We start from the raw sequence: 60,948 nt of genomic DNA, 5'->3' as shown, positions 1-60,948 counted from the left end.
TTTCCTGCTCTCCTCCGATGTGACGGCCCTCTCCTTGTCAAAAGGAACTCTCTTGTGAGCCCCGCCCCCTTGAGCATCACATCTTCAAAGCAGCACGAAGTTCAAAGCAGCCGCCACAAGGCTGTGAGACAGCTTCTGCTGGCCGCCTAATGAAGTTAAAGCGGCCGGCAGAGACGGTTTTACAGCCACATGGCGTCTGCTTTGAACTTCGCGGCCGGGTGGCCACTTTGAATGTTGGTCTGCCGGCCCATGGACCGACTGGCCCACCGGGAAATTTCCTGGTATCCCGGTGGACCAGTCCGGCGCTGGTTACTTTAGCTGTTTACCAAAATAAATTCAAGTTACAGTTAATGAATATAGACAGTGCAGTCTCTCAGCTTTAATTTGAGGGTATCCATAAATCCTAATTTATCATAAATCATAAATTGAACCCGACAGTCAATGTATGTAATTCCTTGCATATTATTGACTCCCTCAAGACGGACACCGCTCTCTCTAGCCCTTTCCGTACAGCCAGGGTACATATATCGTTATCATGATAAAGCACGATTTACAGCAATAAGGTTATCAGAGTTTACACATTTTTTTTCTAGAGTAATAAGCAGAGTTGAACTGAGTTTATAAGTGAATTCTAAACTATGTGTAAACCAGATACTGAGTAACCCAATACAAGTTAACCAGCCCGGCTGGCCTATCATGTCTGGCATTGGGCCATTATCAGCTAATTTGCGTCAATATTTGGATATTTCTTTGCAACCGATGGTAATTGGAACCAAGGTTTATTCTTAAAGCTTGGGTTCTTAATAATAATAATTTTGATGATGCTTTTTACCTACAACCCAGGGAGGCTCCTTTGAGGAACAGTTTGCCCCAGCTATGGAAATCTTTTTATGGCCAATTAGGAGGATTGATTAATTCTTTGATTATGGTGATGGCTGTGAGTGTTAGGAGGAAAGGTTGTACGCTTCTCAGAAAAATTGGGCTTCCAGGGAGCTTTTGAAAGTCGCATACTAGGAACAAAGAACAAAGAAGGGAATACCAGAAAAGGGGTGCATCAAGGGTGAAATCACGAATGGGGGCATGGGAAGAGGTAATGATGGTAGAAGAGAGACACAGGTCATGAGAGGAACAAAGGTGACAAGGCCCAAAGTAAAAGAGGGTCTGAGCTTCCCCTGCAGGTTGACTGCAGGTATTGCAGCCAACCATGCAGGTTAATGGAGCCCAGCTTACTTATCACTATGTGATCAGTAAAATAAAATGTCAAACATTTAAAATAGTTTAAAAAATAAATACAATTTTACAATAAAAAAGACCCTAGTGATGTCACCATGACACCATACGAGGAACCACCCAGTTCCAAGAAAATATTAAAAAAATAAATACTGTGAGTGACAGTTGAGGGCATTTGGTTAGATGACAAGTAAATAGAGGTTTGATTGGCACACAATATTTTAAAGATAGATTTCATTTCAATACACAGCTTCCAGTCTTTTACAGCAAAGCAGAGGAATATGACAGGTAGAGGTGTTTTTTTCCAATACAACTAAGACTTATGAGGTTAGCAAAGTTTACACATTTTTTCCTTTAGTAATAAGCAGAGTTGAACCGAGTTTATAGGTGAATTCTAAACTATGTTAAGCAAATACTGAGTAATCCAATAAAGGGTACAAGGTTTAAAATGTTAATTGATGTGTGTTTATGTACTGATGTTGAAATTTCAAACAGGGATTAACTGAGTTTACATCCAGGTTTCCAATTGTGCAGGAGATACTTATTAAAGTGCATAACTGTGTGCATATGTTAGCTTATGTTCCTCCACATATACACTTAGGTCCGGAAATATTGGACACTGACACAGGTTTTGTTAATTCCAGGGCCGGACTGGGAATGAAAAGCAGCTCTGGAATTATATGGACACCAGCCCCGTGTATTGTATCGCGAGGTCGAGCTCTAGTGCCCACACCCTTTACGCACGCCTATCTGAGTCATGCTATTTACCATCCAAATAGCTATAAATCATTTTGTTTAAAACTATAGTAAATTATTATTAAAATCCCAGGAACCAAATAAGTACAGAATGGACAGAATCCTAACTCCTCGGCATCCATGTGTGCTGGATAAAGATGACATCAGTGCTCAGCAGATAATACTAGATAGAATCTTATGTGATGGGATTGGGAGTAATCAGTACACTAAAAAATGTAACACTTTTTCATTTTAGCCCCTTGTGTATTGATGCCCCAGACAGAGCCCCTTTACTATTTATTGATGTGTCCCCCCACAACCTTGTGTATTGCCCCCCTTTGTGCCCCCACACCCTTGTGTATTGATTTATGTGATGCACCAGCCAGCCCCCTCCCTTGTGTATTAATGCCCCCACCCCTTTTCAGGGCCGGACTGGGACTGAAAAGCAGCCCTGGAAAAATTTGGAGACCAGCCCCATATAGTTTATCTCACGGTGAAGCTCTTATACCCACACGCACCCCTTATACATACACGAGTCACGCTATGTGCCATTCTTTTTATCTCATTATTTGTATTAAAATGCCAGAAAGCAAAAGTGTTAAAAGGCCCTAATAAATGAAATACATTACACAGAATGGGATCAAAACATTTACTACTGCGAACATTTTTAGATGAAAGAGTTCCATTTTATTCAGTGGAACAAAACACTGATCACATTATTCTTCACGATATTCTGGTAAGAAACTTTTATTTCTTTATTAATTCATGTAGACTTTTTTTTTCCATATTTAATAAAAGCTATGATTGAGACATGTTTGGTTTTTATTTCCTTTCATTTGACAACCTACCCCCGAGTTATGCACCTCTGCCCCCAGGCTTGCCACTCAGCCCCCCTGATATGCCTTCTAACCCCCTATATGCCACTCTGCCTCCAGAAATGCCTTATACCCCCTATATGCCACTCTGTCCCATGATATGCCTTCTAACCCCCTATATGCCACTCTGCCATATAGGGGGTTAAAAGGCATATCATGGGACAGAGTGGCATATAGTGGGTATAAGGCATTCCTGGAGGCAGAGTGGCATGAAGGGGGTTAAAAGGCATATCATGGGGCACTCTGCCTCCAGAAAAGCCTTATGCCCCCTATATGCCACTCTGCCTCCCTGATATGCTTTATACCCTCCTATATGCCACTCTGCCCCATAATATGCCTTTTAATCCCCTATATGCCACTCTGCCTCCAGAAATGCCTTTTACTCCCTATGTCACTCTGCCTCCAGAAATGCCTTATACCCCCCATATGCCACTCTGCCTCCCTGATATGCCTCAACCCTCCTATATGCCCCTCTGCCCCATGATATGCCTTTTAACCCCCTTTTTGCCACTCCACCTCCAGATATGCCTTTTGACCCCCTATATGTCACTCTGCATCCAGAAATGCCTTATACCCTATATGCCACTCTGTCCCATGATATGCCTTCTAACCTCCTATATGCCACTCTGCCATATAGGGGGTTAAAAGGCATATCATGGGACAGAGTGGCATATAGGGGGGTATAAGGCATTTTGGAGGCAGAGTGGCATAAAGGGGGTTAAAAGGCATATCATGGGGCACTCTGCCTACAGAAAAGCCTTATGCCCCCTATATGCCACTCTGCCTCCCCAATATGCTTTATACCCTCCTATATGCCCCTCTGCCCCATGACATCCCTTTTAACTCCCTTTATGCCACTCTGCCTCCAGATATGCCGTTGACCCCCTATATGTCACTCTGCATCCAGAAATGCCTTATACCCCTATATGCCACTCAGGCATATAGGGGGTTAAAAGGCATGGGGGGCAGCTCAGCGGCCCTTCCGGCCCACCGGGAAATTTCCCGGTATCCCGGTGGGCCAGTCCGGCCCTGCCCCTTTTGTATTGGTTAATGTAATGCCCCACTGCCATGTGTATTACCCCCAGCCACATCTGCCCCCCCTCGTTTATATTGATTTTGTAATGCCAAAAGTGTAGAAAGTGTGAAGGGAGGGAGAGGGGGTAGATAAGAATATTGAAATAAAAAAAGTGTGAGAATGAGTGAGAGAATGAATGAATTAGTGTGTGGATGAATTGTGTGAATGAGTGAGAGTATTAATTAATGTGTGAATGAATTGTCTGAATGAGGGAGAAAATTGATGAATTTGTGAGAATACATTAATGAATATGTGTAAATGATTTGTGTGAATGAGTGAGAGGATAAATGATTATGTAAATGAATTATGTGAATTACTGAGTGACTGTAGAACTGTTTGTGTGTATCGTAGATGTATAATTGATTTGTGGAAAGGCAAAGATGGCACAAGCAGGGTGTTTGAGCATTGGGGACCAAGATGGCACAGGCAGGGTGTTTATGGGACAAAGATGGCATAGGACAGGCTGTTTGGGGCAAAGTTGACTCATGCTGGGCTGTTTGGGGACAAAGATGGCAAGTCCTATGTGTGTTATCTGGGTGCTGGTCAGGTTCTATGTGGGCAGTGTGGATGCCAGGGCTTGCTTTGGGTTGTGCAAACTGTGATCTATACCTGTAATTTAGGGGGTTTTTATCTATACCTTTTATGTGGAGTTTTTATGTGAATTCCAATTGATCTATACCTGCAAAGCTGGCTTTGTGTGTTATTCTGTTGATCCATATCTGCTATGCTATGTTTCCATACATTATTTATATACCTGCAAATACAGGATTTGTATGTCTTATTCAGTTGATCAATATATGCAATGCTGTTTCCATGTGTTTATTTGATCTATACCCTCAGTGCTGAGTTTACATGTGATTTTCAGTTGATCTATACCTGGAATGCTGGGCTTGTGTGTTCTGTTGATCTATACCTGCAATGCTATGCTTCCATAAATTATTATTGTATACCTAAAAAAATACAGAATTTGTTTGTCTTATTCTATGCCTTCAGTGCTTAGTTCACATGTGAATTTCAATTGATCTATACATGCAAAGCTGGGTTTGTGTGTGAATGTGTTGATCTATACCTGCTATGCTATGTTTCCATACATTATTTATGTATACATGCAAATATGAGGTTTGTATGTCTTATTCAGCTGATCTTTACATGCAAGTGCTGTTTTATGTGTTGTTTATTTGATCTATACCTATTTTTTGGTGCGTAGCAGAGGGAGCGATTGCATGCTAGGGAGCGTGGAGCAGGGCCCAAGGAAATGCTTGTAAAGACACCATAAGTGCCAAATGTGTATTCTGCTCCTGGTTTTACTGGCTTTCATTGGTAGTAGAAATGTTCTCCAGAACCATGTGAGCAGGAATAGCTGCAGAAAACTGGCTACTGACGCTGCCAGTTTCCATGGGCACTTGTAAAAATTATAGCATAGTTATTCAATGTAATAAAATGTTAACATATTTGGTATGCAGACTACATAAATGATCATCACGAAATAGGGTGCATATACAAGAGAAGAAGAAAAATAAATGTATAGCGTGATATAGTCTTGACACCAGCATATAGAATCTAGAAATCCATGTTATTTTGCATAGTCAGACTTCTCAGACAAAATGCGAGGTAAAACAAGTTCATGGTTGTGCTAATGATTGACAGTAGGGGAAGTGTGAAGCTGTATAAATGCTGCATGTTGCAGGGATACTGTTTTAAATTTCTCAAAGACTTTTAGCAGAGCAAGAAACGGTGTGAATCAAGTGGTGTCTTCTGTCTATTTTCATTCAAGAACATGTGGACCCTTCAACAGATGTTCCTGGGCATCCTGGTTTGCCTGTTCATCTTCAAATATCTAAAAATGAAATGGGAAGCTAGAAGCCTACCCCCTGGACCGTCCCCACTCCCTCTTATTGGGAACCTGTGGACCCTAAACTTCAGCCTCAATCCAGACACTCTAAACAAGGTACAGTATAAAGCATTTGGTCTAATACAGACTAATGAGGTGATTTGACACAGGTCTTCCCTTATAATCAGTATAAAACTGGCAATGCAGTAATTTTTAGAGGAGGGGTTTTATTGAGCAACATTCACACCTTTATAATGTGTTTTACAATAATTTCAATATTGAGCATGTCCACTTTGAGAAGTGGTTCTCTCTTGTTAAAGGAAGCCTCAGATGGCCATTGGACACAGTAGACTATTTACAATCTGTCCATTTTGCCTTGACGAATAAAAAATACACGGATTCCTGGTTCAAAAATACTTCCTTGTTAAATATACATATATTACTCAAGAACAAAGAGTTAGAAAAAACATAGTAGTAAAATTATGTGCTAGACAGTACTAAAATATGCAATTTATACATTTTGTTGATATTGGAATTAAAATACCAAAAAACAAAATACCGGTATATATTTTCAGATAGCAAAACATTATGGGAACATTTTCACAATATGGCTAGGACCCACTCCCATGGTGGTACTGCATGGCTGCCAAGCAGTGAAAAACGCTCTCGTTTCTCACTCTGAAGAGGTGTCTGGACGTCCTACAGACAGCTTTCTAAGGGACTTTTCAAATGGAAAAGGTACTGGAGATTTGCCTATTATTTTAATTATCCTTTATTAAAAAATGCTCAAGAGATTTCATTGAGCAACAATTGTATGTACGTAAAGATGGAGGTTTGCCTATTATCTGTTCAGTGAGTAACTTCAATATGAGGATGTCTTCTTCACACCAAAGTTTATTTGTGTATGATAGCCAAATTGGTCATGCTTTACAAACTACATTTTTTAGAAGTACTTGAACATAAAATATTTAAATGACACTAGACAGGGCTGCCCCTTTTATCTTCTATTGACCCCCCCTACTACATTCTTGGTGCTCTCAATCCCAGCACACCCGGTCAAGCTCTATCAAACTATTAACCACCCCCCCCCTATCAGCCATATTAAATAACTTTTTTTTTTTTTTAATTACCATTATCATTAAGCAAAAAGATAATAGACATATTAATAAACAATTTCAAACTTTTCTATGGTGCCATAAAAAGCCTTGATGATAAAACTCTAATTGCTGGCAAACAATGAAGGGATTAAGTTAAAAAAGATTGTAGACTAGAATTTAGCAATTGGAACCATGGTATTAGATAATATATGTGGCCCTTACTTGGCCAACAGCTCAGTCCAATGGTATATTTTGCGACTTGATTACACAACCTCCTGTCAAGTCTAGTAAATGTAGTTCTAGTGCCTACTTGCTTAGTTTGGTTCTATTGTACATTCTATATAAGGTTGGACTTATGCCAAATTGTACCCATATATGCCTTTGAAGGGCAAAATAACTGATGAATTTCTGCATTTTTTTATTTACATTATTGTAATTATATACTTCCACTTCCAGCAGAACAAGATTTGGGAAATGTCCTTGATCAGTTGGCATTAAGTAAACCACAACTCCACTTTTTAAATCCTGCATATTAGACCCCATTCATAAAATACAGAGTAGGGTACATGAACTCAGATGTTGGAAATATAATGTCTCCTACTCAGACCTCTTGCATTGTTTATGAAGTTGCTTCTTCATACAGACATTTTGAAAATTAGTACACTTTGTCATACAGAACTAAAATTCCAGTTAACTTTCTCATGAGCATGTTTTTTTACATAAAGACAACAAATATTGAGCATCACCCAAAAAAAATGTATATAGTAAATCTGTGCTTACAGGAACAGGTGGGTACCGGTGAATTGAGGTTTAATGCGTTTCGTACTTATACTAGCGCTCTTATGTATGTAAGGATGTAATTTGATTCTTCTTGATAATATGTTATTCAGAATGCAGTAAGGACACCCCTTCCCCATTCACTGGGTAAAGGGAAAAACAGAACATCCAAGGAAGCCTCAAATTCTTTGATTTGGAATTTGATGTTTTTATTATAAAATAAGGCTGGAAATATTCAGTTGGCTTGAAAGAGCTTTATGCATTTTTCATTCTACATGTTATTCTTTTTTCTCCATGAAGATAAAGGTGTACATATACATGTAGGAAAAGCCTAATTAATTATGTGCTTAATTATGAAGTGTACTGTGTGCGGCATCAGCTGACCTAACAATAAAACAACACAAAAGTTACTGTACTTATGTTGGTTTATTGTTCGACCAGCTTCTTATTAGCTAAAGTTAGCTTCATTATCATCAAAAAGAGTTGCATCTATCTCATAATGGAATTTTAAGTTACTATTTTCAATCCCTAACAAGGTATAGTATCATCCAATGGACACAACTGGAAACAGCAAAGACGTTTTGGATTAATGACATTAAGAAACCTAGGGCTTGGAAAACGTGGGCTTGAATCACGAATACAGGAGGAGGCTCAATGTCTGGTGGATTCCATTAGAGCCACGAATGGTCAGTACAAGCTAAATAAGAATTTGTAAATCCTTTACAAAATTACATTTTAACATAAATGCTAATCTAGTTACATAAGTATGTGTTAGAACTATTTTATGGTCCAGCTGAACAGAAAAAAGAACAAGTTCCTTTGGAAACCCCAGTATATTATAAACTAGGTAAATGAGACGTTATAGTTTAGATTTGTACAATGACAGATTTGTGTTTTAATGGCTAATTATATTTAACTTCATCAGGTAAACCTATTGATGCCTCCTACATAATTACGTATGCTGTTGCAAATGTGATTTCCGATGTTGCCTTTGGACATCGTTTCTCCTTTGATGATGTCACTTTCCAGAAATTAGTTGCATGCAACAATTACTTGACTGAAGGGCTGGCCTCGAAATGGGGACGAGTGAGTGATATTTTTGTCATTCTTGATATGTTCTACTTGGACACTTCCCCACTCTGCAACTTCTTACATTAGAACCTTTTCTGTCTCCAGCTCTATGATGCATTTCCATGGCTCATGCGACATGTTCCTGGTCCCCACCAGAAAATCTTTGAAACTAAGGAATATATCGACAATTTTGTAAGAAACGAGATCAGAAATCATCAGGAAAACGAAAAAGCAGAAGAACCCAGTGATGTGATTGAATACTATCTGGATAAGATAAGAAAAGTAAACTTTTATATTGCTGGATTGTTGTTGTACACTTCGGTTCACTTAGCAGTTTTCATGGAAAACAAGAAAACTTGTAGTTGTGCTACCATGTATTTAATGACTAAGTTGAAGCTTGCATAATACATCTTGTTGAAGTGCTTTTCTTATTTTTACAGACAAAGGGTGAACCTGATACTACATTTGATGAGGCCAACATGATTCAGGTGGTTGTTGAATTGTTTATAGCTGGGACTGAAACTACAGTCACCACCCTCCAGTGGGCACTGTTATTCATGTTGGTTCACCCTGATATACAAGGTACGTAATAATTCCAAGGTTATATTATCTTTTTGGTGGCCCTCCATGTTGTTAACAAAAGATTAAGCAAACATACACACTTCAAAGTGTTAGCATAAATGGTTCTTGCTCACTTTACAGTGAATATACAAAAGGAGTTGGATGCTGTTCTTGAAGGGCCCGCAGTGTATTATGAGGACAGGAAGAAGCTTCCTTACACTAATGCAGTGATTCATGAAGTTCAACGCTTTGGAAGCATTGCGTCTGTTGGCATTGCACGGACCAATATAAATGACATGACACTCAATGGATATTCCTTGAAGAAGGTAGGATGTGAGCATATTTCTGAGTATGATTATAGGCAATCTGTTTTTGTAAAGTCAAAGTCAAAAATAATTAGGGTAGGTTTTGTATTTTATCCTAAATGAAGCCACATATTTGCCCATAACTGGGTTGACCAGACCAAACTCCTTCTGTCCATAGATTAGATTAGATAGATATATTTGTGCATGTATGCTATAGTCAAAAGCTAGGGCAATATGTGAAGCTTTAGTAAAACCAAAATGATAAAACGGCAAAACACAATGTTTAAAGGGATAAATACATGAATGTCATCATCATGGGTTGTGGATTACAATTTCCAAAGCATTCCAGAAATATAGGAACTGGAAAAGCTTCTTAGAAGTTGCTGTGTTGCTGTTACATGACAGATCTGCTAAGGTATATTTGATTAAAATGCTGGACAGTTCAACTAATGTTTTGACAAAGTAGAAGAGCATTAGGAAAGTTGTGTTTTTTAATTCACTACCGCATACAATAAAGATTTTTTTTCTAAACACTATGCATACGCAAACACATAATACATCAAACAACCTCATTTCACACATTTCTTTGCAGTTTATAAAATCAATATATTGTACATATTACTTATATTTTTTAATCTTTCTACCACAACAGGATACCATGATTCTGGCTAATCTTGACTCTGTGCTGCACGATCCTCAATACTGGGAAAACCCATATGCGTTCAACCCCAATCACTTCTTGGATATAGATGGGAACTTCTCACCCAATGAGGCTTTCTTGCCATTCTCTGCTGGTACGTATTAGGTTTGAGTTAAAATATTTGTAAAAAGTGCTGCAGTCTACTTGTGTATAACATACTTCCATATAACACTGGTTATCAATATTTGATGGTTCCAAGCAGTCAAGATTGTGATTTTTAAGAACTAAGCTTAATTGTCCATATTAAGTTTGAAATGCTTTCTATTGTTATGAGCTAACAACATATATAGACAAATCTGACATAATCTAAAGATAAACACTCATTTTGCATACAAAATGAATGGTCGTTCATTATTCACACATGAACAGGGAGTACAGAAACACAGTGTTATCAAAAGCATAGGTTACTGTTTCATATCAAAGGGAACTTTCATTAGCAATGCTCCTTAAGCCACATGATACAGACAGACAAAATGTTAACCGTCTAGCTGTTGTGCTACATCCACAATCATTACCCGGCGTCCTAACAGTAAAGGTAAATGCATGTGTTAACATCATGAGAGGTGCAGTAGTTGGGTGCAGTAGGAGTGTATTTTTTGTCTAGGCATCAAAAATATTCTTCTATTAAAAAAGCCAAAAGAAAATCCATCTGATTACATTTTGATGTAAAATTATTATTATCAAAACATACAGGGCTTGTTTTTGACTTTTTTTTCTAAATGACTGCTCATTAACTTTGTCTATTAAGTATCTTGTCTACATTATTAATGAACTGAACAAATTCATATTTCCAACAGGACATCGAGTATGTTTGGGGGAACAGCTGGCTCGATTCGAGCTCTTTATCTTTTTCACCATGTTGGTAAAGTCATTTAACTTCCATTTGCCAGAAGGAGTGTCAGCGGTCAACACAAATTATATTGCAGATATCACACTGAAGCCTCACCCATACAAGATCTGTGCTGTACCACGTTAGGTACCAAAACAAACGTTTCAACTGGATTACATCACAAATTCATCTCACATGTTGAACCAGAGTACATTTTGTGATCCTGATCTCACACAAAAATTTGAGAAACAGTATAGATTGTGTATACAATGTATATCATGAAACTGCCGCTGTCTACAAAAATAAAAGTGTCAGTGAAAGCAGGCTATTCTAAAGATCGTGTATTCTTTGCAAATTATGTCATACATAACGTCTTCTTAAAAGCCCTTAAAAATCATTCAGGTTTATTTCCTAATCAACGAGTGCATGCAGCTTTGCAGAAAATGCAAGTTTAAAGCAACAAACTTGCATGAGTAAAGATGGAACAGAGTTTCAATGCAAATTTCACCACGCATTCCCAAAGCAGAAGGGGAATGAGTGCTGAAATGTTGAGCCACGAACACCCCCATTCTCCCAAATATTTTACAAGGAAAATATATATTTTTACAAGAAAATAAATAACAAAAATAGAAGTTAGCCTGGACCTCTATTAAAGAATTGCCTTCCCTCATCCCCTACCCCATATACCTCATATTAATAAATCTATGGTGGTGCATAAAGCCTAACTATGCATCCCCCACCTTGTTCTCAGTGGGATAGTTAAGTCATCATAAAATTTGTGGGAGGCATGGGGCCTAAAATATATATATATATATATATATATATATATATATATATATATATATAACTATAACTAGGCCCAAGCTTAGAGCAGCAAGTCCAGGAGGGTGGCAGCAGATTGCCTTATTGGCAATCAGGCTTCCCTATGCAGGGTTGCCCAATAGACTGGGTACACGAGAGCTCTACTATCATAACATGTTACTCCCCGGCACTGCAAATTTTTAATAGATGGCGTGCAGAGTTATGAAGTCATATCCCAGCATTCAGCAGTAAGGACAGTGGCCACAGAGAGGGCAGCCAGAAGTACTGCCCTGGGTCAGGTGTAAGGCAGCTGATGGAGGGAGGAAAACACCAAGTACTTCATTATCCCTCTGCCATCCCAAAGTTGTAATTCAACCCACATGCCTTTAATTACAAGTCACAACATTTAAAGCCAACAGCAAACCTTTATCATCTTATAGCTAGGTTTCGCTTTAAGTTGTGTGTTCATTCCATGTATTAATAAATGCAGTTCTATTTTAACACAAAATATATGGTATTGTTATTGTTTGTTATTGTTATTGTATTTTATATAGTATATTTTTATATACCGGACCCTCACACCTATATGAGCTTATTGGACATTCCTTTCCATATGGTGTTCCCCTCCTTTACGGCCACAACAGCCTCCCCTCTTCATGGGAAGGCTTTCCACAAGAGTTTCTGCCCATTTAGCCAAAAGATCATTTGTAAGGTCAGGCACGGACCTGACTCTCAATCAGTGTTCCAATTCACCTCAATTGTGTTCAATGGGGTTAAGGTCAGGTCACTCAAGTTCCTCCACACTAGGCTTGTCAAACCATGTCTTTATGGAGCTTGCTTTGTGTACAGGGGCAGAGTCATGCTGGAACAGGAAAGGGCCTTTCCAAACTGGTGCTACAAAGTTGGAAGCATACAACTGTCTCAAATGTCTTTGTGTATTGTAGCATTAACATTACCCTTCACTGGAACTAAGGGGCCTAGGCCAAACACTAAAAAACAGCTACAGACTTTTCCTCCTTCAAACTGACTTGTGGCAAAGGTTCCATCCTATGATAGTGCCATGTTTAAAGTCAATGAGGAATTCAGTATGGCACGTTCTACTGCTAATGTTTGTCTATGGAGATGGCTGCCTATATGCTTGATTTATACACCTGTTAGCAACCCCAACCCAAATATAGACACCATAACAATAAAATGTACAAGCTGTTGACCACAGCTTTATAAGTTAAATCTCAAACCAACAAGGAATATACATTTTCAAAACATTTAACAACCCGCCATTTGATGAGCCTTAGACCTCATAGGCAGGTTGTCCATGAGGAACATGAGTACCCTAGCCCTCGCATGGACACTTCACCTGAAGCTTGTTCTGGTTAAAACAGTTTGATTTGTTATTGACTAATGCTGGGTTAGGGAATTACTACACTACAATAGCCCCAGGGGCAGGGGCTGTGTGCCCCCTGACCCACTTCATCCCACACTAATACACTGCATATTAAATACATCCAGACCTATATATCTATATATAGCCACACTATGCTCACTAGTATTTACTGGTTGGATACTCCTGCATCCCCGTGCCATGCAGCAAGTGGAGATGTCATTCCAGGGGCATGAACACCTGGTCTCACCTAGGTGAACGCAGATAGTGCTTGGCCACAGAGACTTGGCCTCCTTCAGGGCAAATATGTGGCCTGTCTGAATTGTCAGATGAGCTGTCTGAGGTACAATTATTCCACTGGGTTGTGTCATCATTTCTGGACACCAAAGAGGAGTGATGTTTCACTTCCATTTTGTGTGGCCTTCTATGTAAGCCGATATGACTAGGACTCAGCTGGACTGAAGGCCTGGATCTTATGATCCTCCTCCCACTCCGTCTGACAACTAGCATTTTTTCTGGGTTAGGAACTTTGGAGCTGCTCCATTTCTGAGTCAAGACATTGGTAATTTTGTAAGCATATGTGTTTGAATATATTTTCTTTAGAATCTTGAATGTTCAGAGCTTTTCTATATCTATTTGTCTCGCTGGGAGAGTCCTTCCACAGCGCAAGCAACTGGGCAAAAGAATCAACTTCTTATATACCCTGTGGGAAGGAGATTGGAAACCTCTTTTCTTCATTTAACCCTGCTTTGCTTCAATAGTGTTGTGGTTACTTACCCAGTGTGGAAGGCTATACTATCAGTCAAGATTACAGATCTATGCCCACTGAGATTACAGATCATGTGCCTCTTTCCCACTGCTCCAGGAGGCCTCTTTAATGTAATATAAGAGTAACATATAAACATTTTGATATCAAAGTCTGTTTGTCTTCCTAGGTTTTTCAAGGTACATCAAGTACAAAGTTCATGGTGTTAAAATCGCAATGGTACATGTGTATTATTTTGGTAATAATTGACAATGGAACAGTATAAATATCACACATCTGATACGAATTGTAATAAAGATCAAAATATAGCTTTGCTTTATTATTGTCCTGTCATCTATAAGAAGATGTGGATCCTCCAGTTCTTGTTGGCTTTTTTGGTTTGTCTTTTTATCACAAAATATCTAAAAATGAAATGGGCAGCAAGAAGCCTACCACCTGGACCTTCTCCACTCCCTCTTATTGGAAATCTGTGGACACTTAGTTTCCACCTCCATCCACTCACTCTTAGCAAGGTATCTGTCTCTCCATAGCTATCGTTTTATGAAGTTGTTTATTTATGTAGCAATGTAATGTCTCTGGTTACTATTGGATCTTGGTAATGCCCCCCAAACCCTATTTAAAATAAAAATGTCACATATGCAGCTTATAGTATAAGTAAATTAAGTAAAAATATTTGTAGAAGGGGATAGGTTGAAAGGACTGATTTCTATTTCAGTAGGTAGCCTTTAACTGTTACTCTGAAGCTGAAGTATACTTCAGATCTGAGTCTATATTTCAGCAGACATTGAGCTGACATAAAAAAAGGTTCTCAGATTCAGCTAGTTCCAGGGCTAAGAAACCCTTATTTAGGGACAGGGGTGGCACACAGACATGTCCCTATTCCTCTCTCATAGTCTCTGCTGGACCCACTGAGCAAGAATGTTGGAGTACGATGCATATTCCAGCATTCCGCTTGTCTTAGACCTGCAGGGAGCACAAAGTTCCCGCAGTGCTGAGACACTCATCTGGGACTGAACTTGTGCCAAGGAACTGCTAAGAGGAACATATCCACAACTTTACTGAGCCCAGGACCATTTTAGGTGTAATTTACATGCACTAATGGTACTTTCTTTGTGATTGTAGAAGACTTCCTTGATCCATTTGCAACATGACGTCCCCATTGATCTTTTTTTCTGCCTTGGCAGGGGGTAGTAATTGGTGGTGAATATTGTATTAAAATAATTAGTAGAGCACATGGTGGTATGGTTGGAATTACCAATCTATTAAAAAATAATACTGTCCATCTAAAGAAAAGACTTCTTAGATACCCAAAAGCATGCGTGACTCTTTTATCTTTTGTGTTGGCCCAATGAAAGTTATCACCTTTGCCTAAAGTCCTAAACTCCATCTTTTAGAAATAGGCCTAAGTATGTATGTATGCACATTACTGCAAGATACATGGTATCATATGTATATAATAGCAAAACATATACAACTTTAACACCTGACACTAGAATTGCTATTTTTAAATACTGTCCCTACCACTATGGATTATGAAAGATATCTTATCGCTACATGTAATTGCATATGCAATATTGCCTGATTGTATGCCTAAAATGCCCCTCTTCAAACTGGTGTGGGTATATTTGGGGCTTCATGTTATATCGCTATTGCAAAGCTTCTCTTAATTAAGACTCCGTTGCTCAATTTGAAACCTTCAAGTCAAGTTGAAAATATATTATTTGCTGTCCTGCCAATAAGATGGCACTCCAGTTGTCTTTTGTACTGCAGTTCTCATCATCCTGGACCAGGTCCAGATCAGATTAAATTTTCATTCTTTTAGTTTTGCAAGTGCATGGGGGGATTCTGCAGAATTCTTCCATATAAATTTTCCCCTTTCCTTACCCCCTTTCCATACCCTGGCTAAATGCCTGTCAGGAGACGTATTTGGCAGAACACATCTCTCTGCAGATGAAATACTTACCTCCAGTTAGTTCCACTGACTTGGGAAAAGCTATGGGTGGGAGTCTGTGTGGAAAGTGCTGTCATAGACTTCAATAGCAGCACTTTCCTGCCACTGATTGAATGCTTCAAGCAGCCAATCCGTGACAACAATGTCCAGACCATGGTAGAGGAAAGCATCTGCTGCAGCAGAGCAGCCTCTGTGTCAGGTGAGTGCTTTAATTAATTTTTGTTTTGTTTTGAAAGAAGGCACACACAGATTATACATATTTATTTATTTAATGTACTACTGGCTCCAGGTTTAACCCAGCTATCACCATTTTGTCAAGGCGTTCAAAGTATGTCTGCAGCAGGTCAAGGGATGAAGACACGATCTACATATTGATTCATAGGGAACTCCTATACAAAATAAAATAATGGAAAATTGCTTTAAATCCCGAGAAAGGCTCCTTCAATTAACATTTTGTACCATCACCATATTCAACACCAATATGTGTTAAAATGCATATTTGTTCTTAATTCATCCAATTTTAGCTGGCTAACATATATGGGAATATCTACACTATATGGATGGGACAGACTCCAGTAGTGGTACTGCATGGCTATGAAGCTGTGAGAAATGCTCTTGTCGCACACTCAGAGGAGTTGTCTGGACGCCCTGTGACCAGCTTTCTAAGTGACATCACACAGGGAAAAGGTATTTATTGGCAAATTGTGTTTATACCAAGAAATCTTATTCAGCATTATAATAATGAACAGAGAAATAACTTAAAATGCATGCCATATACAATGGCGATTCCAGTGTAATTCAATTTTTTCCCCCCACAAAGAACATAAAAGTCATCCATTTAAATAAAATGAATATCAGAATTAATTTCAGTATTACTAAATTTAGTGAAGTTAGAAAATTGGATGTCTGTCTTTTTAGTATGCGGCTTCCACATGCTCTGTAGGACATGTCAGCTAGCATATGTGAGTTGAGCCTCTATTGAACTTGAATACAGGCAGTAAAATGCCCTGGAATCCATGCAAAGGTACTCCAATAAGAGTTAAAAATGTTTTGAAATTTTGTACTGGAGCATCCTTTTAAAATTTTCTAGCTCATGAATGACCATTTGGTACATTGTATTCACATCCAGGTATTGTCGCATCCAATGGACACAACTGGAAACAACAGAGACGCTTTGGATTGATGACCTTAAGGAACCTGGGTGTTGGAAAACGAGGCTTAGAGGCTAGGATACAGGAACAAGCTCAATGTTTGGTGGAGTTGTTTAGAGAAAAGAATGGTTGGTACAGTTTCATTATTATACTATATTTATTAAACATGTACAAATGGGCCAAAAATATTTTTTGGTTCATTTTTGGCCTATTTGTCTTCGAGCAAAAAATTATGCTCCTTGCTCGGGTTCCGATGAAAATTGGGGGGCATTTTTAATTTGGGAATTAAATTTGTTGCCCGGTGCCCACAATCACTCTCATTCCCTCACACACTTGTTCACTCTCTGTCACGCTCTCTAAATGTTTTTCATTCTCTGACGACAACTTCTTGTCCCTCTTCTCTCATCTACCCTTCTGCCTTTCATCCTCTCTCCCTTATCTTTTATCTTCTCTCTCTTTGTCCGCATCCCCGCAAACATAACCTGGCACAAAATCCTCTCCCTGATACCTCCAGTAGAGGTAGAGAATGTCACTGAAAGGGTCGCAATTTTTGTTTATATTTTTTGGCACAACTACAAAATATATTTGATCTTCAACCAATTATAAATATTTTTTCTTTATTTGCAGTAACTTTATTTGCAGTATTTTTTTCATTTTGTTTTCTTTGTAAAAAAAAATAGATAGAGGTACTGCTACCTATTGGTTAAGTGAGCAGCATTTAATTATTTACAATTATTTTACATCAGCGCCCACTTATTTCTATAAATGTATATTACTTACTGCCAACCAAGAGGAAGGGTTAATGGTCAAATAAACTTTCTACTTGGAAATATGCATGGCTGCCTAGATGTCAATTTAAGATTTCAGGTAAATTCCTCCTTTTATTATGTATTTTAATATTCTCAGGTAAACCAATGGATGCCTCATATATGATTATACATGCAGTTGCCAACGTAATTTCTGCCGTGGTATTTGGACATTGTTTCTCTTTTGATGATAAGACCTTTCAAAAACTGGTAGCAGTCAACAACCATTTGATTGAAAATATAGGGTCCAGCTGGGGTAGAGTAAGTATGCTAATCATTATTATAATTATTATTTTTATTTATCACCAGCCATTTTTTAAGAAGATGGAGAAGCAAAAATATATTGCTAACCATCAATATCATGTTATACATTACCTTACGTTCCTGTGAAAGAGCAGGTGTGTCCCCAGCAATGGTAGCTGGTAGTCAACTGACTCTGGAGTCATCAATATTGTGTAGATTTAGGTTCTCCGCTATCTCATTAGGAAATTTCATGTAGGGAAAGTGACTATTGTATCCCCTACCATTAAGCAAAATAGCAATCCTGTTTCATTCTTGAAGGGTGTAAACGTTGCATCATTTTACAGAAATATTTTTTTAATGTTTACTAGCTTTATGATGCATTCCCACGGCTTATGCAATATGTCCCAGGCCCCCATAAGAAAACCTTTGAAAATCAGAAATATATGGAAAATTTTGTGAGAAAAGAGATCAGATTTCATCAAGTTAACGGGACCCCAGAGGAACCTGATGATTTCATAGACCACTATCTCAACCAGATAGCAAAGGTAAATACATATACACACATATGCACACTAGACTTGCGCATTTGTTTTTGTATGAACTTTATTTTTAATAAAAATTGCCTGTTTCATGCGTCCGTATGAATCAAGGAAAATGAGGGCAATCTCTGATGAAACTGACAAAAACAAATCACAAAAGTTCTGAAAATTTGTTGGGATTTGTCCATTCATTGCAACATGTAGCTGCCACCATTACAAGCAGTTTGGGTGCTTGTCGGTGATCGCTGATTGATGGGTCCAACAACCTGTCAGAGTTTTTCCTTACTTTTTTGGCTCTGGCCAATCAGCATTTACAATGGGAGGGGACGCCATTTTAACTTTTCTCTAGACAGATGGGAGTTGGAGTGTGAGACAGTGACAGTTAGCTTAGCAGAGGCTGAGATTGATGCTCATTACTCATATACAATACTGCAAGTTAATAGTTTATTTAGTCCAGAAAATGTACTGTTGTGTGGTGGGTTCGAGAAGCTGTAGTGACTACTGGCGTGCATTACAACGAATGCAACAGACATTTTTCCACTGTTCCTGAGTAGAGTTCAGTTGATTAAGACAGTTGGCCATTTTTGCTACCAGCCAAACCTGTGATTCAGTTCCATGTTCCTATCATCTGCCAGTATCTTCCTCCCCATCCCTACTGCTCTATTGCTACTATGGAGGAAACCGCTTCTTCCAAATGTTCCGAATCAATAAAGGCCCCTGAATTTCATCCAAGCTGAACGGCCGGGAAACCAAATTTGTTGCCCAAAAACAAATGCGGCAAAACGAAGGGAAAATGTCATCCATATCGATTTTGCTGTTCAAGTCTAATACACACACACATTATATATGTATATGTATATATACATACATATATTATATTATATATTACTATATTATTTATTGAGTATTGAAGAAAAAGATTTTTTACCTACATGTGACATTTGAAGAAATGCAAAAAGTAATAAACTATAAAGATAGCAATGATATTACAGGCTTTTAAGAGTCAAAAATAGTTTAAAAGTGTAATATTTATTTTATGCGATTGCCTGTATAGGAATTTAATGTTTAGGGTATCTTCTTGTGATCAACAGACAAAGGATGAGCCTGACTCTACATTTGATGAGGACAACATGATCCAAGTAGCTGTAGATCTGTTTACAGCAGGGACTGAAACTACAGCGACCACCCTCCAATGGGCACTGTTATTCATGTTGGCTCACCCTGATATACAAGGTACATAACCAAATTACATGCTAATAGCTGCTTAGCTTGAAATAAAATAATAATTACACAATACACACTCATGTTTTTCTTGAACTTAAATATATTAAGATTGCGTTAAAATAATGACTAATAATTAAGAGAACATTTATGCTGCTTTTAGTGTTCTATTTTATAGCAAGAGTTCCATCTAAATTTCTGGCTTATTGCCTTTTATTTAATATTTTCTCTAAACTACAGACCTTTTTGAAACAATAAAAGGCAGAATAGTTCAAATTTCGCCACATACTTTTACACACATTTGTCTTCCCTTACTGAGCTTTTTCATATAAAATGCATATTACATTTTTTTCTACCAATCTCCCTTTATAGTCAATGTAAGGAAAGAACTTGATACCGTCCTTGAAGGATCTTCGGTAATAAACTATGAGGACAGGAAGCGGCTTCCCTACACAAATGCCGTGGTTCATGAAATTCAACGCTTCGCTAATATTGCATCTGTGGGGATGATACGATGCAACCTAAAGGAAATCACACTTGTTGGCTATACATTTAAGAAGGTACAGTGTGCTTTGTATATGGTCATATGCTAGTTTTAACCATCATTTTTCTAGAGAAATCGAACGAGCTGTGAGCTCAATTGCACAGCGAGCACTTTCCAGGGAGACTAAATTATACTATACTTATAACCTTAAACCTATTGTCTGCTAAGATCCTGCTATGGCTTAGAGGTAATGAATTACAATTGTAATAAAATACATTGTCATAATTGAATGTCTAGATTGTAAACTCGTTCCTCACCTGTTGTTTCTGCAAGTCAAATTGCTACGTTAAATACTGCTTGTTATGTCCTGTCTACACATTGTACAGCACTAAGGAATACGATGCTACTATATAAAACAATAAAATAATAATAATAATAATGATGAACATAATATAATGGATCCATAACATTTATAATGGAAGATTAAGCATTAAACTGCATGAAAACCTGAAGTAGGTTATCACATTTTTCACAAAGTTAAACCAGTTAATTAGTTTACTCAAGGAAGGCTTCAAAAGACAACCAAAATATGCAATAGTATTGATTATGATTTTCTGATATTTTACAGACTATTTACTGTCACTGATTTGCTGCCCTTCAACTTTTTAACAATTCTTACCATCCCCCGATTCGTCAACCATAATGTACACATGTGTATATAGGAGAGGAAGAGATAGTGGCAAGAGAGACCATCCTGGACATAACATTATTATATTATATATTATTATTATTTGAAATGAAATAAAATTCCTATATATCGATCAATCAACATGAATTTAGCTGAATGTAACCATTTAGAGTCCTGTACTGCTGATAACTCACTTATCCAATTCTCCCAACAGGGTACAATGATTCTGCCAAATATTTATTCTGTGCTGCATGAGACCAAGCACTGGGAGACCCCTTATCAATTTAACCCCTACAACTTCTTGGATGAAGATGGACGTTTCATAACTAAAGAGGCCTTCTTACCCTTTGCTGCAGGTGAGTCTTGCGTTTTGTATTTTTGTTAAAATGAATGATTCTGTAAAATGTTCATTACAAATAGTACCTGTTTACTGAACAGAACCTTTCCACAGTAATAGGCACATGATAAAAGCAACATTAGCTTTCTAACAAGTAAAAAAAATGAAGTTCTGTATTTATAGTTGCTTTTTCAATATATGTCTTTGCTTTCCAAACCCCAGTGAAATACAGTAATTAAAAGTAGGTTCTTACACACCAATAGTAACATTTCAATGGCCCATACTTTTATTCAACTACTAAACGTATTTGTGTATCCTACAGGACATCGAGTCTGCTTGGGGGAACAGGTAGCGCGGTTTGAAATATTTATCTTCTTTGCCACTCTCATGAAGGCGTTCAGCTTTCATTTGCCAGAAGGAGTGACTGATGTCAATACAAAATATAAATCATCTATAACACTGCAGCCCCATCCATATAAAATCTGTGCTGTACCACGTTAATTTTTTCCTCTATTCTTACCTGGCTTTGGCTAGCTTGGATTTTCAGTTTCAGCAGTAAGTGAGCAAATCCATCACATCAGCTATATCAGACTACCTTTTATTATTTCTAAACCTTGTCATCCTGAACTTGTTTATCTTCACTTTGGTTACATGCAATTGACGAGATGTTTTGCTCATCAAAATTATATGATTTTGCGTAACTGCCATATGTATGGACTGTCCGAGGGCCAGGGAAAATCCAAACCAAGGATTTATGCCTATCTAACTTTAATGCTTTTAATACAGATACTTTTAAGTTAGTTTATCATAAAGGTAAGGGAAAGCATTCAATACTTTATCGATACTTTAAAGTGTCCTAATTTCACCATAATTTTAAGCATGTCTTTTGTGCTTAGTAGAAATCTGAACAAATTACATTATTAAAATGTTACATCCACAGTTCATACAATGAATTTCAAAGTCGGAAATATCACAGCATGGAAAGCACCAAGAACTCTGGGCTACTGTAAGGAGCCATGCATGCAACAAAAATACTTTTTTATAAAGAAGGCCTTACGAATGTTTCAAGTTATAGGCAACACATCACCTTGGCTGTATAACCCCTCAGCTTCACATTAAAGGTTGTTCCTCTCAATGTGGAATATATTATTATTCTTTATATTCACATTGTGCAGAGCAAGCCACGTAGACTTGGGTCTTGCAGTAGGGTCATCAGCTTTCTTTTGTAACACACAGTAGTATTTATTTTTGCTTAAACTTAACAGAAAGCTGCTAGGAGATAGTAGGTACATGAAACAGTTAGTCCTGACTTATGGTGCATTGTCTGATGCCAACTGATGGCAACATCTAACTCAAAAGTAATATCAGCACCCAAATAAACAATTCCAGAAATGCAATGTGTCTGTAGGTTATCTTGGACCCAATTTATTTTCACAGGAATGCTGATATATATACATGGTGATGGGAGGAAAAAACTATATTAGGAAGCAAGATTTCTGTTGAGGTCTCATTCATTCACTCACTCATTCATTTATTTATATAAATATACGAGCGAGAGAGTGCTTGTACACATAGCAGTAGTCAACCAGAATATACATTAAGGTCTATCAGCAAAAACTGATCAGATGCCCTTTTAGGGTCCAGTGGTGTTAAACATCACTGCTTATTTTATTGTCATCATAGAAAATATTAATATTGTATATATTGTCATAACTACCAGGGCCAAACATTATTAACTTACATTAGGATTTTATTTAAACAAGAATAATGTATCATACATCTGTATACATACAAACATGACAGTGGCAAAGAACCAGTTTATTATCAGGACTCCATTGATGGGGTAGAAAGCCCTCAATCGGGTGCTTCCATGAAAATCGAGTCAGGAAGTTACCACCTCTAAAAATAGCTCTTTGAGGATATCCTTATCCAAATTTCTACCTGCGGGACAAAAGTGAGATGTTCATTTACTTATGGTACCTTACTTCACTTCTGGATCTGTATACATTTTGTCATATTTGGAAGTTAAAATGCATAGCTCAGTTATATTCATATATACAAGTGATTTTACCTATAAACACCATTCTATTTATTCGTTCGGTCGAGTCTTCCCAGCTCACTGGGGTCTCTTCAAGATCGTACAACTCGTGAACTCCCTGTAGGATCATTTGGTGAGCCTTATCTTTGACAGACACCAGTCCCTAAAAAGAAAGTATAGTTAAGCACATAGTCCACTGGCTCATAGGGGCCACTTATCAAGGCCTTAGACCTATGAATCGATAATGTGTGCATACTACACCTTTAATCGTATAATGTCCATTGCGTTGCCTTTCCCATCTTTCACATTTTTTTCCCAAAGCAGATCCTGAAAAAGGTAAAAAAAAAAATATCAAACTACCTCTTTAATCCCTGTTGAGGGTTGTGGATTTGTTATATTACACACAGGGCCGGCCTTTGGGGTGTGCGACCTGTGCGACCGCACAGGGCGCCACACTCCAGGGGGCGCCGCTGCCGTGCGGTCCGACGCCACCGTAGCGTACCGCTGCCGTCAGCAGCGTACCTAGTGGGGCGGGCGGTCCGCACCGGGTGCCGCTCATCAGGGGGGCACCCGGCACCCCTCCAGAGACGGACAGCAATGTCCGCCGCTGGAGGAGCAGGCTCGCAAGGGAGCGGTATCGGAGGTCTTTAACAGACCTCCGGCTCCCTTGAGTGATTTTAAGCCGGTTCAAGGATCTCCCTTGAACCCGGCTTAAAATCACTCAAGGGAGCCGGAGGTCTGTTAAAGACCTCCGATACCGCTCCCTTGTGATCCGCGCGGCAACAGCTGCTGTGCGCCGGGGTTTGCAGTCAGATCCCGGTGCACAACACTGAAGCCGCGCCCACCGCTGTCCGTGCCCTCTGACCCGGAAGAAGACAGAAGAACTGAAGAAGAGGAGCGAAGAGAAGGAAAAGGAGCTGTAAGGAGAAAAGAGGAAAGGTAGGAAAGCATTCAGTGAGAGTGGATTGGTATGTGTGTGGATTGGTATACGTGTGGATTGGTATACGTGTGGATTGGTATATGTGTGGATTAGTGTATATGTGTGGATTGGTATATGTGTGGATTGGTATATGTGTGGATTGGTGTATGTGTGTGGATTGGTGTATGTATGTGGATTGGTATACGTGTGGATTGGTATACATGTGGATTGGTATATGTGTGGATTGGTATATGTGTGGATTGGTATATGTGTGGATTAGTGTATATGTGTGGATTAGTGTATATGTGTGGATTGGTATACGTGTGGATTGGTATACGTGTGGATTGGTATACGTGTGGATTGGTATACGTGTGGATTGGTATACGTGTGGATTAGTGTATATGTGTGGATTGGTATATGTGTGGATTGGTATATGTGTGGATTGGTATACGTGTGGATTGGTATATATGTGTGGATTGGTATATATGTGTGTGGATTGGTATATATGTGTGGATTGGTATATGTGTGGATTGGTATATATGTGTGGATTGGTATATATGTGGATATTAGTGTATACGTGTGGATTGGTATGCGGGGTTTTTTGGGATGGGGGGGCGCCAGAGGAGTAGTCCGCACAGGGCGCCAGAACACCTAAGGCCGGCTCTGAGTACACACAATGAAATGCTACCTGAATAAATAAGTTGAGTTTTTCTTCATTCACACTCCCGGCAACTTCAAATGTAACTGTGACAATGCTCTGTGAAGACAAATGGTCAGTTTCAATTAAGCAAAAACACATTTTCTAAGAAACAAAGAGTACTACATTGTTCGCCTGCTAATTAATAATTAAGTGGCAAATATTTTGCTCAGGTAGTACACACATTGAATACAGGGGTTTAAAATGATGTTACATTTCTATTAAAATGAATATATCAGCTAAATAGCATTGCTTTACCATAACAGGACAGTTACAATTTGGGAAAGTATTTTCAGAGAGGAGACTCCCCCTAAGCTTTTGAGCAAATATGGATATTAGCTATAATTCCCCATCATGGCTCAAGAATAAAAGACTGTTCTCCAAGTCTCACACTCCATAAGGTTTGTTCGGATTCATGACACTATTTGACACATCATCATATAGAGGTTGGAATAACAATGTGTCCATTCAGTTAGCTCTTCAACAGGTTCTTACAATTTGCAATTTAGATTCCCAAATTTTAACCACTGGCGAAGAAGCAGTTCACTAGAACATCAAACTTCCTTTAAACCAATTCTTTTGGGTTTTTGTTTCTTATTAGATATAGCCATAAGACGATTAGGGCATAAATCACTTGCCCCATGTAAAAGAGCTACATGACTATGACCTGCATGTTGTGAGCTGCTATTACACCTGATTGTGCAACATGCCTTAATACTGCACATGACACCGAATAGCACAGAAACTGTTTATCAGCAAATAAAATATGAGGTCATGAATAAACAGCAATTTCGGTACAAGGTGGCAAACGTGGAGAAATCAGAATTGTTATGACAATTACTCTACTACTTTGCAGTAGCTTATTGTATATAACCCTCAACACACCCAGTGTAGTTTCAGATGTTTCACATTTTTCAAAGAACAATACCATTTATATTTTGTCAGAAGCATACTGTTTTAAACCGGATGGACTTGCCTACAACTCTCATCTTCCCCTACTACAACATTATTGTGTGTCATTTAAACAACAAAGTAACCAAAGCTAAACAGAACAGAATCAACTGAACTGGGTCAGCTATGTTTAACTTTTAAGAAAGTTGCTTGTAAGTGCGTGTGTGTGTGTGTGTGGTCACTTTCATCAATTTATAAGTCTATGTTTACTATATAGAGGGAAATTGACAAATCTGATTAATGAGCCTCGACGTAACGGTTATATTTTAGAATATATGTTAGTAATATTACACATGCCTACTTAAAAACAGTGGCATCTGGAATAACGCCAGAGGCCCCACCGCTGACTGTTCCAGAGAACACCATGATTTTATCTTTTTATGCAATAGAACTGTAGTTCCACTAAGTAACTGCAAAAAGATCAATGAGGCTTTTAGTTTGGCGTTGGTCTGCACAAACACAAACTAACTGCCTATCACGTCCTTGTTAGGGTTTCTAAGCAGTCCTCACATGAGAAAATACCACCTCTCATTACACATCATCCGCGGCAATAATGTTCTTTAATCTGTCGAGTGACAAACTAAATAACATGAGCTACTCAATCAATTAGCAAGTGAGAGAAGCAATTCTGTCCGCAAAGTATCCTGTTAAATAAGCAATAATCATTTCCTCGGGAAAACACAACTGTCCTTTCACCTGGGCTTTATCTAACACCTCTAGCCTGGATTAGTTTTACGGGCTTTCTTTCACTGAAATAGGCTTACGCTGTGCACATCATGATTTAAATCCAATAAGTATGACAATTAAAGACAATCCTGTTTAGTGCTATAGCTTGGAAACATGCAAATCGCTTTAATCAAAACATAAAATCTGTTAACCAGTCCTCACACTGCAAAAGCGTCAAGCAATTGTCTGAAATGCACTGCGGGACACTGTTCTTAACATCTGCATAGCGACACATATAACATAGGCTGACCCCATTTTCACTAACCACAAACATTGTAATATATATATATTTCACAGGGCGGCTTAAAGTGCATTTCTGCCCAGGCAAATTCCCACCGGGCTGCTGGCCGACGTTGTGGGAGCATAAAAACCGAACGTGCGGCCTCTCATATTCGGTCGTCGCCCGCACCTAAATCATTTGGCGGACGCCGGATTGAAAGTGCATGAGCCACCAGTCCAGCCCTGTCCAGCCCAGCCCTGGGTGTCTCAAGTTAAAGGAGTAATCTGCTGACACATAGGGCACAGTAGAATTACCTGAAAAAAACAATATAATCTCATATTATTTATTGATTTATGTAGTACCACTATATTCCGCAGAGCTGCCCCAAGATAGCTTCCAAGTTGTATGACATGGGAGGCTGGAGCGAAGGTTGAATTATAAGAGGGATAGAAGACAGAAGGTATGGCAGTTCAGATCACTTTATATAAAGTGCATTAAGGATGAACCAAGTGCTGATAAATAATGGGATATCAGGTAACCTTATGTTAGTTAATGTAGCGGTTAAAACTACATTTAAGGCTAGTGAAAAGCTAATGAGTCACTGCCACATATCAGTAATAATAATAATCTGCCACTTAACCTAAATCCTTTTTTGTAACCTGTTTCACTAGGAATGTGTATGTGTAATAATAAGATCACGTGCTAGGCCACTGATAACTAGACAAAACCAGACAAAGGTAAATGTTCCAAATCAACTACTGTTTACTGATGACAGTTCTGCATTTAAGACTATGCTCCTCAAAGATCGTTCCATAACCCTCAACCACGGTGGATCGTTGGATCTATTTCAATTTGTGCCAGCTGACGGTATGGAATAGACGGCGCTTTCCATGGCTAGTGTTAGGATTACTGCTCTCCCAAGATGTACAGGGAGTGTAAACATCTGTCGAGAGTAAGATAGAGAGAGAGGAAGCTGTGAAACTCCAACGCAAGGTGAGTAAACTTTGAACACCCAGGATCTTAAAGGATATAAACACCTCAATAATTAATCCTAGATCACAGCCCTGTAAACACTGTCAAGAAAACACTTTAAAATTCCCAGTTTCACACTAAGTACATACACATTTGCACACAGGAAGCACAATGTACTTAGGCCACTGTTTTTCTTTCACAGATGACCCAAATGGTTTTAACAACAACCCTTTGCTAAAGGTGCCTGAGCATTAGTTACAGTTTACCGACCATTAGTATTGACATATATGGCTTTTATACATCAGTTAGCACGTAAAGATAAGCAGGTCCTAGACAAGGACATGTATATTCTATGCATTTGCTAATTAGTTTTTATTATTTGATAACAATTGTTAAGAACTATAAAAAAAACCTTTAATGTGGTAGCGTAAAATGGGACTACATAATTTAACTATGATGCAGCTTCTAGCACCCACGTCTTTTATGTTGGGATTTCTTCTGAACATTTCTTTATGTGACATGGTTTGAAGAGGCCTGAGACTCAAACCACAGTTTAAACTTTGTGTGTAAAAACTATTGTCCTAAATTAAAAAAAAAAATTAAAAAAGTTTATACTTCCAGTGTTTTATCCTCTAGTATAATGGATTCAGGACAGAAAAGGCAGATGTCTGCTCCCATCTGGCATCAATCTAAAAGGTGTGGAGAATATAGATGAACCAGCAATTGTGGACTTAAATAGATCCTTTTGTAGGTGGCAACTTTTCACCTATGGAACGTGCAAGCCAACTGGCTAAGAAATGTATGGATGAAAGGGTATTTAAATATTTAAAAATATTTATAATCGCCACCTCCTTATCTCACTGCTGGCATTAAGCCGGTATAGAGAAAATAGCTACCAACATGGCTGCCAAATGGGCTGCACAAAAATGCTCAGAACCCTCTCCACTGGACAGAAGGTATTCTTGGTGATTGAACACACAATGTTCAGGCGCACACGCAGTGCTCACACAGGAACAGGCAGATTTCAGGTGAGTTTAACTTCTTATATATACATTTGCAACCGATGTTGTGTGTCATATTTACTTGCAGTGCATAGTTACAGTTCATTCCACACCTTTTTGGATCACAGGTCTATTTGACACATCCAAGAGGAGACTGCAAGCCATAGGCAAGGTGGTTAAAACAACCCGTCTTTAGTACTTATGGCTTTACTATTCAGCTTAGATTTTGGATGGCTCAATGAGCCAAACATGGGGTCTAGCTTGCCCTGCATCAGAGAAGGCCCACTCATTTCTAAAAACAATCTCTGAAGATGCTTTGCTCCCAGCCTTCTGTTCAGAACATTGAACTGTTTAGAACTTTGTCTGGATATAGCGCCTACCACCCAGGTACCATAACAAAAGCATTATGGTCGTGGTCAATATGAGGAAATTTTCAGTCAATGTTTGAGACTTTCTTCAAAACTTCACAGCAACTAGGAAGCCCAGGATTGTTAGGTGGTCCTCATGGCCATGAAATTATGCTTTCTAGGGCTATTACTCAACATCACTGTTACTAGCTTTCAGACTCATAGCTCCTCTGACTATTGTTTCCCAGTGGGCTCTTTATTTTCAACTTGTCATTTTCTCCTTTACTATTTTTCTTTTACCTTTAATGGATTTGTGTAAATCAGTCTCTAGATTACAATATAATAAAGTAATAATAATAAAGAAGGCACAAATGTTTCTATAATCTTTAAATACTGTTAGTCCAATAAAAAAGGTATTACAAGATTCTGCAACATTCTGTTTTTTTGCATTCGTATACACTGGACTAATACGGCTACCCCAAACTACAGTATAATCTTCCCAAGATGTATAATATGTCGCACTCAGTGCCTATTTGCTGTCCTTTATGGGTATTCTTCTAATTTTAGAAATTAAAAAACATTTTTTAAAAAAAGTAAATTGACTACTGAAAACCAAATATATACTATAAACACTTGAAAATGCGCACAAAGTGATATTCTCTGGGTAAAAAATATAATTTCAGCAACTTCAGCACACATAAATGAAGTTGAAAACGTTCCTTATGTTTCCGACACACCCCCACGTTTGACTAAAAACTCTTCTGAGGTGAAACCAGAAAGAGTGGTATAGAATTTCTTGCACAGTGGTAGAATTTACCATAAAAATGGTAATGCTATTCAGATTCAGTGCTGGGTGGTACATTGTGATGCTAAAATGACCATTTCCAGAAGATTATTTATTTTGCCCCTACATTGTTTTTTGTTTGTCCATGTTTAGCTCTTCGAGGTGTTGACTTTCAAAAAGAGTCATTACAATGTAAAAAGGACAACTGGCTGTTTCTCAGCAAGCGTTCCCTGTGTGATAATTGTATGTTCCCAAACTCATAGTAAACACTTGGCCTTTCACAGGACTTATTTAAAAACAAGTGGACCCTTAGACATAGCCTTGTTCTTAGTGTAATTATATTGTATGGGGTTCAAGAAGGGACGGGACGCAACTTTGTTAGCTTCCATCCCCAAAAGTACAGAAAGAACAAAAGCTATCATTGGATATCACGTATACAAACTTCTCAGGGATGGACTAATTGCTATTTTAGGCCTTCCAAGCATGTACGTAGTTTGCTTTCAAGAATGGCAATATATTACTTGATTTTGCAGGTTAATAAACCCACTTATGAAATCACCTATAATAAACTCCTTCTCCTAGGCCAATGGTTTATGGCTATTAAGAAATTGTTGTTAATACCCCCATGCAACACCTTAATCTTGTATTCTAGCATCACTATTTGTTTTCTAATTCAGTAAAATTTTTATGCATACTGTACCAAAATATGGGGTATACAAATATATATATATACATATATATATATAGTAAAGCTGTGATCCCCAGTGTATAAAAGTTTTTATGTCCAGGAAATAGGGCAAACTTCAATCCATACTTTACTGCCTATGGGGTAGTCGCTCATAAGAAGAAGAACAATTCACTCTTCCCACTTTGCACCACAACTGCAATTTATAAGTTACTCATGAAAGGTTCTGAAATATTTCATAGGGTGGACACTTCCACCATGAGTACGAATACTAGTCATTAATACAAAATAAATCTTAGCCATTCATCGAATTATATATCCTTTCAGTATTCCGTTTAAACAGCCTTATCCCTAGACACCATGACCTATACCTTCTTTGGCTAACATTTCTTCTTCTCAACGGATACATGGCTGGCATCAGACTACGTGCCCAGACAATGCAGATATAGAAGCATTTGTAACAGCATGGGGTGCACTCCCTGTGTTTGCTTGGGCAAAGTACTCCCCATCTGCTTTTATCTATAGGAGTTCTAGAACTAGGTAGGTATCAATGAACAGTTTCTCCCAAAGAATGCTTGGCTCTGATTAGCTGGTAGATCTTCTACTTGTATGTTAATTCAGGGTCTGGATACAAACAGAGTTGGAAAAACGGGATATTGCTTTAAGTACAAAACAAAAGAGCAAAGGGTTCAAAACATTCATATTGAAAACAGGACTTGTATTAAAAAGTGCAGATCACTCTTAGCTGCACCTTCCTGTAACCTAATGACTTTAAGTAATTAAGTAACTGCTCTCCAACAGATCAGCAGTAGGATCAATGAGTCTTTGTTATATCTGTTTGGCTGGCATAGGTTGATTACACAGAGGTAACTGGGTAAAATGTTACATTGGGTATAATGTATGGATCGCTGGAAGTGGCAGTTATTTATGCAATGAACCACAAGAGCAATGAGGCACATATCACGTTGTAGTGGGGCAGAATAGTTTAGCTTGAGGATTTTGCATCAGTGCTGATATCTATTATTATTTATTGACTTATAAAGTGCCATTGTAGTCCGCAGCGCTGTACAATGGGTAAACAAGACATAACAAGCAGCCCATCGCATAACTGTAACAGAAACAAAATATAAGGAGGACCCTGTTCAAACTAGCTTAAAATCTATATCTTCTATGCCATGCATACAAGATGTTTATTGGCACTGCTGGCGATACACTGACAGATTAAGTGTTATGTTTGTCCTCACCCCATTCCTTCAAGATTTTAAGCTTGCGAGCAGAATAGTCTGTCAATTCTAGTCTTGTCATAATCCTTGAATATATGTATTGTAAGAAGTGCTGCGTACATTGTTGGTGCATAAAAGATAATAATAATAATAATAGTGCCAGTCACACCTAAAGCCCAGCAATGATCAGAAGAGCAGAGACTCTGGAATGTTTGACCAGACCCTGGTGGCTGACAACGCATACTGATCAGTATGGGATCAGCTACAGTAAGGTAAGAATGGGTATATGTTATGTTTAATAAACATGAAAGAAAAAAAAAAGTAAAACAATAGAGCCAGACACCTTGTATCCCTTGTAATTTACTAGGATTTTTTTTAAAATAGTGTAAAATGTAAGGGAGTGTTTTGTTAAATGTACTTAGTGGATGTTGCTTTCTTATTCCCCTTTTCTGCGGCACCCAAGGTTAAAGCCTTGCTTTAGCTGAAAAAGATAGTTAATTAGAATCACAGTAACAGCTATTTAATCATAAAAGCCACTTCTTAAAGGGGAACTCATCATTTTGTATTACTAGTATCAGATTTAAACAGTTTTTACAACACTTTGCTGAGTTATTGAAAAAAAATATCTACTTTTCACATGATGTACTGTTTTACTGTTCTAGAAAACCAACCTGATTCCTTATCATAATGCCTCGAGGTACACAATAGAATGGCTTAGTCTTAATCACACAGCCTGACACTGTGACTTGGGATGTCTGGGGAGGAGCGGGCCTCATTATCATTGCCGTAAAGAATCGGCTCACTGTGGTGTTTGAGCAGGGAATATGACATGCTTTACAACACTGCAAATTCAGCAGCATACAAAACCAAAGTCATTACCTTATCGAGATGCGGATGGGTTGCGTCAGTAATAAACTTGTTCTGCAAACTGAAGCAAACATCAGTCATGCATGTGCACATTTAAACAAGAATCAGTATTGTAACAGACAGATATGAACACAATACAATATCACACGTTACAATAAATGAGACTTTATTTCCGCAGTTGAAAATATTTTCAGCAATTTTCGAAAAAACACCAAATGAAGCGTGGTAAAATTATCGTATGTGGCTTTTCCTTAGAGTTTAAAATTTTAAATATGGCGGTGTTTATTGGCACAATAATAGCCAAATGGCTAAAAGGGCACAGCGTTCTTGTAACTTTACGAGGCCACTGATCATAAAATAATGTATAAACCCGAAACCAGTTAAGACTATTGGCAATCTTTTGAAGGCATAGCATAGGGCAGTAGCACAGAGTTCCCAGTGTTATGTTACACCACGTCAGTCAGCTAAACCAGGCCTATTTCTAGCAGCGACTAGTAGTGTGGTCAAGATTAAAGGGTTCTCTAGAGATGAAAGGGCATGCGAGTGTGTGAAGTGTCTAATACCGGGCCCGGCCACCAACAATATATTGAATACTGGTATATTTATGTGGCCCTCTTCTAAACTGGAGAACGGAGGTGCTGTTCCTTACCAGTCAGATCTGTTTTGTATGACTGCTCTAGTCTTGCGACTAACTATAATCCCAATGACTTCTGAGTACCGCTCAACTCTTCAGTTTAAGTGATGCTAAAGAAGTCCAAAGAGAAGATTTTTATTCACTTCAAGCATTCCCCCTCAAAACGGAACTAGTTAAATATGATTCTTAACCAGACAATAATGACCAGTTCATGTAGGGATTTGCCAACCAAATATTGTGAAACAGATTACATCCTTGTCGATTGTAGCATATACTGATCTCCAGGGGAGGGCGGCGAGAATTTCTAAACATCTGCAAAGGTTTTGGAAAATCTGTCGGGGGGTAAATTGGTAACAGTGGGCTTAAAAGAAGGGAGGGAAAGTGTATGTGTAGACAAGCTGCTGTATTGAAAAGGGCTCTGCATGGGGTTTGTGGCAGGAGTGGTGTCACATCTAATCCCACACATCTGGTTAATCTTGAAAGAATTGCCCTAGCTTTTTTAGTATCTGCATTCAGAGTAAATCCACGCCAAAAAAAAATCACATTTTTAGATTAGTAAATAGTGGTGTACACAACACAAATACTGTACTCCTCAGAACCACTGGGTAGTCACAATACTTCCTGGACTTCGTCATTACTAATATTTACTGTATAGAAATAAAACTTACTGCTGTTGGAACAGCAAAAGAACACAAATGCAGGTCAGCCATTAACATTCTGATACAGCAATATGTGGAGAAATTGGTGCTTTTTGATATAATACATTTAAAAAAAAAAAAAAAAAAACGTACCTTTCCCCAAATGTGCTGTCAAAAGCATGTAAATCTAAGATTTCTGTTAAATCAACTCTGGAAAGAACAGAAGGAGAACAAAATAAATTAAACTGCAAAAGCAGGAAGAGGATTCATATCTCAAGTCAAGACGTAAAGGGGATTAGATGACAGCAGAGGCCAGAGTCTTCCAACCCACAAGAGCCAATAATTTAACGTGAATGAGTTGTGATTCAAAATAATATATACTATAAAACGGTCACATTGGAAGCACTTGAGGATTTGTCAACATACTGGACTAGATAACAGTCAGTATTATGTTTACTTCCCAGTATGTTGCAAATACAGATTTTAAGTATAATCAATTTAAGCAATGTCACCATAAGAACTCTCAGCGTTTGACCCGGATTCTCAGGGTCTCAGGGCGAAGGGGCAGATTCTCAGGGTCACATGGTACAGAATCGACTCCCTCCTATTCTATTCAGCTGCGATCATATATAAGACTCCCAAATAGGTGCGTTTGCTACTAGTATGTTATGTTGCTGTCCCTGCTTGAAAGCAGGTGACACAATTACATGTATCTTTGAATAATGACCAGTCAAGTTTTCCAAGAGGACCTGTATTAGAGCCACGTGGTTAATACATTTGGTGAGTCACCAAACGTTGCATTTTCCTTAGGTACCTTGTTTGGTCCCTATCAGTTCTATTCTTCTTCTTCTGTATACGTGTAGTATACTGCTGCTCCTCAGTAAGTATACAGAAAAAGTATGCTATGCAGCTAAACACATTTCGTTTGCTGATCACACCATTCATTAGTATAATTCCTATGCCTTTGTTCAGCATCGCCTATTTAACGAGAAAATTGCTTTGCACGCTGCTTGCTCTTCTTCAATACAGTGGGGAAGCATCAAGAACATTGATTAGGTATTCAATACAAAAGTCTCCGACACAACATGAGATTATCCCACGTAAACGCGGCATGATGTGCCGCAATGGAAAATCGTGGAGGCCCCTCAAAGGCAAGACCCTTCTAAGAAGGAAGTAATGGTTTAAAGACACAAAATAGCAGCGTACTGGGATTAACGTAACAGCAAAAGACTGCTGCCATCTATACAAACTATACAATAATCACTACTTTACATAGAACTTTGAGAAGGTAGTACTATGAAATGCTACAAAATATTTACCATATTATATACACTTCCTGGCAGATTTACCGAACTAGAATACTCATGATCATTATAAGAAGCGCATCACAACAAATTAACTATTATTTTATAAGATTGTAGGCTTGCGAGCAGGGCCCTGTTCACCTAATGTATCGGTTTGTCTTAGTCCGTCAGTTCTAGCCTTCTCATACCCCTTAAACATATGTATTGTAAGAATCACAGCAAAAAACTAATGGCCCTATATAAATAAAAGATAATAATAATAAAGTGTCCTGGACATAGGACACAAAGAAAAGTAAATATTTAAAGAATGTTATTAAGGAAACACTAGCAAAGCAAGTAATAAACTACCTATAGTTAAACAGACACCTTTTTTTGCAATTCTTGATAAATATGATTTGATGACTAAGAAGTCTGTTACAGACAAATAATTCCTCATTCATTCATGTAGGTAACAAAAATTAATTTAATTCTGACGCATGGAACATCTGTGGTATTATAGTCTCTTTAATTCTGGATAATTAATATTATTACTATATGATATATATGTGTTCCTCTTTCATCTGTGAAGTCATACATACTATGGCAAAAAGTAACACATTTTTATTACCTTGAACGTTGGGTCTTCAAAATTTTCACAACTCCGTTGATTGACCTCAACAAAAAAGAGGAATGGTTGAAATCTAAATTATTAGGATAAATGTCTGGGACAGTTTAATATTACATATTGTCTCCTGTTGGTTCTTGCTCAGGTGGCTTCTCCAAAAAGAGCATTTACAGCGTTATTTCTGGGTAGCCCTTATGGGGTGTTCAGGCAGACCACTGTGGTCCATCTGCCAGCTATAGACCCAATCCAAAAAGTTGACTAAAGTAGGAGTTTGCAGGACAGTTACAGGTTCAACATGCGGACTTTACTATGCATTATGAATGGCTACCCCAAGTGAGCTTCACATGCAAGATGATTGTGGTTTGCCCTGTATAATTCATTGTTAAATCAGTGAGATTTCTTGTAACCCTACTAAGTACTAGTCATTGTTAAAAGACACAGGAAGGATATTTTTGTGTCCTGGTTCTATGGTTGCAACAATTAGGATGTTTCCAACTCAGACACAAAAAAGAAGCTTGATGCAACATTTTTGTCCGATACTAATAGTAAAAAGTGATGTAAGTGGTCCAAGTTAGACATAATTCATTTTCTAGAGATGACATAAAAATACACTGCACTTACCTAGCAGCAACTATTACGGCTTCCAGTTCCTGCTCAGACACCAAATCAACCTTGTTGATGATGATGACATCAGCTAGGGCAACCTGCCTAAATGAAGAAAAAAACTACATTCATGCTGTTTTACAATAAAACGTGATACGTTAGATTAAATCATTTTTCTAAAAGTGTCCCTATTAATATTTTTACAATACGGCTAAAATTCTTCTTTTCGCAAAACTCCCCCAACCCCTAGCAAATGTTCTACGTGCAGAGCACAGCTATCCATGTGGAAAAAAAAAGCCCATCTAACAATAGCTACACTATTAAAAAAAAATATATATATATATATCTTGAATGTATTTGCACTGGACTCCACTGGAAAAATACTCAGGTTTCATTAGGTGCATTACTTAATATTACTGATATAATTGTAATGTTTTTTTTTACTTTGCTTTACTCCCAGTTAAACCAAATTCCATATACTGTATATGTTTTAGCTTTCTAAAAGAGCTAATTGAAGACAATATAAAAAGTTCTTACCGGGCTGCCTCATTTATAAGACCCTCTGTTTTTTCTTCTGTCAGATGCTGATTTTAATAGAGTAAAAAGAGAAACATGATTGTGTGTACATTATATATACACACACAATTTTATATATATATATATATATATATATATATATACACACACACGCATTACACATATAGGGCTAGTAACTATAATAATAAGAGATTTTTTTTTGTTCTTCATAAAAATTAAAGGTGGTGTTCCCTTTACACAAAACCTCAACTGCAGTATATTATCAAAGAAACCTTAGCAGATCTGACATTTTATTCATGTTTAATCGTGTGAAAACGCAAAATCAGTTTTTATGACAAGAAATATCAGTGCCTGATTTATTAAGTGTTTTCTGCAACCAAACAAATAAATAAGTAAAGAATAATTTCTGGAAAAGTTCTGGGTATTCAACAGTACTAGGAAAGATGCTTCTAATTCTGCATTCAGTGGCAGAAATGGTAAATTCAGAACGGCAGCTTTAACAACAGAGCTTCAACTATTAGAAAACATCAAATAAAAATAGTCTAAACCCTGTAACAGGATTTCATTCATGGTGCCACAAAAAATTGACAAGATATTTTTTTTTACCATAAAGCCCAGAAAAGAAAGACTGGATTTTTCTATAAAGCTGTGTTAAAGTTAAATCCCCTCTCTGTAAATCTTTGGATAACTATTCCAAAGCATTTACCCATGTAAAAAAATGCATTGTTAAATGTCTCAGTCTATGGCAGCTGTCATGTCAAGCTGTCCAATCTTTGGGGGGAAAAAAAAGAAAGAATATGTCTCCCGTTGACAACCCCATTAGAATGATCACCAATGATATCAATTACCGCTTCAGTTTCAATTTGGCTAGGTGCTTATACAGCCGTGTCTCTCAGACAGGTCTAGGGCGATCAGGGCCTTTCGAGCATGACACCCTTTAAATTGATCCCTATTCTTCTGGTGTCAGGCCTCGAGACAAGCCCAGCAGTTCGTCAATTGAGGTCAGCCTCGTATGCGACTGAACTGAAGAAGTCAGCACATCTTATTTCAGACACGGGGATAGTTCCTTTTTACCGAGCTTGCTGGACACTTTCAAAATATAAACTCTAATTGAAAGCCTGGCGGCAGAGATGAATAATAAAAAAGGCTCACAGAGACCCTTAACTGTGTACAGGATTTTGACAACTGTATTGCCTTTTATCTGGACTACAAGTAAGCGTATACATAAAATCCATTCATAACATTATTCTGACTCTCAGCAAAGCACAAGGATGATCTAAGGATGATCTAAGGATGATCCAAGGATCAACGGAACAAGGCGTATATATATATATATATAAAGTAGTTGGACTAACTAGAAGGTTAAGCCATATTGGTTCATATCAATGCTGTTATGGGAGAAGATAAGAAGAATGCCACAGGGGTACACACACCATTGAAACCTATTATGTGAGGTTACAAAAAATGGCACTTTTTTTTAAAGAAATTTTCTTTATAAATTCTAGTAGGATGTGTGGTTACAAATATTTTCTATATGTTCATATGGATCTCATAATCAATCAAGATTAAGTACATACACACAATGAGCTTCCTACCTGTATGGCGTACTTGGCATCGATAACCGTTACAATGCCTGCAAAAGGCAAAGATGTTGAGCAGCGTACATAATACGGACCCGATAATCAACAGGTGATTTTTACAGAAAAATACTACATTACATAAATTTAAGAATACTTCCACTTGGGGACGCTCATATAAGATTCAATGAAAGAATAAATAAAATAATAATAGTGTAGACTGTTGTGATAATTCTCAATAATAATATAAGTCATTCGTTACACTCACAATAGAACCGAGATTTTTCAGACTTATTCTCAATTTCTAGTGAATCTCGATAGGCTAGGGATGAGTACAGCTATAAGCACTGAGCACTGGCCCCCCAGGTATTAATTGGAAAGTTACCTGAGACTGCTGCTCACTCATTGTCATTGTGTGCAGGATCGGTGCAATAATTCACAGACACTCGTAATTATGACACCATTTCCAATTATCTGACTGACCCCCTGAACACAAAATAAAGGCACTTCCTTACCATCTAAGTATATGTCGCTTCCCAACTCAGCATCAACCCAAAACATGGAAGCCACTGAACCTGGAAGAAATATACAGCTCATAAGAATTACACCGATTTAGAATGAGAGACTATTCCGTCCGATGCAAGAAATACAGGCAATCAGTGCGCCGAGTGTACCTTTCACGCATTGCGCTAGCGGTGAGTAAGGTTTGTGTTTGATATTACTGTATTGGTTCAAGTAAAGATAGCCTAAAGAAGTTGTGACACATTTATTATATACCGTATTTGCTCGATTATAAGACGACCCTGATTATAAGACGACCCCCCAAAATCTGAATATTAACTTAGGAAAAAAAGAAAAAGCCTGAATATAAGACGACCCTAAAGGAAAAAAGTTTTACCAGTAAATGTTAATTCATGTAAACTATTTTTTTTAATAAAAGCTATGATTGAGAAAAATATTTTTTTTGTTTTTATTTCCTTGTATTTTCCAACCTGCCCCCAGTTACGCACATCTGCCCCCAGGCTTGCCACACCAATATGGCACTGTGGCCCATGATATGCCTTTTAACCCTCTATATGCCACTGTGCCCCATGGTATGCCTTTTGACCCCCTATGTGCCACTCTGCCTCCAGAAATGCCTTATACCCCTATATCCCATTCTGGCATTTAGGGGGTTAAAATGCATATTATGGGGCAGAGTGGCATATAGGGAGGTATAAGGCATTCCAGGAGGCAGAGTGGCATTAAGGGAGTTAAAAGGCATTATATAGAGCACTCTGCCTCCAGAAATGCCTTATACCCCTATATGCCACTCTGGCATTTAGGGGGTTAAAAGGCATATTATGGGGCAGAGTGGCATATAGGGAGGTATAAGGCATTTCAGGAGGCAGAGTGCACTATTAAATGCCCCCTTAACGCCACTCTGCCTCCTGAAATGCCTTATACCTCCCTATATGCCACTCTGCCCCATAATATGCCTTTTAACCCCCTAAGTGCCAGAGTGGCATATAGGGGTGTAAGGCATTCCAGAAATGCCCTACACACACACACACACACACACACACTTACTTACTGGTGCTTCCAATTTCCTGCTGTATTGCCGGGGCAGCGGGTTGACGTCTCATTCCGCGGCAGCCGGAAGGAGGTGGAGTTGGCAGCGGGGGTTTGTATGCGTCCGTCGCAAATACCTTCCCCGGCTGTCAGAGATCCAGGAACTCTGGAACTCTGATCTCTGACAGTCGGGGAAGGTATTTGCGACGGACGCATACAAACCCCCGCTGCCAACTTCACCTCCGGAAGCACCGGTAAGTGTGTGTGTGTGTGTGTGTGTGTGTGGTGGGGGGGGGCGACGACAGGAGGATCCAGGTCCCCTGCAGCGGTGCGGGGGATCTGGATCTTAGTCTCCTAATCAGACCTCTATTTGAGGTCTGATTAGAAGACGACCCCGATTATAAGACGAGGGGTATTTTTCAGAGCATTTGCTCTGAAAAAAACCTCGTCTTATAATCGAGCAAATACGGTATTTTATCTTTCGAAAAAACGAACTACTCTGTGAAAGTACCGCATTCTAAACATCTTCAGGTTATCTCTGCTTTTTCTTTCTTTCCATAAATTGCTATATTTTTTCCTTCCATTCACAGCTATGACACAACAATGTCAGGATGCATACATCCTATCTTGAAAAGACGGCTTAACAATTGCAAAGGGCTCGACCTTTAAATATAATTCAATAAGCACAGCCCGCTCAGCTCATTGCAGCAGCTGCCTTGTTTAACTGTCTGTGAAAAGGGGAACCGAACCATTTGTTTTCGGATGACCTGAATTAGCGTGTTTCATCGCAGCAACATGACAGCGAGGGAAAACAGCGACAGCAAACAGAACTTTTGCACTTGCCGTCAAAGGCCTTACCGGCTCACACATGATAAGGCTGTCCGAACGAATGAAACACAAGAGCGGAGGCAACGATAACAGGACTCACTGAAATGTCTGCTGCCGTCTCTTTGATAAGATCAGATGTGGTCCTCCGGCAATCACTTTGTGTCAACATCCCAATACCTGTCAGCTACTCTCAATGCTTACCCATGCAAGACGCAGCAAGAGCCACCGGGCATGATAGCTTCCTGATATCTATTGATTTATTTTCCAAAAAGCTTAACAGTTTCCAATTTGGCTGGAGCGGGGGTTTGCGAGTAACGGAGGCTGAATCAATGTCCCCTCTTTTCAAGGAAATTACTTTGGCAACGACAATTATTTAGCTTTGGGCAAGAGGGTGTCAAGTTGTTGAATGAGAAATAAGTGGAGTGTCAATAAGGATTCCTTGCCCGTGACGAGGTGACAAGAGTTCCCTAAATTCTAAGGACAAAAGCACATAATAAAAGTGCAATTAACTTAACACTGTAGTCTTGATTGTCTTAATAGGTCTACATGGGGGATAAAATGAGATTTTCGCATGGCTGACCAGCTGAAATCATGACATACGTATTTCAATTACCTATAGTAGAAAAGTCACACCAAAAGGCAGACATATGTGGTCCAATTCGCAGCATTTTAAAGCTGTTTTTTTCCTAATGCATGGTTTTAACAAATCTAAGCTTCTTTTAGGATACCTATAAGGTCAACACTTTTTGAGAGTTATTTTTACCCATTAATTTGGTTTATACACCCCCATCTCCTACTACATAATGTGGGTAAAATAAATTGGGTGCACTTTAATCTATACACTATACATTATTTGGTATTAACAAGGCCGTTTTCCTAAATAAGAACAGAAAACACTACATCACAAAGTATGAAGCTCAGACCAAAGCACATTTTCCTTCATAAGAACACGTTTTGTTATATATATTGTTTTCTCACTACTACGTTATGCTATACATGCCATTACGCATAACCGCTAATCCTGCACAAAGTGCTGGCAGATGTACCTGGATCGGCCAGTCCTGTTGTCTCCAGCAGTATGTAGTCAAACTTCCCTTTCTTCTGCATTAGATTCTCGATAGCTTTCAGGCCATTATCTCTACAGCAAAAGAAATAGAAACGGAACACGAAAGAGACCGACATATAACCAACGAAGCAAACACGGTCTTACTGATATGAGAGATTAACATGAACACATTAATGCTTTTTCATGCATTTGTACCTGGGATACACATTGTATTTAAAAATTGGACTTCACAATACTATTGTTTACATGAAACTATGCAGATCACTGATTAGTATAAAGGACTCTTCAGTCTTTGGTTAACATAGTGGTCAGGAGAAGCCTTGGCTACAGCGCCTAATACATTCCTTACTTCACAGAGCAGCACAGACAGCCATTCCTCAATTCCAGCCACTCCTCGTACAGCTCACCAGCCTGACTGATGGCCAAAGATTTTTCCACAGCACTACCTGCAGAGCATAAAACATGGGGTATTATATTAACGTCATGGAGTTTGCCATGCTAGAGTGACTCACGTTAGCGCATGATCTGTGCCGCAGATCCTCTAATATAGCACTCCCACCGCCGCCTACTATAGCCCCCAGACACATTATATGCACGCTTTTGTGCATTCAATGACTTGGCAGACTCTTAAATTGCAAGCCAATATGCGGACACATGTAGGCGCTGATCACGTGAGTTATGTAGTGCTCATGCGACCCCGTCACTGAGGAACGACCTTCACGAAGTGTATGCTGCATAATGCAGTATGATCTCCCACAGTCATGCCTATTAGTCTGCGCTCCTCTTCCAGAAGGGTCAAATCTTTGTGGACTACATATCCCATGATCCTCAGGCTGCCTTAAGGTTGACTGGGATATGTTGTTCCTAAAGATGTGCTTCTCATCTCTGAGCCACTGACTGAGACTAAGTGAGAATACAAGATTTTGTACACATGAAATTTGAATTAAATTACCGCCTCACATTACTACCCACAGTCCCACTATTGTACATAAATGTTTTTTCCCAATATGGTGGTCTTCTTATATTCAGGCTTTTTCTTTCAATAAGATTCTGTTTGAAGGCTTGTCTTATAATCGAGCAAATACAGCATATATATACACACACAGCGCTACGGAATTTGACGGTGCTATATAAAACAATAACTTATATATATATATATATCTATATCTATATATATATATATATATATATAGATATAGATATATATATATATATATATATAAAATACACATATATATTATCAACATAGGGAATCAGAGTATCCCTAATCCTAGCTAATAAATGCTTCTGTAGGTTTAACTGACATTATCATTAAGACAAATTGGGTTGTATTGTACTGTGTGCACACAGTACATCACTAACTATTTATAAAATGGCATTCACATTTTGTAGACTATATAACTATGGTCATACAGTGCAGTTAAGGGTCGAACCAACAAACCATATTTATTTGAAAACTAGATCAGATTATTTCACTTTTAGAACATGTACTTTTTTGCATCATTTCCTTTGGAGGAAAATTCCATAGTTCTCTATTAAAGTTTCGTTTTATTTACCTTCCCCGAATTCATTGATGATAACTGCAATCCTTTTGTTGTGTTGTTCAGTCAGAATGTAGTTCAAAAGAGTGGTTTTCCCTGCACCTAAAATATACACAATATCTAAATAAATATACCATATACATAAAACTATAAGCGTACTTTTTACTGTGAAATCGTATTCTGCCCCCCCCCGACCCAGGTGCTGCTAAACCCAATATAAAGATATCTGAAAATAAGCTAAAATCAAGGTACAAAAACGGTAAGTTGATCAATAAAAGCAACAGTAACATCCCAAATAGTAAGCAACACAAAAAATAAATTACTAATCAACATGCTGTATTTAATGTCTCCACTAGCAAAGGGTCAAAGTTATAAGCCAAAACATTGCAAAAAGCTAAGAGAACATTTTAGAGTATCTCTATAATTTTATCTGTTTGTTATTCAGCCAGTTTCCGCATTCTATAGTTTTTCTGTACACAAAGTGGTAATCTTATGGTATCTGCATGCAAATAAAATAAGAGTAACATAGCAAAGACACAATACACAAAATAAATCACCTAACATGCTATATTTTATGACTCCACTAGAGGGCAGAGTGCTAACACATAAATGGTCGAAGCTAACATAGAACATAGCATTTGACAGCAGGTAAGAACTATCTGAACCATTTAGTTTGCCCATTTCTTGCCCATAGCTTCATGCCCGTCCATTGCATGTATACGTTATTAATTTCCCTCACTGTATTAGCCTCTACCACTTATGCTGGGATACTATTCCACCGTCTCCTGCATGCATTATAATGCTGGGTAATTTCTACATTTAATATTGTTTCTGTACACAAAGTTGAAATCTTAAGACTTTCAAGAAAGCTATCTACATGCATAATTGATACTTAGTTACATATAATTCATGTTATTATTATTACATACTTGTCAGATATTCTAGTTACAAAACCTAATGATAACCCGATGCTCATCCGAAGGTCTGTTGAGTTAATTTTGCATACCAAGGTAGCCTGTGATGATGGTAACGGGTATCTTGGCCTCTGGCTCATCAGATGGTGCTATGTCAGTTATAGGCACAAGTTCTGGGCAGTCTTCATCTTCCTCCATGGAGGCTCTGCTTCTATGAACAGAAAACATAATAATAACTCCAATCAAAGTCCAGTCTTATTGATTCCTGCTATGTAGTAGAAGTAAGAAGGGGTTAAATACTGGAAAGTCCTTGAAAATACTACGGTTATTCTACTGACCTTATTTATTATAAAATCTGGTCCCATATTATAGGGGGACCGAAATGCATCTGTGTGATCTCGGTTTTTTGTAACCCCAGAAGTTTTGAGGATCCATACAAGGTGAGCAAAAGCCAGCTTGCAAAATAGTAAGCCCATAACTTATTTAAGATCGAAGAAACTCTATTCCGCACCCTCCTCTCGCCTGGATCTCCACTGCAGCCAGAGGACTCCTGATGACTAGGGATAGTCCAGGCTGTCATTAGATCATTTCTAATTAGTTTAGCCCAGGAAAGGCCCCTCTAAACACAAAGCAGATACAACGCCCGTGACTCGTTATTTAATCTGCAAACAATAAGTGATATTTGGTAGGCGGATGTGGCTGCTAAATGGCATGATGACCGGCCAGATTAGACATTTGATCCTGGCTACCAGCCATAAAGTTAATTTTAACAATTCACTGCTGGGGAAAACTATATTCTAGCTGTCCTAGAAGACAGGTATATTATTGGGTGCACCTATAGCACAAGTCTAATGATCACTGTGAATTCTATAGGCTCCCTGAATTAACCCCAGTGGTTCCTGTTGCATCTATGTCACTAGTAATCATCCTCCCCTTGTCTCTACATTATTTGTCTTAGGCTGGTCAGATAAAGTCATAGCGGTCTAGTGTTAAAGCCTCTCTTTTCTTGCATGGACCTTAAAATGAATCTAAGAGGACCTTAGTAAGTCATTGGACTGTCCCTAAAATAGACCTGCTTTTCGTGATGTCCAGAAACGGTTCTCTTTCCCTTTTGATACTAAAAGTGACCGGAGATCATAGAGACATAAGATGCTGTCCCCTCCATTATTAGTGTAATTGATGGCTCCCCATAGCCACTCGGCTCCCCAACTTCAACACACATATATTGTATTAAGAGGCTCAATTACTAAGTGCTGCATACATCACCCGGGTCACCGCTGCCCGATGCAGGTAAGAATCCCAGCTCCGGGTCCCATGTGCAGTGACAGCGGACAGCTACTTCCGGTGTAGCAGCAAATAACACCCCCCTTCAACAGCGGCTCGTGAAGCTGCTGCTCGGTTTAGTCTGTGCGTAGGAATGCTTGGTACAAAGCGTGGGGATTTACATTCACTTTGAAATGTAGCCGCATATTATTGTTTTAAAACCACCCTACCTCCCTCCACATTGTCACAGAGACAGGGGTCTCTTTGAGACTCTCTATTCATTTGCCATCTCCTTTTTCCTCCCCCGATGAGCCTCTTTTCCATGAGATCAGAATGTTTGCTCTATTGAGTGTTGTACAGCTCTAAAAGCACCTATAAATATGGTGTGAATAAATACATGTTTATTTTAAATTCATTGCTATCAATAGATCAAATAGTCATCACAGACTAAGACTCAGTTTAGCCATACCTCCAATGTGTCCCATTTTTAAGCGAGACAGTCCCACGGGTGTGCGCTAAGGTGAGTGCGTGTATGTTCCTATTATGTGTGTAAATGTATGGTGTTAGTGTGTGTGTTAGTGTCGGTGGTGAGTTTGTATGTTAATTGTGTGTGTGTAAATTGTCATCCAGCCACCAGTAGCCATATGCTCACCCTTACACAGTCCCTCTTTGGGACCCAAATGCTGGCTTGTCTGGTGTCCGTAGATGAGTGTTTAATAATGCTTCTACTACCCCCTTAATTTTAATTGAAAGGCTTTTCCATCACCTTTACCACCATAACTTATGTATATGTATATATTGTTGCACTGTATGGTTAGACCCTGTCCCTTAGCAACACATTTAAAACAAAGAGTGCCCTTCTCTGGCCATTTAAAATGTTGGGAGATACAAAAAGAACCCTGCAATAATAAATTTAGATTTGTGTTGTGTTTTACTGTATATTTCTCACGTACAGACAGACAAGTATACTTTTGATACTCCGCTTTTGGATATGAGTGTTCAAGATCATAAGTATGTTGTTCTAGACCCTATTTGACAAATTCTTGCTAAGGATGATTTTTTCCCCCCGTGAAAAAAATAAGAACTCTTGGCAACTGTTTTTTTTTATCGGGATGGGCCTGAAGATCATTGTCTGTATATAAACACTCTAAATATATAATAATTAAGAATGTTGAATGTCTTAAATATGGAATTGAATAAGGATTGGCCTACTGGCCCGCTCGGAATCTGTGAACAAAATCTTTATGTTTTATATCCAATAATAACTAAGAATATTCTATGTTTGAACTATGGAATTGACAATGTAACGGCTTACTGATACATCTTAAACTTGTGAACAAAATTTTTGAAAATTAAATTAAAAAAAGAACTCTTGGCAACTTGGCATTATTTTTTATGGAAGAAGAATAATGCTTGTCATTTTATTGCTTAAAGCTTTTACAGCATTTACAGCGTTTTGGATCTGTTGCAAATTAGGAGATTTGCAAGTGAAAAGGTGGTGATGTAGATATAAAGTGATGGGATGGAAAGCAGTGATCCTCTTGGTCCATAGGAAAGGAGTACAACTTACATATGTGTGTTGTATGTATACTGTGGATGAGCCAACAAGAAATGTATGCGAGAAAAAAACAATACATGAATGTGTTACGGGGACAGATGGAAAAGAAGACTTTGGGAAGGTTCAAGAAAAATCTATGAAGTGAAAGGACAGAAAAGGAGACCGAATAGTTTTGGGAGGAGGCAGCACGGTGAATGGGGGGGATATGCTGGTGGGATGTCTGAGGTTAGATGCAGAAAGGAAGAGGAGGAAAGACAAGACCAAGGACTAGGTAAGGTCCGAGTCTTTGCATATCTGAAATAGGCAGACAAGATGGGCTGAATGACTCTTATCTGTTGTCAAATTCTTCGTTCTTGTGAGTCAGAAGACGACGAATGCCAAAAGGAATAGAGGAGAAGGCAGAGAGGAAGACAGAAATAGTTCTGCAGCCAGTTCTGTTACTGTTGGAGAAGGCCACACCAAGGATATATTCTACATCGCATCCATCGGTACTGCAGCTCACTTTTAGTTAGAAGCTACAGTACCCCAACTGCAGTCAATAAGGAAACATGATATTTTTGGGCCATCATCCATGAAAGTTTTCTTTAATAATCTTATTCCAAGGTCAATGCTCATCTAGCCTTACATCCATAAATGCTACTGAAAGTCGCAAGGCCATGTTTTATATTTGTGTGTTTTTCGATACATATGTTTTCTGTTTTTGGATAACTGTATAATAAAGCCTTTATGGACTATTACTGAGTATCGCTTCTATAGATCTCTGTTGTTAGTTCATACATTCTTCCAAATGTGTACTATTATGCATGTTCAGGGCTGGGCATGGTCGGATGGCCCTGGCACTTTGAGTTTGGTGGCCGCCAGTGTGGCCGTTGGCTGGATATGCACAGCCGCACGCTCCTTTCTGCAGCACGCTGTAGCAACCGGTCACTTGCTGGAGATCTGCAGACTGAGTGTGAGGCAATGTTACCTCAGTCCGAGGCCTGTACGTATTCGCTCACGTGATGGGTGAAGCACGTTGGGGTCTCACAGTGCTCCTGGGTACTATAAAACACACTCCTAAAGCTCCCTCTGTATCACATGACTGTAAGGCGCAAATGTTATTTCTGCTGTTTGCCCTGTCTCTCCCTCCCATCTTACTTTCCCTCCACCCATACATATATATATATATATACTGTGTGCTCTTTATTGCATGCTGTGACCTTCATGGCCTACATTCGGGATCTACACGGCCCAAGGCATATCACCTAAATTGTAGTACTCTACATTAGTGAGCCGTATAAAGCGATCACTAAAACAGTGTAATTGGCAAACTTTCTCCTACCTACTGAGCAGAAGATGCTGGGGATCCATTCGGGGTGAAAGCTGCTGATCGGTCAGCGACCAACCAGCAGCTTCTCCAATGGGATAATATTGTAAGTGAGATACAAATCAGATCCCTGTCTTTAGGTAGCGATTGGTGTATACAGGCAGTCTAGTATTGCCGCCTGCTTCCCTGGCAATAAGTGTTGAAAAACAGTAATACTTGTGTTGGAGTGATGCACTGAAAACAAATATACACTAGTGCTCCCTAGGTAAAGCATAGACTGTTTAGTACATACGTAGAATGCATAAAAACAATGAAATTGGCCTTCCCATGAAAGGGAAGTGTGTGCCCTGCCCCCCCGGCACTCAAAGAGTTAAATGATTTGTTTATTGGTTTGCTTATAGACATCTTAGGCTCTGGTCCCTTCATGTTTGTTTTAAGGTGTGTACATATATTGTTGTTGTTTTTTTTAGAAACGGTGTGGTTGTGTGTGTGTATATATATATATATATGTATGTGTGTCTGTATATATATATGTGCATGTGTATATATTTGCATATGTCTATATAGATATGCATGTGTGTGTGTATATATATATATATATATATATATGTGCGAGCGTGTGTATCTGTACTTACACATATACACACACGCACACATATATATATAAATACAGACACACGTACACATATATACCGTATTGGCTCGAATATAGGCCGCACTTTTTTCCCCCACTTTAAGTCTTTAAAGTGGGGGTGCGGCCTATATTCGGGGTCTAGCGCCCGACGCCCGGGCAGGCAGCGGGGTTAGGATACAGATCCCCCGCAGCAGTGCAGGGGACCTGCAGCCTACTCCCCGATACGCTCAGACAGCCTCCCCTGCCAGCACTTCACACGGGGGGGGGGTGCCGGCACGGGAGGTTGTCTAAGTGCATCGTGCGGACCGCCCCCCCCCCCCGGACTTACCAGAGCAGACTCCCGGGTGTCTTGCGGGGCCGGCGGGGGACGTCTACGCAATACGCGTATACAACTTCCGGTGCCGGGGGGGGGCCAGAGGAGGACAGTGGCAGCGTATCTCGGGGAGGGAGGACAGTGGCAGCATATCTCGGGGGGGGGGGGGGACAGAGTGGCAGCATGTTTTTTTTGGTGCTTTTTTAAAGAAAAAAACTTTTTCTTTAAAAAGCACCAAACTTTTAGGGTGCGGCCGATATATGGGGGTGGCCTATATCCGAGCCAATACGGTATATAAAGACACACATATAAATATATATATTTATATATAAATATATATGTATACACACGCGCACATATACATATATACACATACACACACATATATAGATATATACACTCACACATATATATATGTATATATATATATATATATATATATATATATATACATACATCAGAAGAGGAAGTAAGTATAAACTTGCAGAAAAAGGAGAAGTATGATAAATCTCCACAGAAAACGGACGTCCTTTACTTACAAACCAACTCCCGCTGTGTTATGAAAGAGTTAAGCTGGGTGTACTTTAGCATGGTAAATGTGGCGGTAACAGCAGGATAGACTTTAACGAACTGTTTTTTTCTGGCATGAGGGGATTTTGAAGCTATTTATCCGCGGTCGCTGGGGTCACGTTTCCACAGGATTAGGCTTCATTTAACAAGACTGCGTTGAAAGTGAGTTGAGGTTTGTGGCAGGACTTTTTTCGGGTAACGTGTGAGTCCTGACAGCAGCGCCTCAGCCTCACTAGCAATACAGGACCTGCTGCTGATTGTATGGAAGCGCAGCGCCGAGGACGAGGTCGGGTTTCCTATTCCTAAAGCCTGAGGGGAGAAATATAAGATAAGCAGAAGACATTGTGAAACGTGCCCTCCTCCTCCCCCAGCACTGATGTGCGGTATACAGAGTCACGGAGCGGGAACACGGAAGTGTCCGCTGTCTTAGTGCACAAGTGACAGCTCGGTGACAGCCCGTGGCATGAAGCGGTGCTGTATGCGCCTCAGAGCATGGCTTCCCTGTCCAGCGCGGAAAGGCGGGCATTCGCCCTGAAACTCAACAGGTAAGGTGCTCGGGGCTCACCGGGGAACGGGGCTCACCGGAATACAATCCGGTCACCCGGTAACGGGGCTCACCAGAATACAATTCGGTCTCCCGGGAACGGGGCTCACAGGAATACAATCCGGTCACCCGGGAACGGGGCTCACAGGGATACAATCCGGTCGCCCGGGAACGGGGCTCACAGGGATACACAGGAGCATGTGTGTGGAAAGTAAACACACAAACAGAATTAGGCAGCAGATAGGAAGTCTGCCCAGCTGTAGAAACCTCAAACCTTATTCAGCCCTTAGTCCTGTTTTTTTTACCAGCACCATGACTAAATTAATCTCTAACACTTCTGCTGGCAGGATGTGCCGCATATCCACCACCCCTCTGCCTACATTACATCTAAGCCACAGACCCTCTAGTTGTAGATTACAACCTCTTGTCTTAACATGTCTCCTCTTACCAAAACACTCGGCTCTTGTACTGATTGTGTATATACTGTGTATGTGTGTGTATATATATATATATATATATAATGCACACCTAGAGCGTTTATAGATTTAACCCATATCACGCCAGAGGGATATTTAGTTCCCAAACCTATAGAACCTTTTCCAAACATTGTTTACATTCACCTAATGTATTGGTTTGTCTTAGTCTGTCAATTTTTGTCTTGTCATACCCCTTGAATATATGCATTGTATTAAGCGCTGCGTAGATTGTTGGTGCTATATAAATAAAAGATAATAATAACGTGTGGAGTGTAGTAGGCTCTGCAGAGAGGAATCTCTCAGTGGATTAGGCTCTAATAGTTTAGGAATTTGCCACACAAATGATTTTTGTTCAGGTTGCAGGTGTCAAACTGCACTCTGCTAACTAATAAACAATAATCAAAGAATCCATCATTGGTATGTTGGTGGGGAAACGAGTGAAATGTGCTGGGTGCCATCCTTGCTGCACGTGTCCGGGACTTGCCCGTCCATAAAACCAAAACAGCCGGCTGCCTCAGGCATCAGAAACGCGTACGGAATCAAAAGGATTTTAATACGCGAGTTAGGCCTTCGAAGACCGCTGCCCTGGTCCTAGGCGCGGACAACTGCAAGCAGCGCTATCCAAGAAATATCACGGTTATGGTTAAAGAATATATGCCAAGCCTAGAGGTTTGCCAACGACTACCGTTCATTTTTAACCCCTTCGCGACAAAGCCTATACAGGCTCACAATGCATTGTCATTAGGGGGTTTAAGGACAACCTGTTGTGCTTAAGGGGTTAAACAGATCTGCCGATGCCGATCTGGCATCCCAGCATTAAACCGGAGATAATAAGGGTTGCCGACTGTACGTAATGAGCGAGCCATAATTCACAAGGTCTCTTTGTTCGATTCTCAGCGCTAAACTTCTCTGCATGACCGCCTGGGGCTTAATTGATTGCATAGGGCTTTGGTTTCTTAACAGTTCAGAAATTAAAAAAAGGAATAGCTCCGAGCAAATCGTTCTGAATTCCTATTTTTTTCTGAACTGGGTTGACACCTTTTCCGGAAAATAATCTACCAGCCGAGTCGTGGACTCCAAATAATAATTAAACAAAACAAACTAAAACTGCTCTTATAGTTAGTTACCCGTTACAAATATTAGTATTAAACATTTTTTACAATCCACCTGGACAGTATGCAAATTGCCTATTTAACCCCTTATAGGTGGTACATATCATATTTAATCATATAAGTGTGTAAACCGCTACACAGTATGCATTATTGATTAGCCATTAGTCATATATTTGGTGATAAGGTAGGCAGAATTGGTAAACAGCCTCACTATAGCTCTCATTACTGCCCTGGGACAAGAATCTATCGTAAGCCCACCTAAAACAATCCATGATGTATGATAGAACAGGACCAGCAGATTCTACTTAATAACCTTCTATTTCGAGGGGGTTACATGTGCGGTCATCCAATCACCATTACACCATCACCCAGTCTCAGTGATTCACACCAATGCACGTTTATGCAAATAACCCGGGAAACCACGCAGAACGCTTTGAATTTAAAGAAAATGTGCATTCCTGAACGGGCAGACTTCTTTATAATCTATTGTGTCATTTGCAGTTATTAAGCTATTGAAGAATGTATATTATAGACGCGCTCCAAACCAGATCTTCCTACAGTCTTGGGGTTAAATACGTACTATGGTGAAATTTACACTTTCACATGATCATTGAAGTCTCAGCGTAACAGACAGGAGCCGCAGATGACCGACCTTATTTACATTGTCGCAATGTAAATGGATGAAGTAATATGATGCGCAGAGGAAATGGGTTGCAAAAGCTGGTGCTGCTTCCTTTGTACACAGGGTACAAACTTCCGCATTGGTTCTATTGCAAAATTTGGTCTGTGTGTGCATGATGTTTATCTGGTGGGGTCAGAGGAATAATTCCTCCGAACGTTAGATGTTCAGACTTGGAATGATTGTCTCCAGGAGACCTTACCAAATCCGCTGATTCACTAAAAATAGTTTTGTACATGGTCTTGTAAAATGATCTTACAATAACACTTTACCTACCAGATAAACGAATATTTTTTTTCATAAATAAACAAAACTGAGTAATAGTCAGTAAAGCTCTTGCTCTGATCCAGTGATTGGATTCAGACAGCACTGCGGTGGAGAGTTCTTCTTCACTCCTCACTACTTATTAGTTGCTTAATGTAATGTAAATGCTGCTGTAACAAAAAAAGACCTTATCTCAGGCAAAGTGTGCTGATATATATACCGTATTTGGCAGCGAGTGAACATTTCATCCTCAAAGTTGATGTGTTAGAAGCAGGAAAAATGGGCATCTGAGTGACTTTGACAAGGGCCAAATTGTGATGGCTAGTCGACTGGGTCAGATCCTCTCCAAAACTGCAGCTCTTGTGGGGTGTTCCCGGACCGCAGTGGTCCAAGGAAGGAAAAGCGGTGAACCGGCGACAGGGTCATAAGCAGCCAAGGCTCAGTGATGCACGCAGGGGGCAAAGGCCGGACTGTGCTGTTAATTCCAACGGACGAGCTGCTGTAGCTCAAATTGCTGAAAAAGTTACCGCTGGTTATGATAGAAAGGTGTCGGAACACACCGTGCATTCCAGTTTTTTGTGTAGCCGCAGACCAGTCAGGGTGCCTATGCTGACCCTGTCTGCATGGAATCTACCTTTGAATATGTTTGCAGCGTGTCTTCTAGGTAATTGTTTGATCGCACTTGGTGCATGCATGCATGGTGTATTGCCTCCTCATATGAAGATTCTGCTTGATCGTCTTTTATTTCCACATATTGTGAATTCGAGGAGGGCTTCGGGCACCCTGGGGATGTGAGAATGCCAGGGCATTAGAAGCACATGAGCACCGAAGAGCTCAAAATGATTGACTGCTTTCAAATGCCTAGTAGTGCTATAGTTAAAATGCCGCTGCAAATAAATATAAAACCAGTATACCTCCTCCTTTCTGCATCCTAATATGAGACATCGCAGTTTGATGCTTCCAGAGGTGGAGGCAAACACTGAGCTCTTAGAAGGATACAATTCAATATTACAAGCAGGCATTATAAGTCAATAAAACTTTTATGTATCACCGATCTTCTAAATATCGGGCCAATGACAATAGATCACTTTTGACTTGTCAGTCTGTCTGAAAAGGCAGAGAACGCGGTGAGCACATGATCAGCACAAGCAACTTACCAGCGTTGGGTACTTTTCAGTATTCGTTGTCTCCTCTGTCCTGACGGGCGGTATTCCTGCTGGACATGCGCATCCGTACTGACATAAAGCTATATGTTTCCTGCTTGGTTGGTGGTTTCCACTGTTATGTGCAGCTCAGGGCTTGAGCCAGATAAGAAATTCAAAAGTTCATCCAAATTGCTGTCCTCCTTGTTTGACCCTAAAATGTTTTCTTGACATGTGTATAGTATCACAACTCACTGCGTGTGCTATCCAAGTGGCAAGCTTTTGTACATTCCTCATCTTAAATGTTATAATAATTGTACATTGTGCACATGATTTTCCAAACTTTGGCCAGGGCTTATTATTTTAAGTACCATTGAATTATTAAATCAAAATGTGGTTTTCTACATACTGTTGCATGGCATAAATTAAAGCTTTCAGATCAACTTCTCCTGGCCATACAAGCCTAATTTTGATATAGAGTTGCATAAAACAAAGTAAGTACACCCTCTATGGTTTTATATATTAGGACAACAATCATGTGTTCCTTAGCAGGCCTTAAAATTAGATAAATACGACCTCGGATGAACACATGACACATTAAACCATAGAATTCAAAGAAAGTGTACTTTCTCTTTCACACGACTATTTTAGAGACAAGACTTTTGGTTGATTTAATATATATGGATTTGTATTGCATTTTTGTCATAACTTCAAATGATATGTAGTGTATATAATAAATACGATAATATGTTATAAGGCTTTCAAAGCACAAGGTATGCCCAGCAGCTATGTTTGCTTGGCCGATGTCTGACTTACCGCTTGTTTGGACAGGACTTCTCCTGATATGTATGAGCAGCTGAGTTAAAGTAATAACTAACGAAATTTACATGCATGTTCCTTTAACCCAGTTTGGAGCAAACTGCATGGGGGTAAATATTCAACAGCTATAACGTGTGTTCACACACCCTGCACTAAATGCTGTATGTGTTTTTGTCTTTTCCTGGAAGTTTTTATATATATATATACAGTACCCTTCAAATGTTTGGGGTCACCAAGCTGATTTCATGGAAAACAAGAAGATTTCTAGCAGTGCTAACATAATTGCAAAATGGTTTTCTAATAATTAATTATCCTATTCATCTTGGATTAGTAACACAACACGCCATTGGAACACGGGAGTGATGGTTGCTGTTAAAGGACCTCTACATCTAGGAAGATATTTAATTAAACATCGACCGTTTCCAGCTACAATAGTCATTTACAATATTAACAACATCTACACTGTATTTCTGATACATTTTAAATATTCTGCGCAATATTCTGGTTGATTTACAGTATGTAATTGTTTGCATCTAGTGACCTGTAATAGCTTTCCAACCGGTTCTTGTAATTGGGTGTGTTTTCATTCATTTGGTTAAATGGTTCATCATTTGAAGTATTCCTATGACTAAGTGTTTTATTCATGAAAGACACTAGGCGGTTTCATCTGTTGCTACTATTATTATATGTTATAGGACCTTAACGTTTACTATTGGCTTTAGTGTGGTGTGTGAACGTTTTGGTGAATGCCACAGCTTCCTGGATGAGAGATGTAGGGTGTTATAATGGAAAAGTGTATCTTTTGATTATTTTTCTATCACTATTTGTGATCCAATAAAAAGCTTAACGTTTTATTACAGGAACACTTCTTTGTGGGCACTTTTGGATATGTAGTGAATGGAAAGCCTGGAGTGTGGAAAAATGATTCAAACATATGTTGTCTGTGCTTCACCCTGCATTAGTAATCCTTTCCTAGAACTTATTGACGGCTGCATTGGTTTATATGACTAGTTCAACCGAATAACGTTACCGTGTTCTATAATTATGTTATTATAATTTTCCTTAGTGGAAGTAACGTGGCAGGTCCCTCCAGTCCTCGTGGTTTACAAGAGCGCTAATATGTTATATGGTCACTCACAATGTTATTTTAATGAATTTTAAAAGTCAATAGCTGTGTGCCGTGGGCAAGTGAGTTTAGTGTAGGTTCTTGGCAATTCTCTGACAGCATCATTTTGCAAATGCAAATTGACAAGTCCAGTTTTGTCATACAGTACCCTTATGTAAACACAGCACCAAAACTGTTGATAATATGTGACTTTCCAAACGAGTGTGTGTGTGTCTGTGGAAATCAGGTCCTTAGTCTTTATCTTCTGTGGGCTGTGCAACCCCCTTCCTTCCCTCCCATACCAATGCCTAACAAGGGCCAAATCTTCTAGGGTCTATCCAAAGAGGAGACCCGCTAAAGTCTTCAAGGATTTCCACCAAAACAAAGTCTTCGAGGATCAGGCTCCACTGTGACGTTTTCAGTGTAAAACCAGATTAATGATTCAAAAATCAAAATCTGCACGTGCTCAACAAACTAAAACTAGTGTATGTGAACAGGGTGACTTTTTTGCCATTGTTGGCTCTAGCCTATGGCTGGTAAGTTCAAAATGTACCTCTCCACCACCAGCTATAGGATGGGGCAATTTAAGTTGGAGAGGGAAAAAAAGGACCCTTCGTTTTATGCATTACAGTGAATACAGTGTGCTTGCCAGCCCGTGCACAGTAAAATAGACAAAAATGTGCCTCCGCACACCACTCACGTGCCAGGTGACCAAACCGGGGACACTATAAAACCTTTGGGCTCCGTGGTGCAGACACGACCTTTAGACCAGAGGGCCAAGCTTTCCCTCTCTCACAGGTACTCACTTGATCCTGGCCAGAAGGCAGAGAAGCGTTTAAAGGAGTAGATAGAGTAGGTTCAGGGCAGAGCTCGGCTTTGGAAGTTGGATCAACATAGAAAAAAAAACTAAACCACATAGGCTGAAAAAATGCAGCTTGGTAGTGATGTGTACAAATGAATAATACCCCTGTACTTAATTGTTAACAAGTGATAATTTGGATTTGGTGGAAATTACTGAGACATGTTATAATGTACTAAATGATTGGGAGATCGCCATATCAGGGTGCATCTTACGCAGAAAGAATAGAGATAGCAGAAAAGGAGAAGGGGTTGCCCTTTTGTGTAAGAAATAGCTTCAAATGTTAATCTAATGCAAAGTAATAAGGTACTTGAATACATTAATAAGATGTCAATGAAAGATGAGGTTATCGTTATGGGACACTTTATTCTCTGTGATGTAGATTGGAAAAAACATACAGCTGGCTCAGTCAAAAGTAGAGACTTCCTAAAGTCCTTTAGAAGAGCCTACAAGGAAGGAGGCTGTGCTGGATTTGGTATTTACAAATGGAAAGTTGATTTTGCTTGTCACTGTAGGAGTGTGTTTGGTCTCTGGTGATAATCAATCAGTGTGGTTAAATATAAGAAGAGAGGTAAGGTTTTTCATTTCAGAATGGCAGATGTTTCTAAAATGGAGAGATTTGGACGCCAGTCTCTGATGGTCTGGACATCTTTAGATAGAGTCCAGGAGATATGGAGCTATTTTATAGATGCTCTACTAAAGGCAGCAGAACAGTGCATTATACTTGTTAGTAAGACTAAAAGAAAAAGGAAACCACTGTGGTACTCTGCAGATGTGGCAAATATATTTAAGGAAAAGAGGCGAGCCTTTAGAAACTATAAACAGACTCAACATGAGGAAGATGGCAACAAATATAAAGCTAAGCTTAGGGAGGCAAACCACATTATTATATGCGCCAAATCACACACTAAGAAGAAGATTGTCAGTTTAACAATAGAGGGTGATTAAACTTTTTTTTAGATGTAAGTGAGAGGAGAAAACATAATCCAGGAATAATTACACTAAAGACAAATTAAGGGAATTGTATGACTGAGGATAAAGATCTATTGACTGCTTAAATAAGTACTTATGTTCTTCCAGTGGAAGGTGAAGGTGAGGGACCCCAGTTAGCAAAGAGAAAGAGGGCGATATGTAAAACAGGAATGTTTACACTGGAAGAAGTTCTACTTGAACTCTCCAAAGTAAAAAATAAACTGACAAATCCGTGGGACCAGATCAGATACGCTCGTGTTACTAAAAGAGCATTTGAAGTGTCCTCGCAAAACCGTTGGAAGACCTATTTAACCAGTCACTAATGACAGGAGTCGTTCCAGAAAACTGGAAACTGGCAATTGTAGTAACACTTAACAAAAAAGGTAGTAGGGAAGACTCGGCCAACTACAGACCAGGAAGATTTACATCAGTAGTTGGCAAATTAATGGGAACCATGCTTAAAGATAGGATTGTTAATTATCTTGAAGTAAATGGTTTGCATCATCAGAAACAGCACAGGTTTACTATAGAAGACTCATACATAAATTGCAGTGTTTGGGCTTGGATGTCTGGCTCAGTGTATAGCGATGGTAATTGCGCTGTACCACCATCAATGTCTGTCACAGTATATAGTGATAGGAGTTATGCTGTACCATATCTGTTCAGTAAATGTTATTTATTTTCTTTTATTTATAAGTTAGTTTATTAGTTTTTTCCAGTTGACATACAGTTTACAAATTTATGAAATAAAGCTTCTCACCAACATGATTTTTTTGTGTGGGGGGGATGCCACATACATGATCTGCCCCCAGGTTCCAAATACTCTATGTACGCCTAACCTGGCAACTTCGCCAAAATGGTGGCGGTGATATCCCCTCCGATCCTCCAATTGGGGAAGAGGAGAACTGAAGGCAGTATGGCGGCGCTTACAGTGATGTTATCTCCCCAATCCTCCTTTATATATTCAAAAACAATACAAAGTTCATGCCAATAAACAAAGCAATGTTATAGTATGATGACAGCATATCACACTTTAAAACTAGTGCAAATACAATGTAGTTTCATATTACAGGATCACACGCAGAAGAGAGAATTGCCCTGCCAGGAAAAAAAGGGAGATAAAACATTTTTTAGATATATAAATGAGAAAAGGAAAGTAAAACAAGGATTAGTTAGATTAAAATCAATCGGAATGTATGTAGAAGAGGATAAAGGTCTAGCTGACTGCCTTAATTAATATTTCTGTTCAGTTTTTACAAATGAAAATGAGGGAATGGGACCTCGGTTAGGAAAAAAAGACATTTGAAATATGTGAGTTTATCGAGGCTGAGGTTCTACTTCAGTTGTCTAAGGTAAAGACAAATAAGTCGATGGGGCCTGATGGGATACACCCCAATTTATTAAAAGAGCTTGGTGAGACCGCACTTGGAGTACAGTACTGGAGACCAGATCTCCAGAAGGATATAGACAAAGAAGAGCTAATAAACTTGTTCGTGGATAAAACGTACCATGACAGTTTAAAAGATCTTAACCTATATAGCCTGGAAGAAAGACGTGATAGAAACATGTGATAGAAACATTTAAATACTTAAAGGGAATCGACACGATAAAGGAAGAGTTTATTTTAAAAGGAGAAATACTACCACAAAAAGAGGACATAGTCTTAAGAGAGGGGCAAAGGTTTAATGGTAACATCAGGAAACATTACTTTATACAAAGGGTAGTGGATGCATGCAATAGCCTTCCAGCAGAAGTGGTAGATGTTAATACAGTGAACATTTAAGCATGCATGGGATAGGCTAAGGCTAAACTAGATATAGGATAAGGCAACTAAATAAAGTATTCAGAGGTTGGGCAGACTGGACTAGATGGGCTGAATGGTTCTTATCTGCTGTCACTTTCTATGTTTCTATGTACAGTGTATAGCTTCCTAATTTAAAAAGACTCTGTAAAACCGAAGTGTCACATGTTTGGCAAATTTCCATTAAGTAAAGAAAATGGCAGTGAAAAAGCTGCGACATAAGAGGAAGTCAGGAAATGTGGCTTGCCACTGAAATGCTGGAGCTAGCAGTGTGTGCGTTTCCCTGTAAACCCAATCACTATAATAGAAAGTGTTAGTAGAAGTAAGAGTAAGTCTGTGATGGACAGCCCAATCCTTTATATTATTTGGCTTGTCTTTATCGTCACAATACCCAGCATGGCGTATATAAAGGAGTGACAGAACACCGCCTGCCACCTGAACACTGCCCGGGGCAATTAACATTCCCATGGAACGTACTAGTTATTTGTGACCCAGCGGTCACTCTGAGGTGCCACTGACATGCTCATAAACATTCTTTACTAGTTACATAGGAATGCAGTGAATGTTACGGATGCCAAGATGTGTAAAAGTATTAGCAGAATTTTTGTCTAAAAAGCCACTACACAATTGTTTTTTAGCGCTGCACAATGTGAGGCTGAAACTAGTAGAAGGGATATATCTTATTTTCTGTGAGGTGGGTGATAACTGGTCACTGGGGAAAAAGTTTAGCCCATATATTGACCATTAAATAGTAATCAGAAAGTCTGTCATGATTATTCAGACAACCATATTCTTAACTGATAGGTACAGCCAAGATCCCTGGGCACAAAGACCATAGATGTGTCCTTTC

General features: G+C 39.0%; 4 protein-coding genes across 8 annotated transcripts in view; 3 read left to right on the top strand and 1 right to left on the bottom strand.

The window, feature by feature from the left end:
* Window positions 1-5,604: 5,604 nt before the first annotated feature.
* Window positions 5,605-11,409, top strand: LOC128474314 (cytochrome P450 2J4-like). Its single transcript, XM_053456626.1, has 9 exons — window positions 5,605-5,863; window positions 6,322-6,484; window positions 8,157-8,306; window positions 8,546-8,706; window positions 8,797-8,973; window positions 9,132-9,273; window positions 9,394-9,578; window positions 10,210-10,351; window positions 11,055-11,409. The coding sequence occupies exons 1-9, from the start codon at window positions 5,693-5,695 to the stop codon at window positions 11,231-11,233; spliced, it is 1,470 nt and encodes a 489-aa protein (XP_053312601.1). The 5' UTR covers window positions 5,605-5,692; the 3' UTR covers window positions 11,234-11,409.
* Window positions 11,410-13,940: 2,531 nt separating this feature from the next.
* Window positions 13,941-22,136, top strand: LOC128474305 (cytochrome P450 2J5-like). Its single transcript, XM_053456614.1, has 9 exons — window positions 13,941-14,546; window positions 16,510-16,672; window positions 17,115-17,264; window positions 18,043-18,203; window positions 18,554-18,730; window positions 19,816-19,957; window positions 20,318-20,505; window positions 21,332-21,473; window positions 21,777-22,136. Exons 1-9 carry the CDS (start codon window positions 14,286-14,288, stop codon window positions 21,953-21,955), a joined length of 1,563 nt encoding a protein of 520 aa, XP_053312589.1. The 5' UTR covers window positions 13,941-14,285; the 3' UTR covers window positions 21,956-22,136.
* Window positions 22,137-23,098: 962 nt separating this feature from the next.
* Window positions 23,099-46,026, bottom strand: LOC128496683 (zinc-regulated GTPase metalloprotein activator 1A-like). 2 transcript variants are annotated; one of them, XM_053466437.1, is made up of 16 exons: window positions 45,943-46,026; window positions 44,774-44,892; window positions 43,783-43,869; window positions 42,576-42,672; window positions 42,207-42,298; window positions 39,297-39,356; window positions 38,800-38,837; window positions 37,205-37,251; window positions 36,686-36,772; window positions 36,068-36,112; window positions 34,310-34,366; window positions 32,897-32,945; window positions 25,100-25,168; window positions 23,754-23,819; window positions 23,526-23,655; window positions 23,099-23,395 (listed from the first exon to the last, which is right to left on the bottom strand). In XM_053466437.1, the coding sequence occupies exons 2-16, from the start codon at window positions 44,877-44,879 to the stop codon at window positions 23,337-23,339; spliced, it is 1,089 nt and encodes a 362-aa protein (XP_053322412.1). In that variant the 5' UTR covers window positions 44,880-44,892; window positions 45,943-46,026; the 3' UTR covers window positions 23,099-23,336. The 2 variants fall into 2 exon arrangements, with proteins under 2 accessions (XP_053322412.1, XP_053322421.1); XM_053466446.1 differs by having other exon boundaries at window positions 45,929-46,003.
* Window positions 46,027-50,610: 4,584 nt separating this feature from the next.
* DOCK8 (dedicator of cytokinesis 8) overlaps window positions 50,611-60,948 on the top strand; it is a 63,222-nt gene continuing 52,884 nt past the window's right edge. For all 4 annotated transcript variants that reach the window (XM_053466414.1, XM_053466404.1, XM_053466396.1 and 1 more), the window contains exon 1: window positions 50,611-50,870. In XM_053466414.1, coding sequence (XP_053322389.1) covers window positions 50,818-50,870 — 53 coding nt within the window. In that variant the 5' untranslated portion in view covers window positions 50,611-50,817. The remainder of the gene's footprint in view (window positions 50,871-60,948) is intronic.

This window comes from Spea bombifrons, chromosome 1 (assembly GCF_027358695.1).
Source record: "Spea bombifrons isolate aSpeBom1 chromosome 1, aSpeBom1.2.pri, whole genome shotgun sequence".
Classification (NCBI taxonomy): Eukaryota; Metazoa; Chordata; class Amphibia; order Anura; family Pelobatidae; genus Spea; species Spea bombifrons.
The sequence above is the reverse complement of the archived record's forward strand: the minus strand, read 5'-3'. Positions and strand labels throughout refer to the sequence as shown.

What these genes read in the sequence shown, in the direction of transcription:
- LOC128474314 (XM_053456626.1), top strand. Translation starts at nt 5,693, where the DNA reads ATGTGGACCCTTCAACAGATGTTCCTGGGCATCCTGGTTTGCCTGTTC. An exon ending in GGACTTTTCAAATGGAAAAG is followed by an intron (nt 6,485 to 8,156) that starts GTACTGGAGATT and finishes ATCCCTAACAAG; the next exon opens with GTATAGTATCATCCAATGGA. An exon ending in ATCTGGATAAGATAAGAAAA is followed by an intron (nt 8,974 to 9,131) that starts GTAAACTTTTAT and finishes TTATTTTTACAG; the next exon opens with ACAAAGGGTGAACCTGATAC.
- LOC128474305 (XM_053456614.1), top strand. Translation starts at nt 14,286, where the DNA reads ATGGAACAGTATAAATATCACACATCTGATACGAATTGTAATAAAGAT. An exon ending in TGACATCACACAGGGAAAAG is followed by an intron (nt 16,673 to 17,114) that starts GTATTTATTGGC and finishes ATTCACATCCAG; the next exon opens with GTATTGTCGCATCCAATGGA. An exon ending in TTGGCTATACATTTAAGAAG is followed by an intron (nt 20,506 to 21,331) that starts GTACAGTGTGCT and finishes TTCTCCCAACAG; the next exon opens with GGTACAATGATTCTGCCAAA.
- LOC128496683 (XM_053466437.1), bottom strand. Translation starts at nt 44,879, where the DNA reads ATGGAGGAAGATGAAGACTGCCCAGAACTTGTGCCTATAACTGACATA. An exon ending in ATGCCAAGTACGCCATACAG is followed by an intron (nt 37,252 to 38,799) that starts GTAGGAAGCTCA and finishes TATTAAAATCAG; the next exon opens with CATCTGACAGAAGAAAAAAC. An exon ending in CCCATCCGCATCTCGATAAG is followed by an intron (nt 25,169 to 32,896) that starts GTAATGACTTTG and finishes TTGTCTTCACAG; the next exon opens with AGCATTGTCACAGTTACATT.